The following is a 72,089-nucleotide window of genomic DNA, read 5'->3' on the forward strand; positions in this document are numbered from 1 at the left end:
TGCTTGAAGGTGCTCAGCAAGAAAAGAAGTGAAATGGGAAAGTAGTGGAGGCACTAAGGGCAAGTTCTAGTGGAATGAAGTCAGAAGAAGCTACAGCTGCTCCAAAACTATTTAATAGACACAGAAACAGGCGTGTCTGCTGGAAAACAGAAAGAATAAAATAGTTATTCAATATCCCAGGCAGTGGAAGGGGTTTGCCACATCAGGTACTCTTCACACCCTATTCCTTTTGGTCTACCCCACAATCCCAGTCTACATTTCATTATTCCTATATCCAGAATCACCCTGCAGATCAGAGAAGTTAACCGCCCTCACCAAGATCACACAAGTAGGAAACTTCAGAGTTAGTAATCTATCCACAGATAGTTGTTTATTTTATCTTTTTAGAAAGGGAGAGGAAATAGGGAAGGGGGAAGAGAGGGGGAGAAGTCACAGCAACAATGCTTCCTCAGTGTGAAGAGGGTAAGACTCAAACTTGGATTGTGTAGCTGGCAAAGCAGTACACTAGCCAAGTGAGTTATTTTGGTGGCCTTTCTACAGAGGTTTCTTTGTAAAGCCAATATTCTTTTTAAAAACAACAATAATAATTATATATATATATATATATATATAATTTTAATGGAGAGATATGGGGGAGAGGGGAGGGAGAGAGCATATCGCTGCTAAACTCTAGCTTATGGTAGTGTTAAAATCTGTCGAGTTCAACATGCAACAGAAAGGGTCTTAAGGTGTAATACAACTGTGCAAACATCATCACGGTCCAGTTTGAGATTCTGATCAGAATTCCAGTCATTAAAAAGTAAAATAGGGAGTCGGGCTGTAGCGCAGCGGGTTAAGCGCAGGTGGCGCAAGGCACAAGGACCGGCATAAGGATCCCGGTTCAAGCCCCGGCTCCCCACCTGCAGGAGAGTCACTTCACAGGCGGTGAAGCAGGTCTGTAGGTGTCTGTCTTTCTCTCCTCCTCTCTGTCTTCCCCTCCTCTCTCCATTTCTCTCTGTCCTATCCAACAACGATGACAACAACAATAATAACTATAACAATAAAACAACAAGGGCAACAAAAGGGAATAAATAAAATTAAAAAATTTTTTTAAAAAGTAAAATAAAACTCATTTTATGAAATAGAATGAGGTAAGAGGCCAGAGCACTTCTCTGTCATCTGGGTACCAAGGATCAAACTAGAGCCTCAGGTTTGCAATGCATGTGGCTAGCAAGGCTATCTGCCAAGCTCATTTACTCATTTATTAATATTTCTCAGACTTCCCTTTTTCCATTGTGCCATGTAAATTTCTCACATCCCTGCAACTTCTCACCCTAGCCTCTGTTCTGTCCCTGCACAGTTAAAGGACTCCCACTTACCAAAACACCCTCTAAGTCCTACACTTACATTTGATGGACTGTATGCAATAGTTGATATGTTGCTTTCTAAATCAAGCTTCTTGATAATAAAGTGTCATTTATTTTTATATTTCTTGTTCTTGGCACCTTTTATGATAAGCATTCAAGGTGTTGCTAATTCAATTCTTTCAAAATTCCCCAAACAAGTTCTTAACCAGTCAGAAGATACTCAGAGAATAACAGGTTGATGCTGTTGAGAACAAATTCTGTGCATTTCTGAAGGTTTTCTTTTCTTGTTTTTTTTTCCACTCTTCTATAGTCTCATCTCTTAAGAAGATACAGGTGCAATAAACCATAAGGAAATAAATAAGTTCAGACAAAGAGAAGTACATATAAATATGAACAACAACAAGGAATTTTCCATAATTCTTTGCTAAGATTTAGTCTGTTATTAAGATCTTACCTAAAAAGTAAAATTAGATTTGAATCTGAGGACACAGGTTTTCTTCATATTGGTCCTAAAAATTAATAGGATAATTTCTGTCATGATGCAGATGCCTGGCCTTTATAATACTTGCTTAGTTCCAGTGGTAAAGAAATGTATGTAGGTCATTTGGAATTAACTACAGTTCTCTGCTTTGGTTGTCACTGAGTGATCATGGATCACAACCAGCTGAGTTTCAGAAAGTCACCTCAGCTAGAGACATTCAAGTCTTTGCCATTACTCACCTAGTAAGTCCCAACTTGTCTACAAAATACATAGGAGGGTAGCTTTTCTTTCTTGCCATTTTGCCCATGCTGTGGTTACTAAGAGGTGATTTACTTCTAATCTGACACCACAAGGATAGAAAGTAACAGAAAATAGTTAGGATAATCAACTGGTATATTAAATATATATATATATTGGGGTTAAGGAGTGGCTCACTTTACATTTTATTTTTTTTGCCTCCAGGATTATTGCTGCGTCTTGGTGCCAGCACTGTGAGTCCACTGCTCCTGGAAGCCTTTTTTTTTTTTATTGGATAGGATAGAGAAATTGAGGAGGGGGAGATAGAACAGGGAGAAAAATAGACATCTACATACAGACCGTTTAAAAAAATTTTATTGTTGTTATTTTCCCTTTTATTGCCCTTGTTTTTTATTGTTATTGTAGATATTATTGTTTTTGTTGATGATGATGTCATTGTTGGATAGGCCAGAGAGAAATGGAGAGAGGAAGACAGAGAGGGGGAGATAAGGAGGGACACCTTCTTCTTCTTCTAGCGTTTGCCCTTCTTCCATAGCCAGTCAACAGCGTCAGGTTGAGCCTGATGTAAAGTTTCGAGACCTCCTTTGAATCTGGAGAGGTGGCAGTCGTTGACTATGTGGGTCATAGTCTGTCTGTAGCCACAGGGGCAGTTCGGGTCGTCTCTGGCTCCCCAGGGATGGAACATAGCGGCGCACCGGCCATGGCCTGTTCGATAGCGATTGAGGAGGGCCCAATCATAACGTGCTAGTTCAAAGCCGGGTTGACGCTTGCAGGGGTCAATAAACATATTGAAAATATGAATACACAGTAGTTTTAAGGATTAATATTTTTATGACAGCATATATATATATATATATATATATATATATATATATATATATATATATACATATATATGCAGAATAATCTTGCACCGATTCCACAAGCTTATTGCTTGCTTTACCAAGTATGAAAATGCCATTCACTGATACCAGGAGATAGCTCAACCAGGTTTTGTCTCAGAAGTCAACCAATTGTATCCATCTGGGCACTAAGATTTTTTTTTTTTCAGATTCTTGAAAAGATTCCAGGGGTTCAAAGGGATCCTTCTTTCTCTAAGTGACAGGGTACCCCAGGAATGTCTGCTGACTGACCTCCGCCCTTCCTCACCGAGCCTGGTTAAGTGGCCAAGAGTTGTTTGTGCTGCAGTCAGTAGAGGTGAAGCCTGAAATCTCTGGAGGAACATCACCCTGCTTCCCTGAACCCCAGGGTTTCCTATTCTTTCACTTTTAGGAGACACAGCAAGCTGAGGTCAGAGGACATTAGAGGAAGAAATCTGGCTTCTGTTACTAAGACCATAAAATTCTTGGTGTAGATGCCTCTATTGTACAAATCAGGAAAGTACGGCTCACAGAATTTGTCCAGGCCTGCACAGCTAGAGAATCCAGTACACTACCACCCGGGCCCCTTTTTGCTTATTTTCTTACAGAAGTGCCCTCACTGTATATGTCAGAAGGTCAAACTCATAGAAGGAAGTTCTTATATAGCCTGTGTCAATTTTGAAACATTACACATGCTTCCCTTGGCTTCGGGGATATATAAACTGACTATATCCATAGAGCTGAGTCTTTTTTTTTTTTTTTCCGGCCTTGGCTCATAAACTGGCTTTGAAGGAAGTTCTAAAAGATGACTCCATTTAGAGTTTAGAGTTTAGAGTTGCACAGCATCATTAAAATAGGCATGTGACCTCACACTGTGGCACTTTGAAGGCAGGAACGCTGGGGTGTGTAGTTTATTTTCATAAATAAACTTGTGTGAAAGCCTCTTCAAAAATGTTAAAGTGGGAATTTAATCAATCAGTTTCAGTCAAGGGCATACATTGAAAAATATCTGTTGACCCTTCTCCTCATCCCATGCACATGCCAATAAGAAATAAACAAGTGCAATGTGGGAGGCCCTCTTTGGGTAGAGAAAGACTGGGGCTGGTAGATAAGGTTTGGGGCTGTGCTACTCAAGAAAGATACATGATTACTCAGCAAAAATAACCCACAGGCCATACATGCTAAGGAGCTGAGATAACAAAGTCTGTGGAGTTTAGCTTATACAGAGAGAGGAGGAAGTTAAAACAGTTGTAAATAATATAAAATCACAACAGCAGATAAAAGGCTCCAGGTAGAATCATCTTAAGCATCTAAACTAATCCCTGCTGTGGAAAACATGTGTTCTTTGAGTGCTAAACATTTTGGAAGATGTCTGCCCCCTCCCCCCCATTTTTTAAAATATAATATTCTGGTAGCACTGCTTCTAGGTGCTATTTTTACTATTGCAGATATCTAGAGAGAAGCTACTTTACTTAGTGATCTTTGACTCCAAAAGTTACTTAACATTCCCTCTCAGAATCCTTATTGGATACATTTAGAAGATAGCTAAATGGGTCCATTTACTAGTACATTTTCAGGTAAAGAAAAATTAGAATAATTCACTCTCAGTCTTAGAACCTTCATCAGTATCAACAACTGAACATTGTTTTCTATTTTTTATTTTCTACTTTCAGTATTATTGCTAGGGCTCAGTGCCTGCATGGCGTCACCATTATTGGTGTCCATTTCCTCTCCCTTTTCCTTTTTTCTTTCTTTTTCTTTTGATGGAGGGCGGGAAGGAGAGAGAGGCAGAGAGACAGAGAATGAGAGAGAGAGGCAGAGAGGCAATGCACATGAAGCTTTTCTCCTGCTGGTGGTGACCACAGGTTTAAACTCTGGTCCTCATACATAATAACATGAGGCACGGGGGCTGGGCGGTGGTGCACCCAGTTAAGCCTACTATGAAATGCAATGACTGGTGCAAGGACCTGGGTTTGAGCCCCCGCTCCCCATCTACAGGGGCATGCTTCACAATCTGTGTAGAAGGCCTGTAGATAGGGGTCAGGTGGTAGCACAAAGGGTTAAGCACACGTCGGGAGAAGCACAAGAACCAGCATAAGGATCCCTGTTCAAGCCAACGGGCTCCCCATCTGCAGGGTAGTCGCTTCACAGGCTGTGAAACAGCTCTACAGGTGTCCCTCCTTATCTCTCAACTTACATTGAAAATGGATTCCAGAAGATTTAAAGACGGGTGCTGTCTTTGTTGATCTCACAGCAGCCTATGACACGGTCTGGCACCGTGGTCTCCTAGTCAAGATCTCAAGATGCCTGCCTCTATGGGTGGCCAACACTATATAGTTTCTTCTCCAAAACAGAAGATTCCGGGTGCATCTGGGTGACAAGTCTAGCAGATGGAGACTTGTCTCAAGTGGCCTCCCCCAGGGCTCTGTTCTGGCTCCTACGCTATTTAATATTTACATCAATGACCTCCCAGAAACTTCTTCAAGGAAGTTCATCTACGCCGATGACATCTGCTGTGCAACTCAGGCATCCAAGTTCGACATCCTCGAGGAAACACTCACGAAAGACATGTCTCTGATATCTGATTACTGTAAAAAATGGCGACTAATCCCTAGCACTGCAAAAACGGTATCATCTGTTTTCCATCTACACCATGCCTCGGCCTCCCGTGAGCTTAATGTGCAGCTTGGTGATACGAGAATCCGGCATGAAGCCCAGCCAGTCTATCTTGGCGTTACTCTCGATCGCACTCTGTCATTTCACGAACATCTCATAAAAACTACAGCAAAGGTGGGCACGAGAAATAACATCATTGCAAGACTGGCCAGCTCCTCATGGGGCGCGAGCGCTTCCACACTATGATCATCATCTCTGGCATTATGCTATTCCACTGCAGAATACTGTGCCCCAGTATGGTCCTGTAGCCCCCATGTCCACTTGGTCGATTCCAAATTATATTCCTCCATGAGGATAATTTCTGGAACCATCCGTTCCACCCCGGTTCCATGGCTGCCAGTTCTTAGCAACATCGCCCCGCCAGATATTCGTCGGGATGCGGCATCATCTAAGTTCATTTCCCACGTCTGTGCTCGACCGGACCTGCCAATATACGCGGATATCTTCGCCCACCCTGTCCAACGCTTGACGTCTCGTCACCCAATCTGGTCCCCTACGCCTACACTGAACTTCTCTGTTCCAGACTCTTGGAAACAGAGTTGGCAGTCAGCTGAGGTAAAGAACAAACACCTCATCACAGACACCTGCGAGTGTCAACCCGGCTTTGAACTAGCACGTTATGATTGGGCCCTCCTTAATCGCTATCGAACAGGACATGGCCGGTGCGCCGCTATGTTCCATCGCTGGGGAGCCAGAGACGACCTGAACTGCCCCTGTGGCTACAGACAGACTATGACCCACATAGTCAACGACTGCCACCTCTCCAGATTCAAAGGATGTCTCGAAACTTTACATCAGGCTCAACCTGATGCTGTTGACTGGCTATGGAAGAAGGGCAAATGCTAGAAGAAGAAGAATGTAGGCACAGAGCCCCAGTAATAATCCTGGAGGCAAAAAAAAAAATTGATTTCATGTGGGGTAGTTTTACATGATTGAGTAAAAGAAGGCAGAGCATTACTCTAGCACAGGCAAAGCTGAGGATCAACTTAGGAACCTCAGGTATACAAATTCTGTGCTATTAGCAGAGCCCTTTGCCTGGCTTAATCACTGCCTTCCTATTTCTTGTCTGGATAAACATGGGACTATATCAAGTCGTCTGACATAAAGTAGTGAACTGAGATACTGTCTGCTAATATAGAATGAATTCTGTCATGACTGGGATCAATTTTAACTTTTTAAAAAATTTATTATCTTTATTAATTGGATAGAGACAGCCAGAAATTGAGAGAAGGGAGTGATAAAAAAGGGAAAGAGACAGACAACTGCAACACTGCTTCAACACTGGCAAAGCTTTTCCCATGCAGGTGGGGGCCAGGGGCTCGATCCCAGGTCCTTGAGTATTGTAATACGTGCGCTCAACCAGGTGCACCACCACCTGGCTCCCGATTCATTTTAAAACTAGAATTCTTAATTAAAAAAAAAACTGCCTGGTTCCCAATTCATTTTAAAACTAGCATTCTTAATTAAAAAAAAAAAAATTTCCTCCTGAGGAGTAGGCAGAGGCAGGGAGGCAACAGAAGAGGAAGCATTTTCTCAGAATTAGGAATTACTATTCTTCAATTTTTGTTCAAATTCTGTTTCCAAACAATTAAATAGGCCTGGAAAAATAATTTCATTTCTTCATTTATACAATGAGCCTATTTTTAAAAATCAATTTTAACCCAAGCACTTCTTATCTCTGTTTATAATGGCACTAGGGATTGAACCTGGGGACCTTTGGTACCTCAGATATGAAAGTCTTTTTGTATTACTATTATATTCTCTCTCTCTCTCTCCCTCCCTCCTTTATACAAGGATTCTAAAAGGCAGGTGATGCTCGATACGTTAATGTTCTGTGTGACAAGATAGAATTCCATGGCTATGTTACAACAGTAGTAAAACTAAATCTAGTCAACAGGTGTTCTGATGTCCAGGCAAGGCACTTATATACGGCACATGTGCATGGCTGTTTTTAAATTTCAGAGTATGGATGGTGGCACTCTGAGAAGGGAGTTTTGATTTTTTTTACACTAGAGTAGAAAAGCTTCCTCTTTTAGTCTCCAATCTGTAGCAAGAAGAAAAAAAATAAAGTAGAAGCCAAAAACAAAACCATCAATTGTATAAGACTATAGGTTTTTGGAAGTTGCATTCCTGAAGACATCAAAACCACATCGTCTAGCAACTCTGATCTATTTTAGTTAATCTTGTGCAAGTTGAATTCCAGCTGTCACCAGATGGGGCCTGCTAGGTTTTGGACTTGAAATAAAAGTTTGGTCTTTTGAGATTCCAGGAGTTGTCACACTCCAAGGTAGCTAAGACATACAGAGCTAACTTCAATTGGGTCTTAATAAAGTCAAAAGTGTGTGACACACTGACTCTCTCTCTCTCTCTCTCTCTCTCTCTCTCACACACACACACACACACACACACACACACACACACACACACGGAAATGATGATTCTGCAAAAGACTTTCATGCCTGAGGCTGTAAGGCCCCAGGTTCAATCCCCAGCACCACCACAAACCAAAACTGAGCAGTGCTCTGGTCTGTATGTCAGTATCTCTCTCATGAAGATAAAATAATTAAAAAATGTGAAAACTTTATCTTTAATTTACTCATACCATTCAATTATTTATGGGTTCTGCTTGCAGTTACAAATCTCTTGAACTGGTCAGGAGGAGAAAATAGAAGAGACTTCAATGAGGACATTCAACTCGAAGTAGGAAAGGGAAATTTATAGAAACCAAGAAAGGGACTATCTCCTGTGGCAGATTATACTATCTCTAATCTTTCTCGCCCACCCAAAAGTTCTGACACTCAGGCTTCAAAGACTAATGCGGCGGTTCAAGTCTGCCTGTTAGCAGCTTGCATGGTCTTGTGCCAGGCTGCTGGGGTTTTGATAGGTTTCTCCTGTTTCATAATTGTTGCCTCCACGTTTATTACGTCTCCTTGTTCCATTCCACCCTCCCTTCATCTACCCTGTAAGTTTTTTTTGTGTGTGTGTGTGTGTGTGCTTTCCAATTGCACTTTCTTTGGCTGAGCCAAAACAGTGCCAGAGAACTGCCTCAGGGAAAAAATCCCTATAAAAGTACTAAGAGAAAACGGGGATGAGTTACTACCCATAAACCGGGCACTTTAAAGGCTTTGACTTTAATCAGGATGCAAGACTCAAAACCGCAAGGAAAGAAGGAGCTTTCGGCTGCCAGGATCGCCTGCCTTCATCCACAGGCAGTGGTTCCCCAGGAGTAAGGGTAGCATGACCTCAAGATCCCGCTGACACTTCACTTTTCCAAATGTTCCCAAGAAGATGCCAAATGCTTCCTACCACCTGAAACATCCCGGCGACTGCCCAAAGCAAGGGATTTCGTCTATTGCCGGGGCAACCCTTGTGGCTTTGTTTTTCTACTTCCCCCAACAGCCCTTGTCCTGCCCACCAGTGACCAAAGCTGGCTTCCTATTGGTCAGAAATTATGCTCATCTGATCAATGAGCCTATTAGAATTTCGCTCTCCCCCTAGAGGGGACTTGGGAAGCGGAAAAGACCTCGCGTTCCCGGGTGTGGGGAGGGGCCTCATATGAGTGACAGTTGGACTCCCCAATAGGCAGAGGCCGAAGACCTGCCTATTCTGGCTCCAGGGTTAGAAAAGTCGATGCCGGCAGCTGTGATGAGTTCTAGGAGGCGCAGTCTGCTCAAGGGACAGGAGGACCTGAGGCTGCTAGAGAACTCTTGGCAGGTGAGTGGTTGCTTTTAGACTCTTGCTATGGAGATTGTGTCCATTTTTGAATGGGGGGGGGGGGGCGGGGGTGTTCTGCGGTACAAGGGAGGCCAGTACATTTACTCCCCTGTTTAGTTTTTTTTTTTGATGGGAGTCTGTAGCCTTTGGTCCACCCTCTCACCCCCCAACCTCACTCCTGTCCCCATCGCTCTCTCTTGCTATTACTCCTTTCTCAAAGTGAGCTTCACATCTGTCAGCTGAAAGGAAAGCCCTGCCTCAGCAGTGGCGTCTGGACAGCAGGAATAAATAGGAGCTGTTGAGGAGTGTGATGAATAAATAGGAGTTGTTGAGGGGAATGATGAACTCACCTCTCCTGCACCCCTGGGGCCTGGTGTAGCAGAGCCCCTCCCACAGGACAGGTCCTGGAAGACACTTTCTAGGGCCATGCCCTATATTCAGGACAATGACAAACCTGGATCTAAAAAAGACTAAGTAGATTTTAGGAAGGAAGGAAGGAAGGAAGGAAGGAAGGAAGGGAAGAAAGAAAGATACCCTAAAAGGAGTAGCAGGAAGAGGTGACTGTAATAGTTCATGTCCCACTCAAATCTGGAGTTCAATCACAGGCTTGTAGAACACTAAAAATGAATGAATAAAATGCATTTCTCCCTTTAAGAGGACAGGAGCTGCGCTATTTGAGAATGGTAGTGGAATACATAATGGGAATTAAATCTATAGCTAAAGACATTTGAAGACATGCTTGTTAGCTAACTTCTAACTCTGAATTCCCCTACTCATTCCTGCTTCCTTCAAATTCTAGAGGATTCATAGTCTGTATTGGTGCCAGAATATTAACTGATTCAAGAATGGAAGAAGAGGAAGAAAAAGGAAGGGGGCTGGGGGGAGGAGGAGAGAGGGAAAGAAGGGAGAAAAGCTTTCACTAGTAGCTACTTTTTCTCTATTGAAAACAAATATGTCAATTTGTCTTTCATTTTTTATTTGTCTCACCTGGAGAGAGAAAGCAGGAAGAACCGTTTTCATTAGTAGCTACTTTTTTTTTCTATATTGACAATGAAACGCACTAATTTGTCTTTAATTTTTAAACTTATTTCACCTGAGGCCGGGAACTGCGTTCTTCCCATCTTTGAATTTCTCTATCACCTCACTTGCCATAGATGGCCCCACAAATTTGGGCCTTTGAGAAGTGTAATTCAAACAACTGGTGTGGTAGGAGGAGTCCAGAGTTGGAAGTCAATATACCTAAGTTTTAGTTTTGAAGTTGTTGCTATTTGTGTGACCTCAAAACAAACCATTTCCACTTTCTGACTCTTAATGTTTGCATCTTTACAAAACGGATGTTGCAGTGGGTTACTTTTGAGGCCCAGGCCTTTGTTAAAAACGGTTTTAAATTAAAGATGATTAGACCCTTTCTACCACAGATATGTAAGCAAAGTATTACTGCAGCAAATTCTGTACCTATCTGTTGTAAATAAAATTTCCCAGCTTGAATGGTAGTACCTGTTCTTGTGTGTCCATATTTAAACCAGACCAAATGGCTCATTGTAGAAACTGTAAGGAATGACCATTCAGTAGAAGTCTGGTAGATTGTAAACCTCATTCCATCACTCAGAGAGGCAATCACAGTATTTGGGTAGGTCTTTTATGTGGCTCCTGAGATCAAATTCAGGGTCTCACACTTGCTTTTTATGACTGAGCTACCTCCCGAAGCACATGTATGTGTACTGAGAGAGTGCAAGATAGACACAGACAGAGCAGGGCACTGTTTCATCACCCATGTAGTTCTGATTTCAGTCAGAATTCTTTGTTTGGGTATATCTTTTAGTCTCTCTTCCTCTTTTGCCTCCTCCCATTGGTTGAGAATAAGTGACACATTTCATTTTAAGCCATGATTGAATCATCTGATTTCACCCTTGCCTTCATCTTGGTGTGTCTGGTATCTGGACAACAGAAAACACAAGAATGGTTCAGCTGGAAAGAAATCTTTGTGTGAGGAAGTATTTATATGGGAAAAGAGGACTGAAAGTTGTTACTTCAGAAATTTCAGTGAAACCTGGACACACATGTGGAGCAAACCTGCTTTATAAAACACAAATTAAGGAGCCAAATATTTTGTATAAGTACAAATTAAGGGACCACTTAGTACATAGTTGAGTGCACAGCTCACCATACACAAGGACCTGGATTCAAGCTTCTGGTCCCCAGCTGCATGGGTGGGGTGGGTAGGGGGTGATAATGGGAAGATTCAAGTTCCCCAGCTGCAAGAAGGAAGATACCTAAGCTGTGAAGCAGGGCTGCAGCTGTTTATTTTTCTCACCCACTTTCCCACCCACTCCCCTCTTAATTACTTTCTGTCCTATCAAATTAAGAAGAAAAAAAAGATAAAAATTGTCATCTATTATATTAGCTATTCCATTTGGATGGCCATATACAATATATAGTGTCAACCACCTGATATGCTTCTAGTACTGCTTCTTCACCATCTACACCCCATAGGCCCCTCAATACTCACATACATTTGATTGTATTCCTCCCATCATTGCCAAAACTAACCTTCTCTCTCATCCCTAGTCTTTTCTAAATTTTCATTTATTGATAGAGACAGCCAGAAATTGAGAGGAAAGGGAAGATAGGAAGAGAGAGAGAGAGAGAGAGAGAGAGACCGAGAGTCCTGTGGCCCCTCTCACCATTTGTGAAGCTTTCCCCCTACAGGTGGGGACCAGGGGCTTGGATCCAGGTCTCTGTGCATTATAGCATGTCTGCTCAACCAGGTGCACCACCACCTGTTGTATGCTTTACATTGGGTTCTAGTTCTCCCCCACGGAGAGAATTAGATCAGTCCAGTTAGTTTCGCGGGCCTGCTTGGCCCCGCCCCGAAGGAACCCCGCCAGAGTTCCTGAGTTCCTGAGTTCCAGAGTGACAGAGTTGGAGAGGGTTCCTGAGTTCCAGAGTAAGAGAGAGTGCTTGTGCCGCCGCAAAGAGACAGCAGAGTTCTGTTTGGTGATTAGTTTGTCTTAGTTTATGAATCGTTGTTCCTGAATAAAGAAATACAGCTTCCCTGCCCAGCTGTGTATCTGGTCGTCTCTGTTACCCGCCGTGAAGTTAGACCGGCCGGCAGGAGCCTACGAAAATTTAACAACAACCACCTGGCCCCTTTCCTCCCTAGTCTTGTTCTACTTTATCCTCAGCTTTTGCTTCTGTTCATACCACCCGCAAAATAGAATTCCATTCAGTGGTCCAGGTATGTTCCAGTCTTCACCTATTAAGCCATCTTCAACTCAGGATACCCCTGCCCCCCCCTTTTTTTTTATAGAATGCTTCACCATAACATCTAACTTTAGTCTTTCTAATAATGAGGACATAACTTCATTATTTTCATTTTCTTGGATAAAGAAGGTGAGGTCCAGAGAATTTTAAGAAACTTGGTCATGATTACATTGTAAATAGCAGCAGAACCAGGCTTCTTTCATTTATTTATTTATTATTATTAATATTATTATTTTTTTATTTAAGAAAGGATTAATTAACAAAACCATGGGGTAGGAGGGGTACAACTCCACACAATTATTATTAATATTATTATTATTACTGTCATCAGAGTTACTACTGGGGCTTGGTGCCGGCAGTACAAACCCTCTGCTCCCAGTGGCAATTTATTCCTTTTTTTTTTTCTTTCTATTTTATTTGCTAGGACAAAGTGATTGAGAGGGGAGGGAGTGGTAGAGAGGAAGCGAAAGACAGATACCTGCAGACCTGCTTCACTTTAACTATTCCTGCAGTGGGGGGAGCAGGGACTCAAATCTGGGTCCTTGCACATGGGAATATGTTCATTTAACCACATATGCCAACATTCAGTCCCTCCCAGTTTTCTTCACTTAAAACTTTCAGAATTTGGTGGAACAGCTCCTGTTGACTAAAGCTAGTATTTTGGGGGGCAGGGTGGAATAAGTAAGGAGGAATTGAAAGTAACGCCTGAGTGGATGGTGGTGTAGTAGTACTGCTGTGTAGGTTGGAACTGTGTAGGCTCCAGGCAGGCAAACATCTCATGACACATGGGCAACTCTTTCCTGAATGAGTTTCTCCCTACTCTGGTTTGTGCCCCATGTAACAAGGGGTCTGTAGGGGCTACTGGTAGATATAAAGTTGGAAAATTAAAAAGTAGTAATAGTGCCTGGAAAACACCTGTGAGGGATGGACTGCACTGGCTTCTAGTTTAAAAAAAAAAAGTTTTAGAATGTAGACAGTTGTAGAGACGATAGTTAACCCATGTCTGTAACCTGTAGTGCCGTGCAGTGGAGACACTGAGGATTCAGGACTCTGGTGGTGGGAACGGTGTGGAATTATTCCCCTTGTGACATGTAGTTTTATAAATATTTAATGACTAATAAATTTTAAAAAGGTTCTTTGATGTTGCAAATAAGAAGGGAAAGATATTACTGTCAAATTTTAGGAAAAGTTATATGTGATGGAACACTAGGGACTTTTGATAGCATCATGTTAGAACTTCCAACACTGAACTTACGATAGGGAAGGCATATTTTGTTCAGATTTTAAGGAACTGAGCTCCAGATTGTACTTTCTTCAAAAACTATGCCTTGTTAATTTTTCAGAAGTGTGGTTAACCACTTTTTTTTTCTTGTTCCCTAATGTGACCAGCCTATATTTGGTAGAATGAGATTCCTGATGGAGTTGAATTGTTAAAAGTTGTGCAGTGAAGATCTTGCAAAGAAAGCATCTGAGTGGTCCAGAATAGTTTTTGAATATTTAATCTTGAAGTGCAAACTTTGAGTTTTCTAAGATACATGCTCAACCAGGTGCACCACCATACAGCCTAAAGACTGATGTAAATGAGTTTGGTGTGTTGTCTTCTGTGAAGGACAAAACAGTTTTGAGTGGGATTCCATTACTCAAAACAACTGGAGTTCAGACAAGAATAAAACGAGGTGATATAATAGTTTTGAGATTAACTTAGAGTCCTTAAAGACTCCAAATACTGGTGTGATCAGTATGAAGTAGTATAGTATCTAGATAGATAAGGGAAAACTAAGGTCTTCTAACTCTCTATAGTTTTTGTACAGTTTCTAAGATATTGGTTTTTAATCTTAATATATTTTGTGTGTGTGTGTGTGTGTGTGTGTGTGTGTGTGTGTGTGTGTGTGTAGTATATGGAGAGAGAAAAGGGACAAACTTAACATTCATGATCTTGTGTATGTGATGCTGAGAATAAAATGCAGGACCTTGTGCTTTGAAAGTGTTGTAAGCCTACTACTCTACCTCCCAGTCCATTTTTTTTTTAAGTTTCTTTATTGGGGAGTTAATGTTTTACATTCGACAGTAAGTACAATAGTTTGTACATGCATAACATTTCCCAGTTTTCCATATAACAATACAACTCCCACTAGGTCCTGTCAACCATTTTGGACCTGTATTCTCCCACTCACCCGCCCCCAGTCTTTTACTTTGGTGCAATATACCAATTCCAGTTCAGGTTCTACTTGTGTTTTGTCTTCTGATCTTGTTTTTCAACTTCTGCCTGAGAGTGAGTTCATCCCATATTCATCCTTCTGTTTTTGACTTACTTCACTTAACATGAATTTTTCAAGGTCCATCCAAGATCGCCTGAAAATGGTGAAGTCACTATTTTTTATAGCCAAGTAGTATTCCATTGTGTACATATACCACAGCTTGCTCAGCCACTCATCTGTTCTTGGACACCTGGATTGCTTCCAGGTTTTGGCTATTACAAATTGTGCTGCCAAGAACATATGTGAACACAGATCTTTCTGGATGGGTGTGTTGGGTTCCTTAGGCTATATCCCCAGGAGAGGAATTGCAGGGTCATAGGGTAGGTCCATTTCTAGTCTTCTGAGAGTTCTACAGACTGTTCTCCACAAAGGTTGGACTAGTTAAAATTCCCACCAGCAGTGTAGGAGGGTTCCTGTGACCCTGCGACCTCTCCAGCATTTGTTGCTGTTACCTTTTCTGATGTATGACATTCTCACAGTAGTGAAGTGGTATCTCGTTGTTGTCTTTATTTGCATTTCTCTGACAATCAAAGACTTGGAGCATTTTTTCATGTGTTTCTTGGCCTTTTGGATTTCTTTTGTGGTGAATATTCTGTCTGTGTTCTCTCCCTATTTTGGGATGGGGTTATTTGTTTTCTTGTTGTTGAGTTTGACAAGTTCTTTATATAGTTTGGTTATTAGCCTCTTGTCTGATGTATGGCATGTGAAGATCTTCTCCCATTCTGTGAGGGGTCTCTTGGTTTGGGTAGTAGTTTATTTTGCTATGCAGAAGCTTTTAAATTTGATGTAGTCCTATAGGTTTATGCTTGCCTTAGTCTTATTCATAATTGGATTTGTTTCATTGAAGATGTCTTTAAAATTTATGCAGAAAAGAGTTCTGCCAATATTTTCCTCTAAGTATCTGGAAGTTTCTGGTCTAACATCCAAGTCCTTGATCCACTTGGAATTTACTTTTGTATTTGGTGAAATATAGTGGTTCAGTTTCATGCTTCTGCATATTTCAACCCATTTTTTCCAGCACCATTTGTTGAAGAGAATCATCTTTCCCCATCTAATAGTCTGGGCACCTTTGTCAAAGATTAGATGGCCATAGGTGTGGGGGCTTACTTCTGGGCTCTCAGTTCTATTCCACTGGTCATTGTGTCTATTCATGTTACAGTACCAAGCAGTTTTGATGACAATGGCCCTATAATACAATTTGAGATCTGGGAGTGTGATGCCTCCAGTTCTGTTCGTTCTTCTCTAGATTGTTTTGGCAATTCTAGGTCTTTTCTGGTTCCAGATAAACATTTGTAGCATTTGTTCTACTCTAAAAAATGTGGTTGGGATCTTGATGGGGATAGCATTAAATTTGTAGATGGCTCTGGGTAGTATATTCATTTTGATGATGATAATTCTTCCAACCCATGAATATGGAATATCTTTCCACTTCTTTGTGTCTTTTTTAGTTTTCTTGAATAGTGACTCATAATTTTTAGTATACAAGTCTTTTACTTCTTTGGTTAGGTTTATTCCTAGACATTTTTTATTAAATATTTATTTTTATTTATTCCCTTTTGTTGCCCTTGTTATTTTATTGTTGTAGTTATTATTGTTTTTGTCGTTGTTGGATAGGACAGAGAGAAATGGAGAGAGGAGGGGAAGACAGAGAGGAGAAGAGAAAGATAGACACCTGCAGACCTGCTTCACCGCCTGTGAAGTGACTCCCCTGCAGGTGGGGTGCTGGGGTTCGAACCGGGATCCTTATGCCGGTCCTTGTGCTTTGCACCACCTGCGCTTAACCCACTGCACTACAGCCCGACTCCCTATTCCTAGATATTTTATTGTTTTTGTTGCTATAGTAAAAGGAATTGATTTCTGGATTTCAACTTGTTCTAACTTAGTGTTTGCATAGACGAATGCCTCTGACTTTTGAATGTTAATTTTATAGCCTGACACCTTATTGTATTGCCTGATGATTTCCGAAAGCTTTTTTGCTGGATTCTTTAGGTTTTTCTATATATACTATCATGTCATCTGCAAATAGGGAGAGTTTGACTTCTTCCCTTCCAATCTGTATGTCTTTAATTCCTTGTTCCTGCCTGATTGCTATGGCAAGAACTTCCAACACTATGTAGAATAGTAATGGTGATAGTGGGGGCAGTCCTGTCTAGTACCTGATCTGAGTGGAAATGCTTCTAGTTTTTGACCATTGAATATGATGTTGGCTGTAGGTTTGCTATATATAGACTCCACTATCTTGAGGAATTTTCCATCTATTCCCATTTTGTGTAGTGTTTTGACCATAAAGGGATGTTGTATTTTGTCAAAGGCTTTCTCTGCATCTATGGATATGACCATGTGGTTTTTGGTTTTTTTTTTTATTGATGTGGTGGATCATGTTGATTGATTTACTTATATTAAACCAACCTTGCATCCCTGGGATAAACCACACTTGGTCATGATGAATGATCTTTTTAATATACTGCTGTATCTGGTTGGCTAGAATTTTGTTGAATATTTTAGCATCTATGTTCATCAGAGATACTGGTCTGTAGGTTTTTTTTTTTTTTTTTGGTTATGTACCTGTCTTCTTTTGGTTTTAGAGTGATGTTGGCTTCATAGAAGCTGGAAGGGGGTATTCCAGTGTCTTCAATCTTCTGGAAGACTTTTAAAAGTAGAGGTACTGGTTCTTCTTTGAAGGTTTTGTAGAATTCATTTGTAAAACCATCTGGTCCAGGACTTTTATTCTTGGGAAGGTTTTTGATAACTGTTTCAATTTCATTAGCTGTGATGGGCCAGTTCATGCCAGCAGCTGCTTCCAAGTCGCCATCTAGGCTCCACCCTTAATTTATTTTTTTATTTATAAAAAGGAAATATTGACTAATCCATAGGATAAGAGGGGTATAAATCCACACAATTCCCACCACCAGATCTCTATATCCCATCCCCTGCTCTGATAACTTTCCTATTCTTTAATCCTCTGGGATTATGGACCCAAGGTCATTGTGGGATGCAGAAAGAAGGTCTGGCTTCTGTAATTGTTTCCCCGCTGAACATGGGTGTTTTCTGGTCGATCCATACTCCCAGCCTCCCTCTCTCTTTCCCTAGTAGGGTGGGGCTCTGGGGAAGCAGAGCTCCAGGATATATTGGTGGGGTCGTCTGTCCAGAGAAGTCTGGTCGGCATCATGTTAACATCTGGAACCTGGTGGCTGAAGAGAGTTAACATAGAAAGCCAAAAGAAAATAGTTGAACAATCATGGACCTAAAGGCTGGAATAGTGCAGATGAAATGGTGGGGTGTCCTCCACTCTACCTACCTCCTCTATCCACTCTCCCCCTTCTCCTAACTTAAAAAAAAAAAAAACTCTTTCCTTTCACTGATTTTTTTTTCCTTTTTTTTCTTTTTTCTCATTCTTGTCTTACTTTCTTCCTCCTTCTTTGGCTTTCTGAATTCACTGATACTCATTTGTGCACTATTTTTGGGAAGAATTCTGACTCAGAGTGGACTTTCTTTGTGTGTGTGTCTTCTCTACTTGCCTTTCTCCTCTTTATACCCCTAGAATTTACAGTGGACAGTGGATTTACATAATTGTCTATTCTTGCTGTCCCTTTTTCCTTACTCTTTCTTTTTCGTTTGGATTTGGTTGCTATTTTTTCTTGGACTGGAGGCATTGTTTGGCTAAGTGGTATTGGTTAAACTGCTTCAATCTTTACACCTCAGTTAGTATTGTAATCTCCGAGGCTGGTGATTAATTTGTTATAAAGGTATTTAGTATAGCATGGCCTGTACTCAAAACACAACAACAGAAGAACAACAGAACATAAAAATAAAAAACACATCAATAAAAAAAATGGTTAAACCAAGATCAAATAAAACTGATACTACAGTGAATGAAGACAAGAGCCCAGAAGAAACTACAAATAAGTCAGAGGTAACCATAGATAAGAAAAAAAACTATGCAAGCAATAATACATTTAATAGTCACAGAAATGAAAACAACTATGGAGGAAAGGGCTAGCAGAACTAGAGAAACAGATGAGACCCTCAAGGGAAATACTAACTACCTCGAGGCAATTAGAAAACTGACAGCTGAAATAGCTGAACTGAAGAAAGAAGCTGAGGGAAGGGAAAGCAGACTAACAGAAGCAGAAAACAGAATTAGCCAGATGAGCTAGAGAAAACTAAGGAAGAGGTGAAAGAACTGAAAAAGAGAGGCACTGAAAACAACAACAGAGATATATGGGATGATCTCAAAAGAAGTGACATTCGTATAATTTGGCCTACCAGAGGAAGAAAGAGAGGAAGGGGAAGTAAACATTCTAGAGGAAATTATAGAAGAAAACTTCCCAAACCTGAACAACAGAAAGGACATTAACATTCCAGAGGCCCAGAGAGTCCCAACAGAATCAACCCAGACCTGAAGACACCAAGACACATCATAGTTACAATGAAAAGAAGTAAGGATAAAGAAAGGATCCTAAAGGCTAAGAGAGAAACAAAAAGTCACATACAGGGGAAAACCCAGAAGACTATCAGCAGACTTCTCCACTCAAACTCTAAAAGTCAGAAGAGAATGGCAAGATATCTGTCGAGCCCTGAATGAAAAAGGTTTTCAATCAAGGATAATATATCCTTGAGAAAATTGAGAAAGAAAGAGAAAGGGAAACTAAAAGCAGGATCTGACTAAATCTAAAGTAGGGCTCCAAAGTAAAAATCCTGTGGTGAGGGGGAGGGTTGACATTCGGCTTCCCGTGGCAGCGGGGGGGGGGGGGGTGGAGGTCGGTAGGTGGGAGGGGACACAGTCTTTTGGTGGTGGGAATGCTGTCTGTGTACACTCCTATTAAATTATAGTCATATAAATCACTAATATGAGAGGAGGAAAATTGATTCTGTATCTTGAACTTTTTAAAACACAGACTGTCTTTTTAATACATAGGCTGAGTCTTTGATATGTTGACTCTCTCAAAAGCCTAGAGCAGGGAGAACAGAAGCAACTGGTGGCACAGCTATATACAAGATGTTGGGTATTGTATAGCAAATCCTAACACAGGCACTTTTCAAAGTTAACCCAATTACCGAATAATGTGATAACAACTATCCATTGTCTTCTTGAACCCTAAGACAACAGGAACCTCACATTTCCACTATAGAGCCTATATTTCCCCTAGTCCTAGGACCTTAGGGTGGGGCGCACTTTCCTGCATTCTTCTCACAATTCATATCAAATAATACTGCATCTGCTGATCACAACCTAATCAATGTAGTGAGTGCCACCTCAGCATACTTCACTTCAGACTGTGTCCAGAGACTTCAGGTGTGGAATGACAACCCTTCAGCTTCATTACTTGGGTGAGACCATTTCTTTCATAGTATTCTCTAATTCCATTCCAGGTGGTTCACTTCCTATCAAAGTCCCAAAACCTAGATATAGACCAGGTCCCTTGAGATAGAGCATATATTCACAAGTATCCATAAACTAGGGCAAAATATATACCTGAAAGCAAAAGTACACAATAGTCTGCAGTGAGTACCCCCCCAACACTTCATCTGCACTGTTCCAGCCTTTAGATCCATAATTGCTCCACAGTTTGTTTGGCTTTGTATGTTAACTCTCTTTTCAACCACCAGGTTCCAGATGCCAGCATGATGCCAACCAGACTTCCCTGGACAGGTGACCCCACCAGTGTGTCCTAGAGCTCCACTTCCTCAGAGACCCACCCTCCTATGGAAAGAGAGGGAGGCTGGGAGTATGGATTGACCAGTCAACACCCATGTTCAGTGGGGAAGCAATTACAGAAGCCAGACTTTCCACCTTCTGCATCCCACAATGACTTTGGGTCCATACTCTTAGAGGGATAAAGAATAGGAAAGCTATCAGGGGAGGGGATGGGATATAGAGATCTGGTGGTGGGAATTGTATGGAGTTGAACCCCTCCTATCCTACGATTTGGTAAGATCTCCTTTTTAAAATAAATTTTTAAAAAATTTAAAAATGGAAGGCAATAGTTAATTGCTATGATCACATTATTTTGCAATTTGGTTAAGTTTGAAATTTTCCTTTGTTAGGATTTGATGTTGTTATACACAACATCACCATAATTTATGTCTTTTGACCTTATTTGCATATAGCTGTGCCACTGGTTGCTTCTGTTCTCCCTGGTCTAAGCTTTTAAGAGAGTCACCATATCAAAGACTCAGCCTGTGTATTAAAAAGACTTCAGTTGTGCTTTAAAAAGTTTGAGACATTCAATCAATTTTCCCTTTCATATTAATTAGTGATTTATATGGCTACAAATTGATAGGAGTGTACATAAACATCATTCCCACCACCAACAGACTGTCCCATCCCCCTCTTTCTTCACTCCCCCCCCCCCCTCCCCGTGTAGCTGAACTTCCACCCTCACCCACAACCCAGAGTTTTTACTTAGGTGCCCTACTCCAAATTCAGTCAAATCCTGCTTTGAGTTTACCTTTCTGTTCTTAACTTCTGTTTGAGTGGGATCAACCCATACTTATCTTTATCTTTCTGACTTAGCTCACTTAACATAATTCCTTCTAGCTCCATCCAAGATGGGTCAGAGAAGGTGGATTCATTGTTCTTAATAGCTGCATACTATTCCATTGTGTATATATACCACAATTTTCTCAGCCACTCATCTGTTGTTGGGTACCTGGGTTGCTTCCAGGTTTTAGCTATTATGAATTGTGCTGCTATGAACATAGTTGTACACATTTCTTTTTGGTTGGGTATTATGGAGTCCTTGGCATATATCCCTAAGAAAGGGATTACTGGGTCATATGAAAGGTCCATGTCTAGCCTTGTGAGAGTTCTCCAGACTGTTCTCCACAGAGGCTGGACCAGTTTACATTCTCAGCAGCAGTGCAGAAGGGTTCCTCTGTCCCCACAGCCTCTCCGGCATTTGTTGCTGCTGTCCTTTTTGATATATGCCATTTTCACAGAAGTGAGGTGGTATCTCAATGTTGTCTTTATTTACATTTCTCTGACAATCAGTGACCTGGAGCAATTTTTCATGTCTTTGTTAGTCTTTTGGATCTCGTCTGTAGCAAATGTTCTGTACATATCCTCTGTCCATTTTTGGATGGTGTCATTTGCTTTTTTGGTGCTAAGTTTGCTGAGCTCTTTGTATATTTTAGTAATTAGTCTCTTGTCTGATGTATGGCATGTGAAGATCTTCTCCCATTCTGTGGGGGGTCTCTTTGTGTGATAGTTTCTTTGGCTGTGCGGAAGTTTTTCAATTTGATGTAGTCCCATTGGTTTGTTTCTGCTTTAGTCTTCCTTGCAATTGGGTTTGTTTCATCAAAGTTGTCCTTGAGGTTTAGGTGGGAAAGTGTACCACCAATATTTTCCTCTAAGTATTTGATAGTTTCTAGTCTAACATCCAAGTCCTTGATCCATTTGGAGTTGGTTTTTGTTTCTGGTGAAATAAGGTGGTTCATTTCATTCTTCTGCATGTTTCAACCCAGTTTTCCCAGTACCATTTATTGAAGAGAGCCTCCTTCCTCCACTTAATACTTTGGGCCCCCTTACCAAAGATTAGATGTCCATAAGTGTGGGGGTTTAGTTCTGGGCTTTCAATTCTGCTCCACTGGTCTGTGTGCCTGTTTTTGTTCCAGTACCAGGCTGTTTTGATGATGATGATGATGGCCTTATAATATAGTTTGAGATCTGAGAGTGTGATGCCTCCATTTTTCTTTTCCTCAAGATTGTTTTGACAATTGTTTTGGTTTTCTGGTTCCAGTTAAATGATTGTAGTTTTTGTTCTATTCTCTTAAAGAAGCGTGGTGGAACTTTGATGAGTATCGCATTAAAATTGTATGTGGCTCTGGGGAAAATATTCATTTTGATGATATTTTTTCTTCCAATCCATGAGCATGGGATATTGTTCCATTTCTTGGTATCAGTTTCTATTTTCTTGAATAGTGACTCATAGTTTCAGTATGCAAGTCTTTCACTTCTTTGGTCAGCTTTACTCCTAGGTTTTTTTTATTGATTTTGCTGCAACAGTGAATGGGAGTGATTTCTGGATGTCTTTTTCAGATTTAGTGTTTGCATAAAGTAATGCCACTGATTTTTATACATTGGTTTTGTACCGTGATACCTTGCTATATTGCCTAATAACTTCCAGTAGTTTTCTGCTGGATTCTTTAGATTTTTCTATGTATACTATCATATCATCTGCAAATAGTGAGAGCTGACTTCTTCCCTTCAGTCTGTATTCCTTTGATTTCTTTCTCTTGCCTGATTGCTATGTCAAGAACTTCCAATACTATGTTGAAGAGTAATGGTGATAATGGACAGCCCTGTCTAGTCCCCATCTGAGGGGGAATGCTTTCAGCTTCTGTCCATTGAGTATGATGTTGGCTGTCGGTTTGCTATATAAGGATTCCACTGTCTTGAGGAATTTCCTGTCTGTTCCCATTTTTTGTAGTTTTGAGCATGAACGGGTGTTGGATTTTGTCAAAGGCTTTCTCTGCATCTATTGAGATAATCATGTGGTTTTTTGTTTTGCTTTCATTGATGTGGTGAATGACATTGACTGACTTACCTATGTTGAATCAGCCTTGCATTCCTGGGATAAATCCCACTTGGTCGTGATGAACAATCTTTTTGATAGACTGCTGTATCCGATTGGCCAGTATGTTGTTCAATATTTTGGCATCTATATTCATCAGAAATACTGGTCTGTAGTTTTCCTTTTTTGTTGTGTCCCTATCTGCTTTTAGTATCATGGTGATTTTTGGCTTCATAGAAGGTGGAAGGCAGTGTTTCTGTTTCTTTGATCTTGTGGAAAAGCTTTAGAAGTATAGGTATTAACTGTTTCCTGAAGGTCTTGTAGAATTCGTTTGTGAAGTCATCTAGGTCTAGGACTTCTGTTGTTGGGAAGATTCTTAATAACTGTTTTGATTTCTTTGTCTGTGGAGCATTTATGTTTTGTAGTTCTTGGTTCAGTTTTGGAAGGGCTCATGTTTCTTCCATTTTTCCAGATTCTCTAGTTTGGTGACGTATAGTTCTTCATAGAAATTTTTGCATGATTTTCTGGATTTATTTGGTGGTGTCAGTTGTGATAACACCTCTGTTGTTTACAATTCTATTTACTTGAGTCTTTTTTTTTTTAAGTCTGGCTAGGGGTTTTTCAATCTTGTTTAATTTTTCAAAGAACCAACATTTGACTTCATTGATGTTTTATATGGTTCTCTTATTTTAGATATTTATTTCTGCTCTAATTTTAGTGATTTCTGTCCTTCTGGTTGCTTTAGGGTTCCTTTGTTCCTCTTCCTCTAAGTCCTTAAGGTGTGTAGTAAGGGCTTTTATTTGAGCTTTTTCTCGTAATTTAATGTGTGAATGTATGGCTTTGAGTTTTGCTCTCAATACTGCTTTAGCTGTGCCCCAAATATTATGATAGCTTGTGTCTTCATTTTCATTTTTTTCCAGGAATATTTGAATTTATTGCTTGAATGTCTCTCTGACCCAGCGGTTCTTAAGCAGCATGTTGCTGAGTTTCCAAATTCTGTGTCTTTTAGTAATTTTCCGTTGTTAAATGTTACCTTTACTCCACTGTGGTGAGAAGATACTTGGGATGATTTCAATGCTCTTGAATTTGTTGATGCTGTCTTTGTGGCCTAACATGTGGTATGTCCTTGAGGATATACTGTGTGGATTTGAAAAGAATGTGTATTCCAGTTTTTTGAAAACTGGAATAAGAACTGGGTTAAGAACTCTGAAAAATGTCCAGGAGGTCTAGTCTGTCCATATCTTCACTTAATTTCTCTTGTTTCTTTGTTGATTCTCTGCTTTGTTGATCTACGTGTGAAAGTGGGGTGTTAAAGTCTCCCACTATTATTGTAATAGTACTGATGTATTTTTGTAGTTCTTTCAGTAGATGTTTCATGTATTTATATGGGCCCTCATTGGGTGCATAGATGTTAATAATTGTTAAATCTTCTTGGTTATTGATATAATGGCTTTGCCTATCTTTTATTATTTTATTTAATTTAAAGTCTATTGTGTCTGAGATGAGAATGGCTGTTTCTGTTGTATTTTGTTTTTTTTTGTGGTCCATTAGCCTGTAGGATAGTTTTCCATCCCTTCATTTTAAGCCTGTGTTTTTCTTGTTGGGTCAGATTGGATTCTTGCTATATATGGTTGGATTGTGTTTTCTGATCCATCCTCCCACTCTGTGCCTTTTAATGGGTGAATTTAAACCATTGACACTTATTAATATTATGTATGGGTATGATGTATTATAGTGCCATTATTCTACAATTTTTTATTTGCTCTGATATATGGCAAGTTTTATGGTGATGTTCTTGTTTATAAGAGATATTTTAGTACCTCTTTCAGGGCAGGCTTTTCAAATTTGATCGGTGGTGTCTTCTGTGAGGGATAAATTGTCTTTTTCCAGGGACGAAAACAGTTTTGAATAGTATTGTATTACTCAAGACATTTGGAGTTCAGACCAAGAATGAAACAAAGTGATCTAATAGTCTTGGGATTAACTCAGAATAAGGTGCTTATAAGCACCAAATGCTGATGTGATCGATATGAAAATGGTATTTAGCTAGGTAAGGGAAAACAAAGGCCTTTTTTTTTTTTGTATTTTAAAGCATACAATAAATCAAAGAATAACAATATTTTATAGGTATATCCATACTCAAATCCTTATTATTGAGTGTGATTATGGGGAAAGCATGAAATTCAAATTTCAATGTGTATGCATAAAGTCTTCCTGGAATTTAAATCACTTGTTCACTATATATTTTCTGTGGCTGCTTTTCAACTACAGTGACCAAATTGAATAATTGCAAATGAGACCACAAAGTCTCAAAATTCACTATTTGACCCTTTCCTGAAAATTGCCAATACCTGACTTAGGAAGCTGTTGGGTCTTTCACAACATTTCATCCATCATTATTCTGGTCCACATCTTCATTTTATGTTACCAGACTAACTGCAAAACCCTCATAAATCATCCCTAGTTTTTCCTCTCTACCCCCGCCCTTGGTAAGTGCTGTCTTCTAAAACACACCTTATTAGACCTTTAAAGATGTCCTGTTATTTGTACAACCTGCATTCTTTGGCTCAAAGACGCCCTGTGGCCAAGATGCAGTCTTATCTTTCTAGAGTAGCCTCCTTCTTCTTCCTTATACCCTATACTTAGGGCAATCATGTAATTTTCTAAATGGAATACATAGGTGTTATAGGGATCCAATAATAGTTATGTTGGAGAAGCAGACCTGAAACAAGACTTTTGTAGGCAAACCAAGACCTATGGTCTTCCTTCCAATACTTCTTTCATTGGAATGGGTCACCTTTCTAATATGTGCCAGTGCCTGTGCTTCTACTCACTGTCCTCGTAGACTAGAATTCCTCTTCCATTTTCTGTAACATTGTAACCTTGCACATCTTTCCAAACCCAGCTCAAAAAATGTATCATGTTCATGAAGCCTTCCTCATAATCTCATCTCTTCTATTTTATGAAGTGCTTTCTCACAGTATCACTTGTTTTACACACATACACACACACACACACACACACACACCAATGCCATACATACCATACTGCTTTTCCCCCACCAGTTTGTTAAGGGCATAATCCATGTTGAAGTCTGTATGCCTCACTAGCTAGCATTGTACCATGCTGAAGTGGACTTTGCAATATGTGTTTCAAGAATGAAATACTGGAAAGAACTAGGGAGATCTTACAAGTATTGGGAGTTATCTATTTGTGCCATCCATTTGAACGTGAGGAAAGTTGCATTTCTGAGAAATTTGAACAGGGCCTTAGGCAGCCTTGAGGACAATGGACTCCAGCTCTGCCAGTTACAATCTGCCATCCTGAGTGAATGAACCTCCTCCCAAGGTCCTGAGTCTGTGAAGCAGGCATAGACCCTCCTCCATGCTGTGGTGGCTGAGAATTCAGATAGTCCTAAGCACATAAACAACACTCCTTGGCTCTTAGCTGTTGTGACTTCATATAATATCTTTATCTCCTAATACTATTACTGATAGGAAAGATGATACAGAGACCTAAGAATATGATGAAACAGAAGACTTGGAGGAAATACAACATAGAGGTCTTAGAGTTTTCCCTTGATAAAGAGCAGCTATCTTGAAAGGGCTCAAAGTAAGATGGACCGTCAGACTTTTCTTCTTAGTAAGAAAAGTAATTGTCAGTCTTTTTGAGAGACCATATCAGCAGAGTGGGCAAAGCAAGGAGTGTGGACTGAAAAAAATGATGGGGAGAAGGAGAGGGAGATAGCAAAGAAGATGAAGTGGGAAGATGAAACACAGAGACCTATAAAAGATAGGTTTGGCAAACTTCCCTTTGCACCATAACATACTTTAAAAGGCAGAGTTCCTGAGGGTATGATCATTTAGTGACCTGTGTGGTCCTTGTTTTTTTTTTTTTTTTTTTTTTTTTTTTGTATGAGATAAATCTTTGACTACAGTTAGTGTTTGTTTCAAAGAAACACTTTACCAAAAGAACCCCTTCACATACAGACTCATTGCTTGATATTTATAAAGAAGAGGTGTGTGTGTGTGTGTGTGTGTGTGTGTGTGTGTGTGTGTGTGTGTGTGTGTGTGTGTGTGTATGTGAGTTGTTTTTTAAGAATGGGAGGTAAGATAGCTCTCTAAGTTGGGGGTGACTGTTGTCCAACTTGACTTTGTGCCTTCCTATTTTTTTTCTTACTCAAAAGCAATCATGGGCTGATCCCTGCTTTGGACTCACTTTGTTTGTATGCATTGTATAAAATGGCTGCCTGGGTTTGGAAGGGCAAGTTGTGACAGGAGATGCTTCTGTGAAGTGAAGCCAAGTGAGTCTAGATCCTCAAACCCAGACTCTTAAGTTTTCAGTGGTGAGATGGAAAGAGCACAGCTCTGAGAGGCAGAATCTTCAACTTAATATTCAGCGGCTAAATGTTTCTTAGTGAACACTTCAGAGTCCTGCTTTCCCTCTGTGGAAATGATGACCCTTCATCTACATGTTTGTGATACTTACTCTCTGCACGTGGGGACCAGTGGCTTGAACCTGGGTCCTCGTGTGGTAAATAGTGTGCAGTTTACCAGATGCACCACCACCCAGCCCCACACTAGGATTCTTAAGCTAAAGCTTCCCAGAAACTTAGACTTGCCAGCTGACTGTTTTCACTCTGGAATTTACCAATAAAACTGTCAAGCTTTAACCTCATGGCCCAATCTAATCACTTTTGTCTAACCAGCTTCACTTTAGTCAACACATCTACCAAGTGTCTAATGTCAAATGGAATGCTGGGTTCTAGAGAGATAGTAAGACCACTGGTCACATGCAACTGACACTCTTATCAGGCACAGAGACACTTAAGACATCTGTTCTGCACAACTGCACTTAGGGTGCTACAAGAGTGAATACCAGGTCTGCTCACTTCCAAGTGGATGAAAAGGAAGGGCAGAATCAAATTTCAGATGCTACTATGATTCCATCCTGACTTCCCTGGGCCTACAACCTCACCAATGCTTCCTAGAAGAACCTCTCAAGAGCCCTACCCCACTAGGGAAAGATAGAAACAGGCTGGGACCTACCAGTGCCCATCTTCAGCAGAAAAGAAATTATAGAAGCCAGACCTTCCATCTTCTGCACTCCAAAAAGAACTTTAGTCCATACTCAGAGGGGTAAGTGATAGGGGAAGTAAACCAGAGGGTTCTGTACCCCCATTCCACCAGGAACCAAAGCAGTTGTCAACAGAAATCTTGTTTTTATACTACCAGTGAAAGGCAAGTGAATCTGGATAACACCAGAGGAAGCCAGGCACTGTTTCTCTTATCTAAGAAGAGGAAAAAAGAAAAGACTCTTGAAAGCAGTAGTTGGTGTAGGATTGACTTAGGAAGGAAGTGAAAGCAGGACTATGGGGGGAAAAAAATGGAGGGAAATATATATCTATATACAAATCAGTCCACATCAGTGACCTTGAAAGAACTATTAGACTCCAGTGGAGGGCATGGGACACAGAACTCTGGTGGTAGGAACTGTATGGAATTATACCCTTACTGTCTTAAAGTTTTGCAAGTCAACATTAAATCACTAGTATAGAAAAAGTGAAAGGGCAGAGAAGTCTAGATGGGGGGTGGAAAGGAACCATCTGGTACCCTTCTGTGTTCTTCACAGGCTGGACAAATAAACAAGCATGACGTTGACCAAGAAGGCAAAAATTAGAGAGAATTTTATTAAGAACATGTGCACTTCTTGTATATACAGGAAAGATCCAGGAAATGAATAACTTACCATTTACCAAGTGACTTTAGTTACTAATTAGCTTTGCTAATGCAGAGGACTTTGGGAAGAAGGAAGAAGTTTACTAAAAATAGGACACAGTTGTGGGGCTGGGTGATGGCACTCGCAGTAGAGCACACGTTTACCATATTAAAGGATCTAGGTTCAAGCTCCTGCTTCCTCCCTATAGGGAGGGAGCGTCATGAGTAGTAAAGCAGTGCTGCAGCTGTCTCTCCTGTCTCCTCCTCCCCCTCAATTTCTGTCTTTATCAGTAAATAACAGGGCACCGGGTAAATCGAGAGGCATGTAGACTGAGTTCTGCTTTCCCCACTGATTGTTTATTTCCTAGGAAATCCTCTTTATTTCAAAAGATAATCTTAATTCTACATCCAGAATCTGTCCTATGAATTTGTTTTTACCAAAGGCATATTTTGGGGTCACCAGGTTTTGTTTTAGTAGTCATAGTATTGATTTACAAAATTCTAAGATAATGGGTATAACTCTGCACCATGTCCACCACCAGAGTTTCGTATCCCATTCCCTCCATTGGAAGCCATAATAGTGATCCCAAAGTTGTAGATATGGATTAACTATTACTTCTATAACTATCTGTCTATATTTGTCCATTTTTATGGTCCCTCTCTTCCTTTCTAAGTCACACCTATACCTATTACTACTTCCAACTCTCTCTCCTTTTTTCCTCTTCTTTCTCTGGGTTCTGATGGGATTGGAGTACAGAGCCCTCTGGTCATCTTTCCCCTACCACCCCCCCCCCCACTTGGTAGTATGGACCAAAAATTTTTGGGACTGCAGAAGCAAACTTTTGTTCCCTTACCATCTGCCTAGAGCAGAGATTCCTGAAGCACTCAGTCAGGCTTTGAAGTAGAACCCAACAATCTGTTTGATCTAGGTCTGTTGGCAGTTCTGATGCCCATTAAAGTGTGAGGAACACGAGTTTAGAGGAAACACTGCTGAAGTTAAGCTTTTTTTTTTTCCTTTATAAAAAGGAAACACTGGCAAAAACCATAGGATAAGAGGGGTACAACTCCACACAGTTCCCACCACCAGAATTCCATACCCTATCCCCTCCCCTGATAGCTTTCCTGTTCTTTAACCCTCTGGGAGTATGGACCCAAGGTCATTGTGGGGTGTAGAAGGTAGAAGGTCTGACTTTTGTAATTGCTTTCCCTCTGAACATGGGCGTTGACAGGTCGATCCATACTCCCAGCCTGTCTCTCTCTTTCCCTAGTGGAGAAGGGCTCTGGGGAAGCAGGGCTCCAGGACACATTGGTGGGGTCGTCTGCCCAGGGAAGTCAGGTTGGCATCATGTTAGCATCTGGAACCTGGTGACTGAAAAAAAGTTAACATATAAAGCCAAACAGTTTGTTGACTAATTATGAACCTAAAAGCTGGAATAGTTCAGATGATGAGTTGGGGGGGTCTCCATTTTGTAGATAGTTAGTAGTCCTATTTTAGTTATATTCCAAAGGGCCCATGACTATACTATTTTTTTTAACCTGAGCCCTGAAATTGGGGCAGCTGGGAATGTTCCTACTCATGAACACAGAATGTGAGCTCAGATCTACAGGGATGCAGAGGTCACATAGGCTCCTAAGCTGAATATGGGCCCCAGAAAAAATCAATGGGGTTTACAGTCAACAATATTTATACACCTTTCCCATATTTCGGAGCTACTCTCTTCCCTGATCCAGCTTTTTGGTCCTTTATCCAGCTGTGGCATCATCTCCCCAGACAATAACTTGGCTCCACCTGCATATCAGATGAAGTTAAGCTTTAAAGCTGTGTGCTTCAATATGGCAGCCACTAGTCACATGTGGCTGTCAAGCTCTTAAAATGTAGTTTGTTCAAATTGCACTGCACTTAAAGTAACACCCAGTCTGAGACTTACTGTTAAAATAAAGTTAAACAGAGAGAGAATGCAGGGCCAGAAAAATAGCTCATAGTGTGTTGCTATGTCCAGGTCTTCAGCCTGACCCCCCAAATTGAAGGAAGAAGCTTTAATGCTGTGGTCTTTCTCTTTCTCCTCCTCTCTGTTTTTCTGTTTCTGTCTCTTTTTTTAAACAACAAATTCTATGAGTTTATGCTGTAATGACAATGCTTAGAATCTCTCAAGTAAAACAATTATCAAAATTGATTTCACCTGTTTCTTTTTACGTGTAAGATGTTTTCAGACACTGTAAAGTATAACTCCTCCCAGTTACCTCAAGTAGGGTGAGCAGAGGCTAGCCAGCATAATGGTTATGCAAAAAGACTCTCATGCCTGAGACTCCAACATCCCAGGTTCAGTCCCCCGCACCACCATAAACCAGAACTGAACAGTGTTCTGGTAAAAAAAAAAAAAAAAAAAGGATGAACTCAAGTAACTCAAGTAGGGTGCAACTGAAGGGGGTTGGTGCTTAGGGTGGTCCACTCAGGATTCTGAGGTCCCACTGCAAGAAGGAACATGGTATTTTCAAGGAATAGAAAGTAAAAGCCAAACCAAAGCCGTGCAGATCACATCAGGATTTTGAACTTTATTCTGAGACCTACAGGAAATAGTTAAGGGTTTTAAACAGATCAGCTTCATTTTCAGGAAGTTGGCAGCTGATAAACGAGGGCAAGAGGGCCTGAGCTGAACAGAGCCAGACATCCCTCTCAGCTCCCCAAATATGGAGGCATTTAGTCAGGACACCCCATTGGGAGGAAGCAGGCCCACATGCCTCATGTGCCCACATCTATTTTAAGGCACAAACACCCACCACAGCTTCCACACTAATGAGAGAAGCAGGCATCTGGGGAGAGGTAGCTGTGAGCTCAGCTCATGTTCAGCTAAATCAAAGCTCAGAGCTAGGAGAAGCATTCGAGGAAGTGTCCATGGCTGAGTGGGTATGTGATAGCAAGGCTGGCTCTCCACAGGGCCCTGGCAAGGGGCTGGGTGAAGAAGAGGGGGGGTGAGGAAGCCCAGGGCATGCTGGGGAGTAGAGGCTCTGTCCCTGGAAAGAGTGTTGAACGTAAGAGAAAAGCTGAGAGATTAATGGTCTGAAGGCTTGGGGGTCTCGCCATTTCCTGGGGGTGGGTGTCTTCGAATTTAGTTGTGGACTAGTGGAGTTGCTTATTAGGCTCTAGCGGACTTGGTATGGTCTTCTGTGTTTATTGTTTAGCTCACTGTTTTAAAATGCATTAAAATCAGTGGCCTAAATCAGACATCACCTAAAAATGAGCATTTCCAGTGTTTCTTTTTTTAATTGGGAGATCTAGAAAAACCAGTTATCTATCAACAAGGAAATGGACTGGAGCGGAATAATAGATGATATGTGTATACACACACAACAGACTTTTTTTTATTTTGGTCACCAGGGTTATCACTGGAGCTCTGTACCTTCATGAGGACTCCACCAAACTGGTGGTCTCATTTTCTTCCCCCATCTGATAGAGTGAGGGAGAGAGAGGAAAAGAAAAGGGGCGAGAAATGGAGAGAAGTAGAAACAGTGGCCCAGGCATTGGCACACCTGGTTAAGCACAATACAATGCTCAAGGACCGAGGTTCAAGTCCCTGGTCCCCACCTGCAGAGGGAAAGCTTCGCAAGTAGTAAAGCTGCAAGTGTCTGTCTCTCTCCCTCTTTATCTCCCACTGCTTTCTCAATTTCTCTCTTGTCTCAATCCAATAATATATTAAATTAGAAATAGAAACTCCTACAGCGTAACTCCAATGCTGATAGTTTCCCCATGAAGGCGAGCACCAGGAGCTTGAACCCAGGTCCTCGAGCATGATAAAGTGTGCTCTACTGGTTGTGCCACCACCACCCCCCCACTGTACCCCCCCGCCATCATTTGGCTTATGGTGTTGCTGGGGATTGAATCTGAGACCTTAGAACCCAAGGCATGAAAGTCTTTTGCATAACCATGATCCTGTCTCCCCAGCTCATGTTTTTCAGGGTGTTCATCTACTCTAAAAATAAAGCTGAGTCCATAGTTTCTTCTGGGGTCTGACCCACAGTTTTGTATTCTCTACAGCCTTCTGTTTCAGAGACCCCCAGTCTTTTTGTTCTCCAAAATGCCAAGCATTCTGGATGACTAACCTGCCTTTAGTGACACAGTCTGTCCATTTGCCCGTGTGTTGTATGTATCATAGAATACATACATGTATCATAGAATACTGTCTGTTCCCTGAAGGCCGCTGCTGTTTCAGCTCCCCCCCGACCTCAGCCAGTGTCACCCCTTTTCTCATACATATCTGACCACTGAGTTTTGTGTGTCTACAGCTCTTGTCTAAACCTTGACGGAAACTGGCCACACAGTGTTGTGTACTTTTGGCCAAATTCACTACCAACTCCCAGCATGACCAAAATCTTAAATCTCAACAGTTCCTATGTAAAACAGTGACCAGTTAAAGTCTGCTGAATACACAAGAATTCATTCTTTTTTCCCAGGCCCTTCCAAGGAGTTAGAGCAAAATGAAGGGTTTCGAAGTGTGAACTCCATTGGCTTCATGACAGATAATTCTAATAATCACTTCGCATCAACTACCCAGGTGCTTTTCATCCCATCTCTCTTTTGCCCCGGACAAATGGTAGGGGTACAGCTCTTCTCCCTGCTTCCTCCCCCTAGAACTTCTGAGGTCTGTGCGGTACCTTCACCCATGTGTCCTGAGGACAGGCTCTACCTCACACTTCCCTACAGATCAGCTTAATCTGCTTCTCCCTTCAGGTCCTCTTGTCTTCCTTTGAAATATGAAGCCTAACTCGAATGACTTCTCTCCCCTATCAAACCTGCTTCAGAATCTCTAGAAATTACCAAAGGTCAGAAGAAACTAGATCTAGATTCCAGTGAACCTTGTTAAGGGTTGTCACATAGGTGCTGTGAATCAAATTGCAGTGGGACCAGACATCATCACTTAAAGGGAGCTGCCAAGAAAGGCAGAAGACCAACTCCTGATGGCTGTTTACGTAATGTTTACTCCCCAGTGTGAACAGCCCACAGGTGGAGGTGGAGAGTGCCATGTGAATGAGCAACGTTTGTCAGTGTCAACCTGCCCACTGCAAGACCTGAAGGCCGGCTGATGCAGCCCGGGCAACAGATCTGAGGAAGGACAGAGTGGGCCCAGCAGGGCTTTGGGCCAGTAGCTCAGATCTGGAGAGTTGGGAACCACTTTCGAATGGCCTTCCCATTTTATTAGATTCTCCTCCTGCTGGTGTGTTTAGGGCAGTGGAAAGGTTGGGGATAGATGGCCTTCCTTATCAGTGAGCTTCCTCCACTCCCACAGATGTGCTCCTGCTAATCTGCCCCTGCAGGCAGCATCTCTCCACTGCTTGCTTCTGATAACTTGTTTTGCTTCTGGATTTATTCCTGTTACAGGTTCTTTCTTGAGACTAGTGTGAGATTATTTGAGTAGCGCATTGGGGCACTGGGTGTCTGTGTCACTTTAAATCACTTTTAATGTTTGAGTTTGAACCATAGATTTTTATTTATTTGTGGTGTGGCCTTGAACAGCTAATTATCATCAACCAGGTGTAAGTGGTGGCTCACTGAGGTATTTAATTCTTTCTGTAACAAGGAGAGGCTGTTTCCCCACCACCACCACCACCAGAGGGGAAAAAAATGAGAAGGATGCCTTCAATCTAAAGCCAGTTGCTAGGAGGTAGAAGTTCCCAGCTACTAGTTATCCTTGTAGAATTTTACAGTCCATTCTATTAAATTCTCTTTATGTAAGAATACATTGCTTTTTTTTTTTAATCTGGTGGGAATGCAGCATACCATTAGAGTGAAGTGTTTTGTTTAGCAAAATACAATTACTATAATGTCTGGCCATAGAAAATTTAAGTCAACTAGGTACCTTGTAATTAATTACCTATAGGATATGCCTTTAAGCACACATGGCACAAAGCTCAAGGACCGGTGTTAAGGATAGGCTTGTAGGCACCATAGTGTGAGTTGCCAGCTCTCAAAACTGTTCAAAGGAATGATTTCACTTTCAGAAACTGTTTTAATGTGCTTGATGAAGACAACTGAAACTTTGTTTCATCTCTTTCTAGATGTATTGCTGCCGTTGAGCATTAGCCTGTTTGAAAGGTCTGGAGAAGCACAGTCATCAGTATGTCCAAGTACAAACTGATTGTGTTAAGACATGGAGAGGGTGCTTGGAATAAAGAGAATCGTTTTTGTAGCTGGGTGGATCAGAAACTTAACAGTGAAGGCATGGAGGAAGCTCGGAATTGTGGGAAGCAACTTAAAGCTCTAAACTTCGAGTTTGATCTTGTATTCACATCCATCCTCAATCGGTCCATCCACACTGCCTGGCTGATCCTGGAAGAATTAGGGCAGGAATGGGTTCCGGTGGAAAGCTCCTGGCGTCTCAATGAGCGTCACTATGGAGCCTTGATTGGTCTCAACAGGGAGACGATGGCTCTGAATCATGGAGAAGAGCAAGTGAGGCTCTGGAGAAGAAGCTACAATGTGACGCCACCACCAATTGATGATGCTCATCCTTACTACTACGAAATCTACAGTGACCGGAGGTATAAAGTTTGTGATGTACCTGTGGATCAGCTGCCAAGATCTGAAAGCCTCAAGGATGTTCTGGAGAGACTCCTCCCCTTTTGGAATGACAGGATTGCACCAGAAGTCCTAAGAGGCAAAACCATTCTCATCTCTGCTCATGGAAATAGCAGTAGGGCACTCCTGAAACATTTGGAAGGTACTGTCTTTATGCTACTACTTATTAGAGCTTGTTTGCTAAGTGTTAGAAAGAACATGGCTGGCTTCTTTTTTTTATTTTTTATTTTTTTTATTTTTATTTTTTGTCTTTATTTCTTGAATAGGGAAAGCCAGACATCAACGAGGGGGGTGACAGAGAGGGAGAAAGGTAGAGAGACACCTGCTGCCCTGCTTCACTACTTGCATGCAGGTGGGGGCAAACACATGAGCTCAGTCAGGTGTGCCACCGTCCCTCCATCCTTACCCCTTTTTCCTTTTCTTTTCTTTTTTTTTTTTTTTTTAGAAAGGATTAATTAACAAAACCATAGGGTAGGAGGGGTACAACTCCACAGAATTCCCGCCACCCAATCTCCATAACCCACCCCCTCCCCTGATAGCTTTCCCATTCTCTATCTCTCTGGGAGCATGGACCTTAATGCACCACATATATGCTATTCCCTACTCCCTTTTGTCACTTCAGTTTTTTTTTCCCCCCTGGGAATCGTTTTATTCTATAAATCAACAGTCGTATGTCTTGTGCATTCTTATAGTGGAAATAGTGGTCCTCACAGTTTAGCAAGCACCAGAATCACCTGGTGTGCCACAGATTGCTGACCTTGCCCTTGAGTTTCTGAATCTGCAGGTTTGGACTGTGGCTTGAGAATTGAGCATGTCTACAAGAGCTTTCAGGTGATGCCGACGTTGTGGTTTGGGGCTCCCCACTTGAGAGCCACTGAAGCCAGTGTGGTTTTTGCTGGAGGAGATGAGCATGGGAAAAACACATCAGTAGGAATGGTCTTCAGAGTGAGATGACTTACTTGGGGCATTCAGGTTCAGTGAAATTAGCCCATTTCTGCTCATATTCTTCTGACTATGAACAACTGTTGCTGTGTTTTCAGATCTAGGTTTCTGGAAATTTTTTTTTTCTTTCTTATTGCTGTCAGGGTTATTGCTGGAACTTGGTGCCGACACTACAAATTCATGGTTCCCATGGTTCTCAGTGGCCTTTTTTTTGACAGAAATTGAGAGAGTCAGGAGAAAGACACCTGCAGACTTGCTTCACCACTAGTGAACCAGCCCTGCTGCAGGTGGGGAGTGGAGGTTTGAACCCGAATCCTTGCACATGTCTTTGTGCATAGTACTTACTATGTCTACTTAACTGGGTGCACCACTGCCCGGCCTCAAATTTTCTTATTCTCGTCTGCTCTTTCAAGATCAGGCTTATTGACTGGGAGAAAAATAGGGGGGAAGGAAAATAAAAGCATGGTTTATGAGAGATAATTAGTAACCTCATTTTTAACGACTTGCGTCCTAAAATTGTGTTGTGTTCTAAAATGTGTGGTGTTCTAAAATGTTGCCTTCCTCATAAGTAGTATGAGCCAAATGAACTCTGGAGGACTCATCTGGCCAACTTTGAACTCCAGTGAAGGCACAGTAGTAGCATAAGGGGATGTATCACTACTACTCTCCTTCCTAAAGAAATTCAAGTGGGTCTTCTGTTTTGGTACTCTGCTACCTATCTATCAATACATAACTTTCAACTGTTCCTTTACTGGTATTAGGATGCACTTTCCCAGTATTCCTTGTTCATTCTGCTTTACTTACCTATTTGAAACCATGAAGGGGGGTGGGGTGGGAAACTAAAGGATTACATAAATAGCTTACTGATAGTGCAAGGAATTGCATGTAAGAAGTCCTAGATTCAGTCCCCTGCACCTCCAAGATCCAAAGCTGAGTAGTGCTCAGAATTATGAAGAAAATTTTTTTTTAAAAAAAAGGAAAGGGTGACATTGAATGTGAAAATAGGAACAAAAATGAAGTGACTTTTCTTGAATTTTAATGTAAAATTTTTTGCTTGTTTTTCCCTGATTTTTATATTCTGGCCAAAGCCAAATCATTACTTGCTTTCCTGACATCCACTAGCTGGGCAGAGATCTAAACTCTGCAAAATTTACTGGCTATTAAAAACTTTACTGGCCGGACGTGGCCACGCTCAATATCTCTTTGTGTATGTGTGTGTATGTATCCTGTTTACTGAAATATATGTATATATGGATATATATATAGAGAGTTTTATTCTTCTTCACTATAGTCATATATTTGACTAAGTAATATATAACTTTATTACTGGACTGCAGTGCCTTATTGTATGAAATGTTGACACTTCTTTTGGGACAACAAACTGATTCTCTTTTACTTCTGTTCTCAGCTAGGACACTTTCCCTCAATCCCCTCCCTCCTCCCTTCCCCCAGCTGCTTAATACCATCAGTTCTTCACCTATCTTCAGGTTTCAATTTCTTTAAGATTATTCTGCACGTTGACCTCAGCTCATTCTAGATAAATCCTCCTGTGAGTGCACTGAAAAAGTCTCTCCTTTGTTTCTTGTCATTTTTGAAGGAAATTGGAAAGGTTAGAAAATGGTGAGGAGAGAAAGAGAATTACTTGTGGATGACAAGGTTACTACATTGAAAAGATGAATTTCTATATTGGAGGGAGGTTTTTGAATTTTTAATAATTTACTGAAAAACAACCTGGAAGTTCTTAGATGGGGTAAACATAGTTACCATATGCTCAAGCAATTATGCTCCTAGGCATATGCCAATACAAGTGGCCTGGTGTTTAAATTATTTTTTTCTACACAACATTCAGGTGAGATGGATTTAATGATAAACAAATTTCCTTTAAATTGCACAGCTAGCTGTAATACCCCATCACACCTGTGTTTTATCATAATGAAGTATCATAAGGTAGCAATATATTAGTAAATCATTGTGAGTGACTGAAAAAAATTAATTTTGAAAAAAATTAATTTTCTTGGGAGTGGGGCGGTAGTGCAGAGGGTTAAGCACACATGGCATGAAGCGCAAAGACGGGCTTAAGGAACCTGGTTCTGAGCACCCAGATCCCCACTTGCAGGGGAGTTACCTCAAAGGTGGTGAAGCAGGTCTGCAGGTGTCTATCTTTCTCTCCCCTTCTGTCTTCCTCTCCTCTCTCTATTTCTGTCCTATTCAACAATGACGACATCAACAACAACTACAACAGCAATAGAAAATAAAAACAAAAGGGAAGAGAAATATTAAATAAGTAATAAAAGAAAAATTATCACTTATTTATTTATAAAAAGGAAACACTGACAAAACCATAGGATAAGGGGTACAGCTCCACACAATTCCCACCACCAGAACTCTGTATCCCATCCTCTCCCCTGATAGCTTTCCTATTCTTTATCCCTCTGAGAGCATGGACCCAGGGTCATTATGGGGTGCAGAAGGTGGAAGGTTCAGCTTATGTAATTGCTTCCCCTGTGAACATGGGTGTTGACAGGTCGATCCATACTCCTAGCCTGCCTCTCTCTTTCCCTAGTGGGGCGGGATTCTGGGGTATCAGAGCTCCAGGACATATTGGTGGAGTCATCTATCCAGGCAAGTCTGGTTGGCATCTAGAACCTGGTGGCTGAAAAGAGTTAACATATAAAGCCAAACAAGTTGTTGACTAATTATGAACCTAAAGGCTGGAGTAGTGCAGATGAAGAGTTGGGGGGGGGGTCTCCATTCTGTAGATAGCTAGCTAGTAGGCATATTTTAGTTACATTCACCAGGAGTCTTTGACAGTCTTTCAGTTAGATGCATGACTGTAAGCTTCCATCTTCACTCTGAGCTCCCCATGTGCGTATATCTGCTTCTTGCTCAAATTCCCAATAATATTAAACTTGGGCCTGATCCAGTGACCACACTATAATTTGATTACCCCTACAAGGACTTCTATTTCCAAATACATTCTGACGTACTGTAAGATTTCAACATAGTTGATGCTGTGGTTGTTGGTTATTGCTGCTTGCGAACACAGTTTAACTATAAGAGAAGGGAAATGATACATACCTACACGAAAAAATGTATGTGCAACCCTTCATAGCAATGCTATTCATACTAGCCACAACCTGGAAGCTACCTAAGTGCCCACCAACTACTAAGTGCATGAGTTAAATGTGACCTAGCCATACAGTGGTACTCTGTTCCGGCAGTAAAAAGGAGTGGATAACGTTGCTGAAGCTTGAAATCATTACATGAAAGTAGTTAGTCACAAAGGATCACATATTGTTGTATTGCATTTACATTAGACAAGTCTACAGAGATGAAAAGGAGTTTCTTAGAGCTGGAGTAGAGTTGAAAGGGGACAGCGAGGTGAAGAATGGTTGTGAAAGGTAATTGTGTTTCTTGTAGAGATGGTAAAACTCTTCTGACTGTGGTGATAGTGGCACAACTCTGAAAATGTTAGAAGTCATTGAATTGTAGGCTCAATATAAATTCTCATTAGAACAGCAAAAAGAAAAAAGAATGGGATTGGAAGATGAAAGGACTTGACTTTGGCCTAGAAAACAGTAATTTATGGCACATACTTGGAAGGGAAAACAAAGTAAAAGTGCATCATGGTATGGGATACAAAATAATGAAAAACAAAAAGCACAAGATTGACAACTGGGCCAAAAAGGGATTTACAAGGATCCTGAGAAATTAGCAGGCATTAGACTTCTGGCTTCATTCAATCTTTCTTCAGAAGGTTCTTTTTTTTTTTTTTTGTAAGGACACTTGGAAATAGCTCATTCTACAGAGTGCACACCTTACCATGCACAGGGCAATGGGGTTTAAGACCCTGTACTATAAGGGACAACATGGACAACACTAATGGATCACCATAGATGGAGAGACGCTGTAGTGTGTCGTCTCTTCCCCCCCCCCAACCCCATAAAACATATCCTAAATAAGGAATAAAACAGTCAGGGAGGTCAGATGTACATTCACAAGATCCTGCTTGCATTGCATGAGAATAACTAATACTGGTTTATGTGTGAAACTAAAATCGCTTTTAGTGATTAGCAAAATTGAAGCAACCTGAAATTATAATTCCATTTTTTTTCCTTTATTGGATTAATGTTTTACAGTCACCAGTAAATACAATAGTTTCTACATTCAGAACATTTTCAGTTTTCCACATAATACAGCCTCCACTAGGTCCTCTGTCATCCTTTTCTAGGACCTGGAAATAATTCCAGTTCTTATCACTTTGAGCAGAGAAACCAGAATACATGACTAGGAGTATGTGCATGGCTGGGGAAGCAAGCACAGTGAGTGTGAGGATTGATATTGGTTCATACAGTGACACGGCAGGTCATTATAATATTGGCTTATGCATCCTATATAGAATAACTTTGTTCTTTTTTGAAACTATTGTATAGAATAACTTTGTTCTTTTTTGAAACTATTGTTAAGATTCAGTTCCTTGCTGTTGCTATGATTCCTCTATTGTGACTTAATTCTTTTGATGAATATGGAAGAAATAATCTATGATCAGATAAGTCTGAACTGGATTTTAGAATCACTTCATAAAATAGTTCTAATATTCTAAGAGTCCTTAGAAGCCAATTTCTACTCATTGAAATAACATTACAGCAGATCCCAGTACCGTCACGGCTATAAAGATTAAATATAAATGATCTTTCCCAAATCAGGGGGGAAAAAGTATATGCTATTTCTGTGATGCCAATATTACTGAGATTTTGGTATCTGTGTTCATTTAATTGAAGAATTATGTATTTATCTCATAAGAGCTAGACACCAGAGCACTCATTCAGCAGTACTAAAGGAATCAAACCCCTTGTCTTATTCTTGCATGTCCTGCCCTCTACTATTGACTCACCTGTCTACCTGTAAGAATTCAGCCCATTTAAACTTTGTTCCATATAAACGTATGTAAGTATCTTATATAAAATATGATATCTTTCGGAGTCGGGAGGTAGCACAGCGGGTTAAACGCACGTGGCGCAAAGCCAAAGACCAGCGTAAAGATTCCAGTTCGAGCCCCCGGCTCCCCACCTGCAGGGGAGTTGCTTCACAGGCGGTGAAGCAGGTCTGCAGGTGTCTTTCTCTGCCCTCTCTGTCTTCCCCTTCTCTCTCCATTTCTCTCTCTGTCCTATCCAGCAACAATGACAACAAAAATAACTACAACTGTAAAACAACAAGGGCAACAAAGGGGAATAAATAAATAAATAAATAAAGCTAAAAAAAAAGAAATTTAAAAAAACAAAATATGTCTTTCATCTGACTTTGAAGAGTTCAAGTTACAGGGCTTCATGTGATTCTTGATAACATCTCAATGAAAAGAAAACATTCTACTGGCTGTAGATGTTAGCTTTTCATGAGTCCAAAAATCAAGGCTCCTTTATTTCAAGGGGTAAAAACACAGATTTTTCATTGTATCTGAAGGACTCCTTGCCAACCTATGTGTGTTTAATGTAATAAAAGATTTAAGATATGCCACCTTCCTTGCCAATTTATTTTTATTACAATTATATGAACTTAGAGTCCTATTCCTGTAGAATTGTTTTTTATATTTTTTTCTTTATTTATTGGATAGACAACCAGAAATCAAGAGGTAAGGGGGTGATAGTGACAGAGACACCTGCAACACTGCTTCACCAGTTGCAAAGCTTTACCCCTGCAGGTGAGAACCAGAGGCTTGAACCTGGGTCCTTGTGCATTGTAACATGTGTCCTCAACCAGGTGTGCCACCACCTACCCCCCATAGAATGGATAATAGCATCTCCTTTGTTGGAGCCATCTTGGGTGATAATTATGTGATGACTTTCTTTAAAAAAAAAAACGGCTAGCTTTCACTAATACTAAGAATGAATCCTTCAAAATGGGTGTGATCTGATTCCATTTTGTCATCAAGGGTCGCTAAACATTTTTTAACCGACTTTTACAAAATTATAACATCTCCAGGGTATAATTTCAGACCCATTCATGGTCACTGTAGGTCACCACACACCCCCACCAAAGAGTTACTAAATTATTTGCATTGATTACAAAATAAAAATGCTTATGGTTGTAGAGTCATCTGGTTAATAGTTATGCTTTCTAGATATGTCTCTACAAAATTTTCCCACTTAAAACTGGATCTTTCAAAGAACTGGGGTGATTTGGTTTGTCTGTCTTCATTTTCCCATGTTGTCTTTGAACTGCTTGACAGATGTAAAAACACTTAACCTTATGCTAGGAAAGAGGAGCGTCACCAATGGCATCTCTGACAGCTTACTCTACTGTCATTAAAAATACTTTCATATTGTTTAAAGAATGTAAAATTGGGATAAGGAAGAATGATGGCCTACTTAGATAATGACTTAGAATACTGTTCTCCCTTGAAATCTGTAGATTTTTAGATCTTTCTACTCAGGGTATACCACTGTTTCTTACCTACTCTTGTTTGTACGAACTTCATCAGTGGAGAGTGTTGGTTCTTCAGCTATTTAAGTGTTGGAAGTGTTGGCGTTATCCTGCAGGCAGGCGTATCCTGACTGACACATCTTTCCTTTGTGGGAAAGAAGACTGGGATCATTTGAAGGGAAATGAAAGCCAGACAGGCCTCTGATGACTTGGCTGTGATCATGATAATTAGTTGGAATTTTGAACTCTGTACCCAAATCTACTCAATTGAATCTTCACACATGATCATCACCATGTTTTTGTTTAAGAAAAAAAAAAATTGAGGGGGCTGGGCGGTAGCACAGCAGCAGGTAAAGCTCACATGGCGCAAATCACAAGGACCGCACAAGGATCCCGGTTTGATCCCCTGGCTTTCCACCTGCAGGGGGGTCGCCTCACAAGTGGTGAAGCAAGTCTGCAGGTGTTTATCTTTCTCTCTCCTTCTGTCTTCCCCACCTCTCTTGATTTCTCTGTCTTAACCACCAACAATGACAGCAATAAAAACAACAGTGATAAACAAGAGCAACAAAAAGGGGAAAAAAATAGCCTCCAGGAGCAGTGGATTCATAGTATAGGCACCGAGTGCCAGCAATAACCTTGGAGGCAAAAAAAAATCAAAAACTGGTAAGTAGTCCTTTTCATTATCTGTTGTGTGGAATGCTGTGTTAAGCTGCGTCAAGAGCATCCTTAGCAGATAAACCATGAAAAGTAATTTGATGCAACTAATAACCTTAAATTATGACTGCTGTTAGCCTAACATTGTCATCAATAAATTGTTTTCCATAGTACAGCCATTTCTTTGAGTGCATACTATGAGTTGAGCATACTCCTAGGTGATTTCATAATATATTAAATGTAGAAACTAGAACAAGGCACTGAACTTGTATTGAACTATGGTTCAATACTGTGTGTTCCTCCATTGTGAAGTCTAGGACATATATTTATTTTCTTTGTTAAAACATTGATGACTAAACTGCTTCTCTTAAAGAAACTGCTCAATAATAATGTGCAAATGACTGATGTGGATGGGTCTCAGTTACATGATGCTAAGTGAAAGAAACAAATTTAGAAAGTCATGTACTAGGGTTGTGGAGGTGGCACATGCTGTGTGTGTGTGTGTGTGTGTGTGTGTGTGTGTGTGTGTCCCTGGGTATGTGTGATCCTTGGCACCACAGAATAATGAGAAAGACCCAAACAAAATAAAATATCACAAATGGTAGAGCATTGTTGCAGTCACCCTGCCTTTCTCCAATAAAAGTCAAAATTCAAATATTGTAAACTCTTATGCTACAGTCCTGCCAGTACAATGTTACTGTAGTTGGAGATAATCTTTTAAAAAGTCAATTAAGTCAAAACAAGGCCACTAAAGAGAGCCTGACCTAGAATGGCAAATGTCTTTATAAGAAATTTGGACATAGACATACAAGGGGGAACTATGAGGTGACACAGGGGGGTTAAAAGTATCAGCAAGCTAAGGAGAGAGGCCTCAAGGGAAAACAAACAACCTTGAAATCTCTAACGTTACATGGAAATAAATTCCACTTAAGAGAGGAGAAAAAATCAGAGCAAATATCAAATTCCATTTATATGTCATTCAGGATAAAAAAAAATATATTGAATCAGAAAACAGGTCAGCGGGAAAAAGTTGGGCTGCAAAGGGGCACAGGCAAATTGTGGAGGATGCTAGAATTCCTTTGTATGCTAAGGTACTTTTTGCAAATTATACTTGGACTTAAAAAGACCTGTTCTGGGAGTCGGGCTGTAGCGCAGCGGGTTAAGCGCAGGTGGCGCAAAGCACAAGGACCGGCATAAGGATCCCGGTTCGAACCCTGGCTCCCCACCTGCAGGGGAGTCGCTTCACAGGCGGTGAAGCAGGTCTGCAGGTGTCTATCTTTCTCTCCTCCTCTCTGTCTTCCCCTCCCTCTCTCCATTTCTCTCTGTCCTATCCAACAACAACAACAATAATAACTACAACAATAAAACAAGGGCAACAAAAGGGAATAAATAAATAAAGTAAATTAAAAAAAATAATAATAATAAAAGACCTGTTCTTCCCCAGTGAAGCTGCTCTATTCAAGCCCTTGCCTTCTGTTATCATAAAATCATAGACTGGGTTCATGTCTTGATTAGAAATAATGCAAGTTGTAACCTGCCCCTAAGAGAGCATTGTTAGTCTCCCTCAAGACTTCAGAAGCTATTAGTGCTAACTGTATTTAGTAACCAAAAACTTTGAAAGGGAATTCCCTAGACAACCTTTGTCTCATGGGTTGTGTTCAAGAACTCCTTTCAGAACGCTTCTTCATAAGAAATCACGTACAGGCTCCTGGACATGTGACATTTTGTGAGCCAAACTTTTCCACCTCAGAACTCATTTCACATCAAGTTCTGTGACCTTCATTGCCTCTGTTTCTCCCCCTCTCACACCACCTTTTGTAGGTCACCAAGGACTGAGAAAGACTCAGGAAGAGGCAAGTGTTAAGATTCAGACTCCAGATAACACTGGTATACCAGAACTACACATGTAGGAATGATGTTTTAATCACTAAAAGGGGCTTCTTGCCTGATGAGGATGGCCTGTCAAATTAATTACCATATGATAGCTCTCCTCTGACATTGTTTATAATGTCGGGGTTACTTAAGTTTTGTTTTAACTTGATAGTTGTTCAAAAAACATTTACAGAAGGAAGACTTAAAACAAATAACAGGAGATATTATTACACAGTAAAAAAAAAAAATTAGTCTAAGCAGTAGCAACATAAACAACTACCTTTGCTAATCTAAGTCCAGGGTACATCATGGCCCACCCCCATCCCCAGTCTAGCTCCCATTTCTCACTAAGCACCACCAGGAACTCCTAACCCAGACCTCCTATCTAAAAGCATCCTGTTCTGCAGCCTTCCAGACAGGCGTGTGCCTCTTTCTCTGTGGTTGGCAGAGTCACTTCCTGTTTGTTTCCTGCTGGCCCACACTGAAGGAAAAGCTAGGTATTGAGCTGAACCATTGGATGGAGTCTGCCTCTTGCCAGCGGAAGTGGATTGTTTAGTCTCAGGACTAGGGAGTTTCAAGTTTGGAATAATAGCAGCATGCAAGAGGCTCGGGAAAGAACAGACTCAGCTCCCAGCAGAATTGTGTACGGCTGCACACACAGGCAGGCAAAGAGGTGGTGAAATGAAATTAGAGAATCAGGGAGGAAAGGTCAGCTGGACCAAGCTGTGGGGACCGGTACTAGAGAGGCAGTCACCTTTGGCATTTTAGTGTGATATTTTCAGAGGCAACAAATTCAGTCTTCTCTATGTAGGAAATCCTTGCCCAGTAGTATAGTTAAGCTTCCTCTTATTAAATAATGTACCTGTGGAAAGCATCATTTTTAAAACTATAGGCTGTTTTAAATATAAAATTAAATGTAGACTGGATGCTCTTCTCTTACTCAGAATGGGAGGTTGTTATTCAGTCTTCATGTTAGAAATAATCAAATAAGCTATTTTTGGCTGTTCTCTATAGTCTTCCATTAAGTATAGTGTATATAACAGTCAAATCTTAAAGAATTATAATTTAAGGTCTGAGGAAATAGCTTCACTCAAGTAGTGTGCTGGTTTGTCATATCATATGTGCAACCCAAGTTGGAACTTCGCCTCCACCACACTGAAGAAAGGTTCCTTTCACTGTCTCCCCCCTCTCTGCATCTTAAAAATTATAATTTAAAAGTGGATCATCTATAGAATTCAAACTCTTTTGTGTCAGCTTTTATACTGGGGACAGAATACAGGATTCTTATCACAGATCAGCCGTCAGAGGATCTTAAATTATTGCTTCCATGTTTGGGGGGAGGCAGTAGGCCTGAACACAGTACCCACACAGCTGAATGAGTTGCTCTAGCTATTCTCTTCTTTCTCTAATCCCTCAGAACCTGCGTCCCTCTTGTCCTGTAACAAATCTACCTCCTTGAACTTAATCTCTTTGATTTTCTAAAGTTCAAAGGTTTTAAGCAAACACTCAAAGAAAAGATATAGAAGACACTGAATTTTCATTGCTAACTTTACTGAAATTATATATTAAGGGCAGATTGAGGGGGAGTTGTTGGAGATCCAGCCTAGGGCCTCATGTGAGAAGTGTAGTAAACCACTGAATTGCCCCCTTGCCCCAAGGTTGTTGAATTTTTAGCTCTAAATACAGAGCATCTTTTCTTCTAGGCTAGGAATCTTTTTTTTTTTCCTTGTAAAGTAATAAAGAAAATATTGTCTTTAATGAAGGCTTCAGCAGCAAAAGACTAGATTTAATTTGAATTCCCTGAGTTTAGATTCATTCATTTCATCTATGTAACCAGGGTCTGTGAAGCCAGGTACTGTTCTCCGTATAAGGATAGAATCTTTGCTTTTGAGAAGCTTAACATCTCCATTGTAACCTGTCTGAAAGTAAGTATGTACAGTACTTCTGATATAGTCTGCGAAGTGCTTTCATTTCCATCTGAATTTTTAGTTGGCATTATTAAAATCTATAATTTGTTATCATATTTAAAGAGTAGGCCAGTATGGTAAATACAGGTATAATGGTGAGTCAATCACGTAAGTAAATAACTTCTGGATCCTAGTAGCCAAGATATGCTATAACATTCCTTCCTACTGAATAGACATTTGCCAGGTTCTTGGAGTGGATCAGACACTGTTTAAGAGCATGGGTAATACAAGAATGGAGATAACATGGTCTTTTTTTTTTTAAGAACTTATTTATTTATTTATTCATGAGGAAGATAGGAGAGAACGAACGTCACTCTGGTACATGTGCTGCTAGGGACCAAACTCGGGACCTCATGGTTGAGAATCCAATGCTTGATCCACTGCGCCACCTCCTGGACCACAACATGGTCTTATAGTCCTAGTGGGAGGAGCAAGCATGTGTGTGGCCACTTCTGTAAGAAGGCAAAGTGTGGGTGCTGCCTTATATATACAGTGACCTTAACTGTCTCCGTTCCTTGTTTGTGCTCCAGAAATGGGTTGGGGCGGGGGGTGGAGGAGGTAGGCAGCTCAGAAATGGAGATTTGCCTTTCTGAAGGTAGTCCTACATATGCAAAAAAAGGCTATATAATTAAAGGGACTTGGCTGCGGTGGTGTGTAATGGAGTGGCTGGGAGTGGGTTTCAACAGTTAAAGTTTAATTGTGGTACGGTAGTGCGGAATATTTTAGGTACAGCAAGATATGCAATAGATCAACAGGCCTGCAATAAAGCTATTCACATAAGTCCATGATTAGAAGTTTAGCCCCATGTGTTCATTACTCCAACCAGCAGCAGTATGGCGGGTCCTGGGAAGCCTCAACTGGGCTCACTGTGTGCCACAGAAGGTGCTGGGAAGTCAGGGGTAAGAATCAGCCAGATAATGAGAAAAGTCATTACCAAGGTTTATATTCACCTGTGCCCAAGTCCCAGGAAAAGCGGCCGTCACCTCTGTCTCCTGAATCCGCACCAGCTGCCTCTGGGCACCGCCCTCTGCACTGCATTTTGGCCTGGATTTACCACCTTTAAATAACTCCTGGATTTTTGATGTTTCCTCACTTGAAACAGGCTAGTCACTTATACACTGACTACACCCAACTCTTTAGACACACCATGAAGATTTAAAAACAGACACTCGTTGGGGACATGGCGATGGGAGGACTCATATCTAAAGGGGTATCTACAGAAGAGGAGACAGAGAAAGGTAGATGCTGGGTAAGGACTGATTGATGGTTCCCTTCAGAACATTCTTGGACACTGTATAAAACATTGAAGCCAGTGATCAGACAGGAGATGTGATATCTGGTCAGTCATTTGAACTGTGATATGATGTTCCAGTGGCCAGCTGCTCATGGGGCGCGAGCGCTTCCACACTACGATCATCATCTCTGGCATTATGCTATTCCACTGCAGAATACTGTGCCCCAGTATGGTTCCGTAGCCCCCGTGTCCACTTGGTCGATTCCAAATTATGTTCCTCCATGAGGATAATTTCTGGAACCATCCGTTCCACCCCGGTTCCATGGCTGCCAGTTCTTAGCAACATCGCCCCACCAGATATTCGTCGGGATGCGGCATCATCTAAGTTCATTTCCCACATCTACGCTCGACCGGACCTGCCAATATATGCGGATATCTTCGCCCACCCTGTCCAACGCTTGACGTCTCGTCACCCAGTCTGGTCCCCTACACCTACACTGAACTTCTCTGTTCCAGACTCTTGGAAACAGAGTTGGCAGTCAGCTGAGGTAAAGAACAAACAACTCATCACAGACCCCTGCAAGCGTCAACCCGGCTTTGACCTAGCACGTTATGATTGGGCCCTCCTTAATCGCTATCGAACAGGCCATGGCCGGTGCGCCGCTATGTTCCATCGCTGGGGAGCCAGAGACGACCCAAATGCCCCTGTGGCTACAGACAGACTATGACCCACATAGTCAATGACTGCCACCTCTCCAGATTCAAAGGAGGTCTCGAAACTTTACATCAGGCTCAACCTGACGCTGTTGACTGGCTACGGAAGAAGGGCAAATGCTAGAAGAAGAAGAAGTGAATGAGTTGGTTACTTGATACTGCATAGTAATACACTGATTCGATTTGGTTTAATCCAGTGCAGATACATTATTCTAGCCCTAGGGGTACAGCTTGCTTAACTTTTCTTGGAATGGAGACTGTATTAATAGCTTTTGCCAAAACTGAGTAGTAAGTAATGGCTTCACTGTGGTTTTTCCTAATTTGCCATTATAGAATTTTAGTCACTTAAGCCTCATTGAGTGATTGGTAACCAGTCTAAGTATCTTACGTATTTGAAAGTAAGTAGGCTGTATAAATGGCATGAGTATTCATTAAAGTGGAATGTCGACTAATTATTTATTGGAAACATTTATTTTTGTTGAGGGAATTCTCCCTTTGGAGGTGAAATATTATAGTTGTGGTGGCTTTTGCTTAGTTGACTCTCTGACTTGGATTCCACACAAAGGTGGATTATTATTTAAGCCTCAGGCATGAACTTGAGAATGGTTCTATTAAAAAGAGGACTTAACACCCTGGAGATAGCTGTTCTGGTAGGATGTATCATTTGTGCAAAGCCCCATGTTTGAGCCCTGATACCACTTGAGACTCCCATAGCACCAGGAAAAGCTCTGTGAATGGTAGAGTGGTTGAAATTTTACCTTTTGCTCTGTCAACCCCTCTGTCTTCCTCCTGTTTGTATGTCTCTTACTCTGTTCGAAATTTAACAATGAAAAATTGGGCCCAGAAGAGGTGAAATTGCACATATGTGAGATCCCCTGTGTTGCAAATATCAAACAACAACAAAAAGAACTCTTTAGATCCAAGGTCAGGGTCAAACATGTCCCTCAGCTGCATGTCAAGAACTCTGACCTCTTTTTCTGAGATCCCTAAGCCTGGCCCTCCCATCATGGTCCCAGTGTATTGGCTAGTTCACAAGTACAGAGTGTACAGATCGTCTCCTCTTCCCTTGTGCAGTTGTGGAAATAGCCGTAGCTATTGTAACCATATGACCAGAGCAGGAGTTCTGGAATTGGGGGAATGGAAAAAAAAATAGGCCCAGTGTTACTGCCTTAATAGCCATCTTTACTTAACCAGACTTGTTTTTAGTACTTTAACATTTTATTGAAATGTAGTTAACATACTCCCTTCAAGTGCACACACAGTTCAATGACTTTTAGTACAGTCAGTTTCTTGCTATCACCAGAGTCAATTTTAAGCATATATAATACATATGCATATATATGCTTAAAATTAAATCTTACAATTCATATATATGGAATGTCATTTCATATACCATTTTGTTTATTCACTGTATTTAGAAATAGAACTGATCTTGCTGAACTTACTTATTACTAACCCTCATGTGTTCTCAGTGGCGATTGTTATCTGTTGAGAGAGAATCCTGTTTCTTCCTTTCAAGTTTGATTGCCTTCCTTTTCCCCTTGGTTTCTTGTCTAGTTGTCCTGGCTAGGACCTCCAGTACAATGTTGAGTACAAAAGGGACTTCTAGTCATTTTAAATAAAACACTTGGTCTCAGCTTTCGTAGCGATTAGCCTCTGGTGACATTGTAAAAGCACATATTCCTTGAGCAGTGAATCTGAGACACTGACAGATCTCAGCACTCAGAGTTTACATTTTTCCTGGTAAATGTTAAATCAAACAAGGTCATTTTTAACTATCTGTCTCCTAACAAATTACTTAGTTCCAGTGAAGATTTAGGCTAGTTAGAGATACCTAAATCTGTCTCTCATGTTCAGTGAGCAGTATACTTATAGGCTCTGGGGAGAGATGAAACATGGTCCCTTGTGTGGTGGATGAATGTAAGTAGTAGCCAGTGTCCCCATGTTCTTACGCCTCTGAAGTAACTCTGCATGTGTTAGCCAGCATAATAACTAGCAGGACCGCAGTAAGGGAAGCTACCTCATTCACTTCCTAAATAAATAGTTCAATGGAGGGAAAACCCTGACCAAGGTCACAAATGTCCTCACCCAAGGTACTTCTCATATAACAGACTTTAGGATACTTGAGTTATTTTGTTAACTTTATTTTATAGGACAGAGGGAATGGGGAGGAGAGACGAGATGAAGCAGTGCTACAGTACAGTAATTACAGAATTGCTTCCCCACTGAACATGGGTGTTGGCAGGTCAATTCATACATCCAGCCTGTTTCTCTCTTTCCCTAGTGGGACAGGGTTCTGGGGAATTGGAGCTCTAGGACACATTGGTGGGGTCGTCTGCCCAGGGAAGTCAGGTTGGTATCATGGTAGCATCTGGAACCTGGTGGCTGAAAATGAGTTAGGATATAAAGCAGAATAAATTGTTGATTAATCATGAACCTAAAGGCAAGAATATTGCAGATGAACATTTGGACTCTCTGTTTTGGAAAAAGCTAGGAGGTCTAATTTAGGTGTATTACTAGTTTTTGCCTAAGCTTCACATCTAATATGCAGGTGGACCCATGTTATTGTCTGGAGAGATGATGTCATAGTTGGAAAATGGACCAGAAAGCTGCATCAGGGCAGAGAGTAGCTCCCAAATATGGAAAAAGTGTATAAATGTTAACTGCAAACCCCATTGCTTTGATCTGGAGCCCATGTTCAGCACTGGAGCCTGTGTAACCTCTGCATGCCTATAGGTCTGAGCTCTAATTCTGTGGTCACAGCTCGGAATATTCCAGGATGTACTAATTTCAGGACGCATCTTCCTTGGGTGGTAGGTAGGTATGTTGTCCAACCTCCCTTCTGAGAATGGACCATTTCCTACCATTACCCAGGAGCCTCCTGGACTTAGGAGAACTGCTGGGTTCTAATACCCCAGTGGTCACTGCTCTGAATTACCCTCCTGTTGTCTCCAAAGCCTACAGCAGCTGTTGCACAATCAGTTGGAAGATCTGCCCTGATGGATCAAAGGGCACATAGAACCTAGTGCTGTCTTATTCCAGCTAAACAGCTGGCTGTCTGGTATAACTGTTGCTGTTATTGTCAGCTTTAGTTTGGTGTGATGCTCTTATGTAGAACTGCAGTGTGGAGGTGGGCAGCTTAGTGGGCAAAATAATGTTTTAAGTATCCTGCTCTTTAACTTTTGTACCTAGAAGAGATTTCCTAGTGGAGAGAGAACACTTATTTTTGCTATACTTTTCCCTATTCTTTTAACTCCATTCTTCCAACCATACACTTCTAGTAATGGTGGCAGAAGAAGAAAGAGTATGCTTTTCTCTTCAACATGACAGAAGAAATGGAGATGTAGAGAGGTTATTTGTCTGAAGCTGTACAGTTAGTATATGTTGATGGATGGGGTGGGGAAGGGCACTAGCAGAAGAGAGATGGCTTGTGCTCTTACTTCCAAGGTTGAATTCTCATTCTTTTAAATTTATTTATTTATTATTAGAGACAGAGAAATTCAGAGGGGAGGGTAGATAGAGATAAAGGGACAGAGACACCTGCAGCCCTGCTTCAATACTCATGAAGCATTCCACTGCAGGTGGGTACCAGGGTCTTGAACTCAGTTTCTGTGGTGTCTGTTCTGACATCTCCTCTTTCATTTATGATCCAATTTTTTTCAGGTCTTCTCCCTTTTTTGAGTCTGGCTAAAGGTTTGTCTATTTTGTTCACTCTTCTGAAGAACCAACATTTACTTTTGTTGATCTTTTGTATGGTTTTCTTATTTTCAATGTTACTTATTTCTGCCCTAACTTTAGTGATTTCTGTCTTTCTGGTTGCTTTAGGGTTCCTTTGTTCTTCTACTTCTAGGTCTTTAAGATGTGCAATCAGGCTGTTTATTTGTGCTTTTTCTTGTTTCCTAACGTGTGCTTGTATGGCTATGAACTTCCTTCTCAGTACTGCCTTAGCTGTGTCCCAAATATTTTGGTAGCTTGTGTCTTCATTTTCATTGAACTCTAGAAATATCTTGATTTTTTTTTTTTCCTTGACTTTCTCTTTGACCCAGTAGTTGTTAAGTAGTGTACTGTTGAGCTTCCACAGTTTGGGACTATTACTAATCTTTTGTTGATTGTTAAGTGTTAGTTTAATTCCACTGTGGTCTGAGAAGATGCTTGGGATGATTTCAATGCTCTTGAATGTGCTGATGCTGTCTTTATGGCCTAGCATATGGTCTATCCTTGAGAATGACCCATGTGGGCTTGAGTAGAATGTGTATTCGTTTCTTGGGGTGAATGACTTTGAAAATGTCCAATAGTTCTAGTTTATCTCCTCATTTAACTCCCTCATGTCTTTATTGATTTTATGCCTGGATAATCTGTCAAGCTGAGAGAGCAGAGGGTTGAAGTCCCCTACTATGACTGTGTTGCTGTTAATATATTGCTGTAGCTCTTTCAGTAGATGTTAGATGTATTTAGATGGCTTCTCCTTGGGTGCATAGATGTTAATAATTGTTAAATCCTCTTGATTGACTGATCCTCTGAGCATTAAGTAGTGTCCATCCTATCTTTTTAAATTTTATTTAGAGTCTGTCATGTCACATATGAGAATAGCTGTTCCTGCCCTTTTTTGTGGCCCATTTTCTTGTATGATAGTTTTCCATCCTTTCACTTTGAGTCTGTGTTTGTTTTGTTGAGTTAGGTGGGTTTCTTGTAGACAGCATATTATTGGGTTGTGTTTTCTGATCCATCTTCCTATTCTATGACTTTTAATAGGTGAATTCAGGCCACAGGCATTGCTATCAAAGATTGAAGATATTTTAACACCATTCTTATAGATTTTTAGAGTGTCCTGACATATGGCATATTTATGGTGGTCTGACTGTCTATAGGAGACCTTTCAGAACTTCTTCAGGGCAGGCTTGGTGATAGTTGATTCTTTCAACTGTTGGCTTGTCTGAGAAGGTTTTTATGCATCTAGTCTGAATGACAGTCTCAGGATACAATAGTCTTGGTCGAAAGCCCTTCTCATTGAGCACTCGAAGGATAGCTTGCCATTCTCTTCTGTCCTGTGGTGTTTGTGTGGAGAAGTTTGCTGCTAATCTTATGGGTCTTCCTCTGTAGGTGACTTTGTTTTTCTCTTGCAGCCTTCAGGATCCTTTATTTATCCTTATTCCTTTCCATTCTAAATATGATATGTCTTGATGTCTTTAAGTCTGGGTTAATTCTGTTTGAGACCCTCTGGACTTCTCAAACCTTTTTGTCTTTGATGTTGTCTAGAGTTGAAAAGTTCTCAGCTATTATGTCCTGAAGAATGCTTTCTTCCCCTCCCTCTCTTTCTTCCTCTGGGAAGTCAATAGTGCGTATATTATTTCTTTTGAAGTCATCCCATAGGTCTCTGTTGTTGTTTTCAGTATCTCTTAATCTCTTTTTGAGATCTCTTACTTTTTAGTTGTCTCTAATTCATCCTCAATCTTGCTAATTCTGTCTTCAGCTTCATTTATTCTATTCTCTGTCCCCTCTACTGTTTTCTGAAGTTCATCTGTTTTGTTACCCTATTCTGATACTATTTTAGCTTTTTCAGCTATTTGTGTTCGTAGCTCAGCTATTTCAACTTTCAGATATCTAATAACCTTGAGATAGTGTTTTCTTCCAGAGTCTCATTTGTTGTTTCTGCATTTCTGATGACAATTATTTCAAACTCTTTACTTACTCCTGTGACTGTTTCCTTAACTAGTGTTTGGATGTTGACCTCATTATTTTGTCCTTCACCCTTTGGTGGGCTTTTAGCTGGACTCTTGTCCTGGTTCATTTCTCCAATATTTCTTGTTGGTTTAACTATTCTATATTGTTATGAGGTTCCTTTCTCAGTACTATTCAAATTACTGATCACTCTTGCCTGGATTGACTTGTGTCTAAGTAAGGTACTTAGAGTTCACAGTTGTGGAAATTAACAGTTGTTTCAATATTATTTTAATCCCTGAGTTGGAGCACTGTGGCTTAAAGCCTCTTCTGTTCTTTTTCTTCCTTGTAGGCTATGGGAGCCTGAGGGCTTTTAAACTATAAGTAGGCTTCTTAGCTTATTCACTCACTCCTGACCAAGAGATAAAGCAGGGTGGGGGAGAGATAGCACAGAGGTTATGCAAAGAGACTCTTATCCTCCAACGATCCAAAACTCCAGGCTCAATTCAGCTTCTCTGCCAAGCCTGGCATCACTGCTGGTCCCTGTGAATTTCTAAACAAGTCCCCTTTATAGTCTGTAGGTTCTGAGGCAATTATTCACCATGTTCTCATAAGGACAACAATGTGGAAAGGCTCCCACTATACAGCCCCACTGCTAGGCCACCAAGGTGTAGCTCTTCTCCTGAGTTTCCTGGTCAGTTCTGTTCCCAGATGTCAGCACAGGGCCTCCCCGCTGCTGCTCCAGCCTCTGAGGGTAGTAGCAATGGAGACTCACAGTTGCACTTGGTGAGTCTTAGGGGAGTCTTCTCCTTCCTTTTTGTTGGTAAAACAGACTGGAGGTAAGCTGCCGGACTGTTACCAGTTGCTCAATCTTTCCTTAGTCTCCTCCCTGACCTCAAGCCATATGTGTTTGCACGTGGTTTGGTGGGTTCCTGAGGTCATTCTAATCCTGCCTTGTTGCAGTCCCAGGTGTTCTCCTTTGGTTATTCCTAGTTGACCTGGGAGGGGAGGGGAGGGGAGGGGAGGAGAGGGGAGGAGAGGGGAGGAGAGGGGAGGAGAGGGGAGGAGAGGGGAGGAGAGGGGAGGAGAGGGGAGGAGAGGGGAGGAGAGGGGAGGAGAGGGGAGGAGAGGAGAGGAGAGGAGAGGAGAGGAGAGGAGAGGAGAGGAGAGGAGAGGAGAGGAGAGGAGAGGAACAACGCTACTGCTGCTCTCTCAGCTGCCTCTTAAAGAAGTTTTCACCTACATCCTTTCTGTTAGTATAGAACTGACCATGTAGTTAGAATCTAGGTTTCTATGCCAAAGCTATGTTTTTTAAGTAAATTTAATTGCTTTTTGATTTGCCTAACTCCATCTTTTTTCCTCCTTCCTTCTCTTGGAACTCAGAGAAACTTGAGAATAACATTGCACAGTGATTAGAGGTGGTTTACATCCAGCCTCTGACATTTACTATCTGTGTGATAGTTAAGTTTTTTCTTAAACTCTGCCAGACCTTATTACGTGGAAAAACAATAGCTAGTAGCCTCGCAGGACTGCGGGAGGATTAAATAAGTTAATAAGTATATTTAGTGTTTGGAAGTGTTCCTGACATATAGAATGTACTCAGTACATGTTAGCTGAGTATAAAACATAGTAAAAATATCATCACCTTTCTACCACCAACACCACCCTAACTTAACATCACCATCTGCCCCATTGCTACCACCACCATGCTTACTACCACTACACTTTGGTCAAAGTGAAACTAACTATAAGTCAACCATATTTAATGAACAGCAGTGACATTTCTGTATCCCTTCTTTTAGAAGTTGGGATGGTAAGAGATAGGAGAGAGAATGTAAAGGAAGCCCCGTTTACAAAGCCTGACTTAAAACCCTTCCCTCATTCCCTTGGCCGTGTTTCCTAAATATCCAGAGCAATATTCCCCCAAGCTCCCGCATTGTTGAGAAACCAATCACATTCTAATCAGTTGAGCTAGATTTCAAAATAAATTTTATTTATCCTGGGGACAACATATAAAAGAAAGCTTAAAATCCTCCTGTTCACTTAGTTTTTCTGAGATTGGAGGATTTCTTGGAAACCTAGCATGTGTGTGGGGGGGGTGGTGTTGGAGGGAATCTTGTTTTTATTTCCTTAAGATTTCTTATTACTTTTTAGTGATTTAATATTCATTTACAAAATTATAAAATTAATAGTATAATTTCACACCTTTCCCACCACCAGAGTTCCCCTCTCAATTTCTCTCTACCCTATCCAAAAGGTGAAAAAAAAAAAAGTAAGAAAAAAGATTTTAAAATGACCACTGAAAGCATTGGATTCATAGTGCTATTCCAAGCCTCAGCAATAACCCTGGTGGCAAGAAAAAAAAAATTAATAGGGAGGTACAGGTTGACTCAAGAAGTATCTGCTGCCGTAATATTTAATATGATGGGACTTTTTTCTTTAAATTTCTGGGAAATTCTAGCCTCCCCCACCCCGAAAGTTACCTATAGTTAGTCTCTCACATTACCTGTCATGTTTTTAGACAGACTGTTAATATGAAACTAAGTAAATGTACAGTTAAAGAACTGAATGGATTTCTGGATTGCTTCCTGGTTTGGCTATTACAAATTGTGCTGCTATGAACGTAGATGAACTTTCTTCAGCTATCCAAGGATATAGATGAGCAGCTAGAAATGTGGTGGTATATATATATGATGGAATACTACTCAGTTGTTTAAAATAATGAAGTTTTCTCCACTGTGTCTTGAATGGAACTTGAAGACATCATGTTGACTGAGATAAACTAAAAAGAAAAGGACAAATACCGAATGATCTTACTCATAGGCAGGACTAATAAATAGGGTCAGGGAGAGAGAAAAACAAAGTGAAGCTTGTACTGAACATAGTGTATTGCATCAAAGAAAAGGATTGTAGGGGAGGGAAGCAGAGGGAAGAGAGCCTTAGAGTCCTGCTGCATAATGATATAAAAGGACCCAGGCTGTAAGTGAGAGTGTTCTGCAGAGAACTTTGACAGGGAGATAAGAAATTGTGCCCTTGTGCCAAGTTTATAACTGCACTATAAACCATTCACCTCCTTTATTTGAAAAAAAAAAAGAACTGAACAGAACTTGCTCCCGGGTTCTCAAGTTGTCTCTAATGCCTTGGTCCTTTCTCTCCTAACTCTGCAGGTATCTCGGATGAAGACATCATCAACATCACGCTCCCTACTGGAGTACCCATTCTCCTGGAGCTAGATGAGAACCTGCAGGCAGTTGGGCCCCACCAGTTCCTGGGTGACCAAGAGGCTATCCAAGCAGCCATTAAGAAAGTAGACGATCAAGGAAAAGTGAAGCAAGCTAAAAAATAAGTCTTTCTGAAGTGTTAAGTGGGAATACTTTCAAAAAGGATAGCATACAGTGTGTTTTGGGTGCTGATATTTCTCTTCTGATTTTTCCAGAGTTTAATAGTGCTAGGCTGTGAGGGATAGGACTCTTAAAGACGATGACTTCTCTTGATCCTGATAAGGGTGTGAGGGTGCCTGAGTGCTCTTGTCATAAGACTTTGTGAGTCAACTCCCCTGCTAGTCCTATTTGCAGTAGTCACTAAACTTAAAAGCAGGGAGGGATTACTCAGGGCCTTGAGCGGCTAATATGGGGAAAGTAGCAAGTGAAGGTTAAGTTTAAGGTACAGTCACCATTGACAGTCACTGTTTCATTCTTTGAGTAAGTAGTTCACTTTTGTGTTTAAGACTTTACGAGATGATAGTAGGAGATACTAGGTAATCTTCTGTACTTGAGTATTTATTTGTCTTTTCATTTAGGAAAATGGGTGCTTTGACAGTTAAGACCACAGGCCCATTAAGTGGGAGAGTCACAGATAGCTTCCTCCATGACTGTCAATAACGAACAACAAGGTCCTTTTACCTTGGCACTAGTCTAGAGACTTTTTTGTTTGTCATTTGGAAGTATTTCTCTGACTGCTAGATTCAGCAGCAGGTAACAATAACTGTTCTCTTTTTGTTTGGGGGGGGGGGTTTCATCTTTGGGTACTTAATTAGCTTAAAAATAAAGTTCTGTGATTGAAAAATGCTATCCCCAAAGTCTCTTGCATTTTATTGATAATAAGACAGAAAGTCTCTTACCTGACTTTTAGTTCGAATCTCCTAGTAACACCCAAAGACTAACACTTAATTCAACACATGGTCACTCCACAGATATTCTCTGTAAATTCAAAGGTGAAGTCACAGAAAGGTAAGTCACAGAAAGGGAGCCGGGTCTCGAACCGGGATACTTAACGCCGGTCCCAGCACTTTGCGCCATCTGCACTTCACCCACTGCGCTACCGCCCGACTCTCTTAAGTACATCTAACTTTATTCATGTAACTGAGAAGTCTTATTTTATCATTTACCAGATGAGGGTAAAGATACAGTATATAAAATAGGCACCTGGTTAAGCTCAAGGACCTGGGTTCAATCTCCTGCTCTCCACCTAAAGGAGGTCTAATTCATGAGTGCTGAAGCAAGTCTGCAGCTGTCTATCTTTCCATTTCTCTGTCCTATCTAAGAAAAATTAGAAAGGAAAAAAAGGGGGGGGCTAGGTGGTGGTTCACCTGCTTGAGCGCACATGTTAAAAATGTGCAAGGACCGAAGTTTGAGCCCCCACTCCCCACCTGCACATCCTAAATCTGCAGGTATCTCAGATGCTCCCTACTGGAGTACCCATTCTCCTGGAGCTAGATGAGAACCTGCAGGCAGTTGGGCCCCACCAGTTCCTGGGTGACCAAGAGTCTATCCAAACAGCCATTAAGAAAGTAGACGATCAAGGAAAAGTGAAGCAAGCTAAAAAATAAGTCTTTCTGAAGTGTTAAGTGGGAATACTTTCAAAAAGGATAGCATACGGTGTGTTTTGGGTGCTGATATTTCTCTTCTGATTTTTCCAGAGTTTAATAGTGCTAGGCTGTGAGGGATAGGACTCTTAAAGACGATGACTTCTCTTGATCCTGATAAAGGTGTGAGGGTGCCTTTCTCTCCCTCTGTCTCTGTGTCCTGTCAATGTCTCTGTCCTATCTAATAAAAATTAGAAAGGAAAAAAGTAAGGGCTAAGTGGTGGTTCACCTGGTTGAGCGCACATGTTGACAAATGTGCAAGGACCCAGGTTTGGAGCCCCACTCCCACCTGCACGGGGAAAGCTTTGCAAGTGGTGAAGCAGTGTTGCAGGTGTCTGTCCGTCTCTTTCCCTCTCTATTACTCCTTTGCTCTTAAGTTCTGTTTATCTCTGATAGAAAAAAAGATAATAAAAAATTTTTTTTAAAAAAAGAAAGAAAAATAAAAAGGAACAAAAGATGGCTGCCAGGAGTGGTGGATTCGTAAGGCTAGCACTGAGCCCCAGCGATAACCCTGGTGACAATAAAAAATAATAATAATAAATTTAGAGAAGCAGTATAGAAAATAGAGTAGCTAGGGAACATCATGGATAGAGCTGGTTATCCGTCAGTCTTGATGCTGTTTTCCACCATGTATTGTATTTGCTTATTTTTTTCATTGTTTGGTTTGGAGTTAGCATTAGTTCACAAGGCTATGTCTTAGAAGTATAATTTGATGCCTCTTCAAAATCTGTTAACCATACCACATCCACCACCTTATGACATGAGGTGTTTATGAACAGGAAGCCCCCTCACATCTAGTCACTTTAGGATCTCATGGACTTCCAAAAATAGGGTTCACTTTTGTAAATGCTTTCTAATACAATTTGGCTTCATGTCTTTTGCGATCATGTCTGAAGTAATGGAAATGTCATGGAAAATTTCTTTTTTTTAAAGCTACAAAAATTGTTTCAGAATTATTAAAATCCTGGAACATTTTTTTTTTATCTTCAAACACCTGACTATCTGAATTACCAAGTTGTTCCATGTTATCCTTTAGAAGTTAAACATAACAAGACTATGAGGACTCTGATAGAACCAGAAATCATATAGACTAATGACCAGTCAAGAGTTAAATTAGATAACTTAGCATTGGCTGCCATGTTGTTCTTTGATCTCAAAAAGTACAGTTTACCAGAACAGATTACCAGAGATGACGACTTCTCCGCCTCCATTTTTTTTTTTTTTAGGGACTTCCATTTTAACTGATAGAAGACTAAACATGTTTTACCTTTTCAAAATCTATCCTACTTAATGCTTGGCATTTATTTCAGTTACCCAGTATTGGTGGGAGTGGGGAAATAAAGAAGACATACATGTACTCATAAGTTAATGAAGTGGTGGCTGGGCAATGAATGCTAGTTGAGCTGTTTATATTGCTTTTGTGGTTTAAAACTTTCTACATTAAAAATATATTTAAGTGGATTCCTGGGGGCTGGATGATGGCATAGTCAGTTGAGTGCATAGATTGTCATGCTCAAGAACCAGGGTTCTAGCCCCTCATCCCCTCCTGCAGGAGAAAGCCTCTCAAGTGGTGAAGCAATGTTGCAGGTGTTTTTTCCTTTCTCCTTTATTTCTCCCTTTGTCTTAATTTCTCTGTCCTACCAAATAAATCTGTGAAAAATAAAAATGTATTCCTGTTAAGTCAGTGCAAGTGTAAGCACACACAAATATCCCACCTCCTCTCCAATAAAAGGCAAATAAGACATGTACTTAGAGAATGACAGAAATACTTGAGCTTACTTTTAACAAACTCTGAGGAATGAACTTCTGTTTTTGACATGAGCATTGGTTCAGCTTTGGCTTTAAGTTATGCTGGAGATGCGATCTGACTTCTTGCTTGTAAGCCCTGTGCACTAGGCTGCATTATCTCCTGGACTCAGAAATTCACATTTTCCTTTGTCAACTTAAAAGATTCAGGGTTTGAAAGACTGTATATCTGTTGAAGTTATCCTCAAATAAGAAAATACTGGGGAGAGTGTGACTTGGGTTCTGTTTGTCACTTTACCAAATATTTGTCATTAGAGGGAGATTAAATGATTCAAATATACTTCTGTTGGGGATGTTTTGTATTCCCCTTGGGTCAGTGGCTTAAATTCAGTCTAATGTGAAATGCTCCAGGCTAAAGTATGGCATGGCAGCTGCTTCAGCTGCCTCTGCTGTGAGACAAAGTCTAATTTAATCCAGCTAATGGTTAGAGAAGTGAGCCAGAAACTTACAGAATCCAATTATGCAAAACTCAAAACAGGAGATATGGTCAAGACTGGCAGTGTGGGTTTATTTCTGAGGAAAGGACAACATAGAGAAGACTTTCCACACGGTGGTGGGGACAGGGGGAGATGGACCTGAATAACACTTGTCCATGTAAAAGCATAAAAAACAACACAAATGTGGATGAATTATTTGGTAAATTGTTGGAGTTGGACAGTAGGGCAGCGGATTAAGCACATGTGGCGCAAAGCACAAGGACCCATGTGAGGATCCCAGTTCGATCCCCCAGCTCCCCACCTGCAGGGGAGTCACTTTACAGGCAGGGGATTCATTTCACAGGTGGTGAAGCAGGTCTGCATTAGATAAAAAGAAAGGGGAAGGTGTTGGGAAATTGTGCAGATGTGGTCGAACATTGGCAGGGCCCACAAAACATATTTCCATGCAAGTTTTATTTATAGATATCCACCTCATTTCCCCCTCAGGGTATCGCCCATTCGAGAGAGCTGAAACCCTAGCAGTAATTGCTAGGGAAGCTTTCTACCTTCCCAGAGTGCCTTGTTTTTTCTCCACCTGCTTTCCTAGCCAATGCCGTCCTGACTTGCCACTTGCTGAATTTCTCCCATAAAAGCCCTCCTGCTTCCGCCTTTCTCTCTCTTGCTTTTTTCCTCTCTTTGGCGACCCAGATGATGAACTGTTAGGTATAGTGGGAGGCGGCCATTTTGCTAGCTCTATGTGGCCTGAACCACTCTGCTCTCTGGCTGCGAGAATAAAGATTTGTGTTCCCGCTCCGGTCTCTTCTCTCTCCCCCGTGATGCAACCCAACATCTTTCCCCACTGTTTTGTCAAGTACTGTAACTGCGTAGAAGAGGGGGAGGGGAGTGCTTCTGATTCCAGTTTCCTAGTGGTGGTAAATTTAACCAGAATTTCTAATTTTTGTTGGCCAATTTACTGCCCCAGGGGGGTAGGTTTTAATAAATTCTGATTCCCAGAAGCCCTTTTCCTCCATAAAGCAATAGGGTATGTGGTGATTTCCAAGGCTGGAAACAGTCCTTCATGTGCTCTCATAACTACATTTTCATGAAAGTGGCCATGTTCTAAAATAAGAAATAACCTGCTAATCTGAGGCAGAAGAATCTGGTTGAGTTTGGCAGTCGTCAGATCAAATTAAGAAGTCTGTCCTGTGCATCTCATCAAGGAAAATTATGACATAGTGTATTTGAACCAAGGATGCTTTAATTTTAGTGCTCAATGCAAAAACCTCCATTTTCTGTTCTCCTGGGAACTTCTGTTCTCTAGGTAAATGAATTCTCAATGCTCAGAGTAACAGCATGTGTCTGAGATATTTACAAATCAACATGCTCAGAGCAGCATCTTGCTACTGGTCTCATTCTGTCACATGGGACCAGTGTTAGGACAGCCATTTCAGCCTGGGCAGAGTAACTGGCCCCTGTGTAAGTATGGCCTGGTGACAGAAAGGGCTGTCCTTGCCAAATACTGCATTTCTATGCAAGCTTGCTGTCTTTTGTTAACAAAAATGCCCGATATTTGTGCCAACTTCAAAACAGAAGGGTGACAGGATTAGAATGCCAAGGAGGCAGCCTTCAAGATGCCTCCATCTTTTGGATGTGTTTTTTTTTCAACATTAACAAAACAATGTTAAAAAACATTATGTACATAAATACTGTGTATAAACTAGAGAAATGACAAATTTTCCAGAAAAGGAAAGGTAAAAACAAAGTATGCCAAGTGTTAACAGTGGTATTATCAAAAAGAAAAAGCTTTGCCTTTGATGGAAGTTATGTACAGGTAATGTAACAATATCTATGCAATAAAAAAAAAATAGGCAGCACTGGGAGAAATGCCATGAGGAGAGAAAACAAAACAGAAAAACAAACAAACATGGCCATTAAACTCAGAAGGCCTACAGAATTATTCAAGTACTGGGAGGGCTGGAACCCTTTGTTTGTATTCATTTTATGAGGACACGTTGACTTTTAATTGCTGTTTTCCAAACCTGAACCCACTGCGTTTCAGTTGGGAGGCTGCTATAGAGCATACTTCCCCTCTATGGACGTGCTTTTAGACACGCAGAAAAAAAGATTAGGGAGGTGTTGCAGATTGAAGCAATGGAGTTGTAAACTGATGAATCTCTTGAGACTATTATGCATTGGGTTGTGGGATAAGGGAGATACAAGATGGAGAGGATAGAAAAGAACTGTTACTGGTTTTGAGCTGGAGGTGTTGATGTGAATGTGTGTGTGTGTGTGTTCATTGTTTTCTCCCTAATATCCTTGCTTTGTTCCCTTCTCCTTACCCTTGACCCCTAACTCTGGCCTTGAATTCCTGACAGGGCTTAGAACACACAGCTAATAATAATGAGCACACTTAATTCCCTTCATCTTGCTTTATGAATACTGTTTCACAGAATCAGGATCATTTGGGAGCAATTGGTTGATTCCAGGTTTGGGGAAGATCGTGTGTAAGGTTGTATTTGAAACATCTTGTGTCAGAAGAGAAGAAAAATGTCCAAAATGACTGATGGCACACAAAAATGTACTTCCCGCACCAAGTTTGTGACAGTTTAGGATTCAGAAGAAGTGATGCATTATAACTTGCCTAAATCTGCTTGCGCTGCTGTAACAAAATACTGACTGAGTTAAGCAGCGAGCATGTGTCAGTCATAGTTCCGGAGGTGGAAAGTCCAAGATCAAAGTGCTGGCAAGTTTGGTGTATGGTAAGGACCCTTTACCTGGTTTTCAGACAGACACATTCTTACTGTATTTTCATATGGTGAAGAAGAGCAGGAACGCAACACAGTCTCTTCCACTGATAAGAGCACTAACTCCATCGTGGGAGGTCCACCCTCATGACCTCACGGGACCAAGGTTTCAACATGAGAGCAATACTTGAATATTAGCAGTAGAAGCTATCAAGGGAATTTTTTGGAACTGAAGAATAAGAGAGGGCCATAGTAGGGTGTGTGCTTTGCCACACATATAGTTTCGGTTTATTTTTTGCCTCCAGGGTCGTCGCTGGAGCTTGGTGTCTGCACTATGAATCCACTGCTCCTGCTCCCTTTTTTTTTTTTTCAATTTTTTTTGGATAGAAATTGAGAGAGGAGGAGAAAGACAGAGACAGATAAAGTCACCTGCAGACTTGTTTCACCACTTGTGAGGTGACCCCCCTGCAGCTGGGGATCCAGGGGCTCCAAACGGGATCCTTGGAGGAGGGGCAGTCCTTATACTTTGTACTATGTGTGTTTAACCCGGTGTGGCCCTGCTGGGCCTCCACTTTGCCGTACATGTCATTCGGTTTAAACCCCAGCACTATATGAAGTATCAGGGCACCAGAAGCAGCTCTGGTATTACGGTGTTTCTCTTTCTCTCGTCTTTGTCTCTATGTTTATAAAAATGAAAAAGACCAGTCCGGCAGCAATGAAATTGCTTGTGCATGAGGCCCCAGCTTAAAATAAGTTTTGAGAGGTGTCATGATTCTGAAACTCAACCTTCAAATGACATGCCAGGAAGTGTTCCTGTGTATGTAGAGAGCCAACGAGCACACATAGTAAGTAGTAGATTTGAGAGGGTTTGTAATATACTTTTTTTTTTTACTATTCTATCAGCTTTTTAATTTTTTCCAAATAGAACCAGGAAAAATAACATGACAGAACAAGAACCCAACAAGCAACTAAAACAACCTTGTGGGCTAGGGAGATAGTGTAATGACCATGCAAAAAGTTTTCATGCCTGAGGCACCAAAGATCCTAGGGTCAGTTACCAGCAGCAACATAAGTCAGAGCTAAGCAGTGCTCTGGTAAGAATAATAAAAAAAAATTGAATAATATAAAATATTCTTTCACTATCATTTAGTGACTACAGACACTACAGCAGGTCTTGTCCAGTAGAGAATAAAGAGGGTGCCTAGTTTCTCTTTGTGTTATTCTTAAAGTCTCAGCCTTTCTTAGGTCATTAATAAGGGGAAATGTTAAGTCTGTATTGTCAAGAAACACACTGAACACTCATCTGCATTTGGAACTAAATTTATGGATCAGACCAATAATTAGTTCATCTGTCGATACAACAAATTAGAAACAGGATTTTGATTGTGATCTTCTTGCAGGTGAACAAATAGTAATGAAAATGTTATAATTGAAGTATGGTTAACATGTAACAAGTGTTTCTCAAGTTTACAATGTAATGATGTAATATTTGTATGTATTTCAAAATAACCACATCAGGTTCAATTAGTATCTATCATCATACATAGTTACATGGTTGCTTCCTTGAGCAAAAGCATTAAAGACCTGCTCTCTTAGCAACATCATATACGTCATACAGTCTGTTAAATATAATCACCACACTATACATCATATTCCTAAAAAAACAACAGAACCTTAACTTTAATGTTCTTAATGTCTCAACATGATCCTGTCTGTGTGCCACTCTGGTATCCTGTAAAATATGTTGACTTTTTTTCCCTTACATCAGCCATCTAGCAAGTTCCACTTGTATCATTCAGCTCACTATTGTAATCCAGCTGGAATCCATGGGACTCCAAAGCAGCCTCCTGCTCGCCCTTCTTTTAGGATTTCTGAGGATCAATGAGCTATAATCACTGCTTCTCATTGCCCCCCCTACAGAAGTCTGTTGATTCTGTTAACACCAAAGAATTAGCTTTTATTTATATCATGATTCGTCACTTAAGCCATTGTCAAAACAAGGTTCATGAAAAAGACCCTGGTGTCTCGAAGTAAGTTCTACTTCTCAGGACTGTCTTTGTTTCATGTGTAATTCTCTGCAAAGCCAAATTTGAAGGGAAAAAAAAAAAACTTCAGCAATAGCTCAGAATGTGACATAAAAGTTTTCAAAATGCCAGAGCATAGTTCATAGTTTCCAAACTGCAAAAACTACAGCAAGTACTAGCCAAGGTGTTCAATGGTCACTTTCTCACGGTGAAATAAGTCTGGCCGGAGCTAGTTTGGTGCTGAGTTTGCTCTAGAATTTCTCATGAATTCACACTTGCCACACAGTTATTGAAAAGGGGATGTCCACAGGGCAACCACTCTGCCCTGTATCTGCTGAAGTGGACACTTTAATTGATGCAATGTTGACCTCCATGGGCAAGCAGAGCTGCAGTTTATGTTGGTAAATCAGTTTCATAAAATTGTCTCTACAGATCAAGTCTTTGAGCCCGGATCTTGGAGCAATGAGGGCAAAAGGTACCACAAAGTTATGTGTTCATGACCTAGGCCATTTCATCTGTCCTGACACTTGTCCCTAGAGAGCACTCATTTGAAATCTCCAGGCTGCCATTAACTGGCAGAGGTATTCAATTAGTATCTATCATCATACGTAGTTACATGGTTGCTTCCTTGAGCAAAAGCATTAAAGGCCTGCTCTCTTAGCAACATTCATATATTCAATAATCAAGAACCTAAAGGCAAGAATATAGAAGATATGAGATTTGGAGGGGGGGTCTCCATTTTGGAAAAAGCTAGTAGATATATTCCAAGGGGGCCTTTACTAACCTTTGCTTGATCCCAACAGTTAACATGCAGGTGGACCAAAGGTATTGTCTGGGGAGATGGTGTCAGAGTTGGAAATGGGACTAGAAAGCTGGATCAGGGAATAGAGTAGCTCCCAAATACAGGAATAGTATATAAGTATGGTTAACTGTAAACCCCAGTCAATTTGATATGGGGCCCATATTTGTCATAGGAGTCTATGTAACCTTTGCATCCCTGTAGGTCTGAGCTCTCATTCTGTGGTCATAGCTAGGAATGTTCTAGGCTGCACTCATTGTGGGACCCAACTTCCTTGAGTGGTAGAGTATGTTGACCCAACCTCCATTCAGAGAATGGGGCAGTCCCTACCATTGTTGATCAACATTGAGGGCAAGGTCCTGTAGGGACCCACAAAGGGGTCCATTATGTTGTTCCTGGTGGAGATGACCAGTGACAGTGGAGAGGAGGATATGTTAGGAGTCTATGTCCATCATGTCTGTGTGGGAATTCCAGAATTCCCTGATTAGGGCCCCAGGTGATGGGGTGGCCTGGTAGTAAGCAAAAGAACTACCATTAAAGTATGCCAGTCTCTTGCCCTTATTCAGCTTTCGCAGTGCTTAGTTTGTTTTGTTTTTTGTATTTTTTTTTTTTTGCCTCCAGTGTTATTGCTGAGGCTCGGTGCCTGCATTACAAATCCACTGCTCCTAGAGGCTATGTTTTCCGTTTTCTTACCCTTGTTGTTATTAATGTTGTTAATGTTGTCATTGTTGGATAGGACAAAGAGAAATCAAGACAGATGGGGGAGACAAAGAGGGGGAGAGAAAGACAGACATCTGCAGACCTGTTTCACCACCCATGAAGCAACCTCCCTGCAGGTGGGAGCCAGGGGCTTGAACTGGGATTCTTACGCCTCCAAGTCCTTGCATTTTACACCATGTGTACCTAACCCATTGCGCTACCGCCCAGCCCCCTGCAGTCCTTGGTTTATCTGACAAGATTAGCCTTGGGGTGATTGAGAGAAGTGAAATAGGAAGTAGTTGAGGAGGGTATCTAGGTCTAAGTAGAAACTATTTGATTAGGTGCTTTATGGTGTCTTTTTTTAGGTCTTTCCACTTGCTTGCTGCAAACTATTGTGCACTTTTGTTTTAAGGTATACATTTTCCCTTAACTTATGGATACATATGCACATGTGCTCTATTTTTATTTCTGAAGCCTCCCACCACCAGGATTCTGATTTAGATTATGGGAAACTTTTTTTTTCTTTTTTGTAGAAGTACCACAGACTCCGGGTAGTCTTGCTTGATTTATCTTGCAGTCTTTATTTCTGCCCTAGACACTGGATGTCAGTATTTACTCATACATGCCTCTGGTTTTGCCTGCATACCTACCTCTGGTTGTTTACAAAAGGTTGTGTCTCAAGAGGCCTGGAGTTGATTGTGGGATTTCTTTCTCTTATTATGTAACTACAGCACTCGGCTGATGTAAACATAAGATGCAAATGTAAACAGTGTGGCTCCCCCATAGACTTTTAACCTGGGAGAGAGGCAGACAGTTTTCAATCTGAAGTATAAACTAATACCAAGTCCTTGCTGGTTTCTGGAGAGATGTCTGTAAACAGCGGTCCTGCTGATGCTGTCATATGCTCAGCCAGCAGCCTGGCTACCAGCCTGGACTTTCCTTCTGGTTAGTGAGTCCTGCTGAGTCTCCTATCAACTTTCACATTCATAACCTCTCAACCCCTCCCCCCCCCAGTCCCCCATTCAACCTCAGGCAGACCCTCACTGTTTCTCTCTTTAAATGTTTCAGTAGTTTTTTTTTTTTAGCTGACCCTGCTGTCTCCATCTTTTTAAGGCGAATAATAAGTAAAAAATTGTCATTTCACATAGCAAGGTGTCCCGAAGTAGGTTATTTCATAATTGGATGGGCTGTGTGGTGGCATGACTGCTAGAGCCCATATGTTACCATGTTCAAGGACTCAGGTTCAAGGCCCAGGTCCCCATCCACAGGGCGGAAACTTCACAAGTGGTGAAGCAGTGCTGCAGATGTATCTCTTTCTTCCTCCCTCACTCCCTATTACTTCTCAATTTCTTTCTAGCCCTATCAGTGAAAAGAAAAAAAAAAGGAACTATAGCTGCCAGGAGCAGTGAATTTGTAGTTCAGCCACTGAGACCCAACCGTCACCCTGGTGGCAAAATAATAATAAATAAATAAAATATTAGGAAACTAATTAAAGACAGTTTATTTTAGTCATTATGTATATATATTATTACCAACATCATCTTAAAATTATTCTTTTTACTTTATTGAAAGAGAGAGAGAGAGCAAGTTACACCAGGGCACAGCTCAGCTCTGGCTTATAGTGGTGCTGTAGGTTGAACTTGGGACTTCAGAGCCTCAGGCATGAAAGTTTTTTACAGAACCATTATGCTGTCTTCCTAATCCTTCATACATTATTTTTATATAATTAAATTATATAAATACATGTTATATAATTAATGTTGCACATTATGTTGTAAATTTATTGAGGACAAAGAACACTTGTATCCAATAATACAAACTTAGCATCCAACATAAACTTTTGAACATAATAGAATCTCACAATAAAATGTTCAGTGTTAGGAATTGAAAAAGCACAGTAGAATAACAGTGGGAATTAAGAGAAGAGTGTTATATTCTAGCCTTTGTTTTCCTGTGGAAACTTGACTAGGTCACCTCGGCTTTAAATTTTAGCTCCCACCCACATCTCAATATAGAAAACAATAATTCCTATCTTATTTAGTGTGAGAATTAAATAATAACAGTAGTTTGAAGGAATATATGCACCCCCATGTTTATAGTGGCTTTATTCATAATAGCAAAAACCTGGAACTATACTGGTTATCTGGGGGGTAGGGGGGACAAAGGGGACACAGACCTTTGGTGACCTGACTGGAGTAGTGAAAAAAAAAAAAAATATATATATATATATATTAAATGAAGTATCATGACCAGTGTCTAGTATAACTTCTGACAGATTTGTCCCTTAAGACACGGGTTCTTTATACCCAGCTAATAGTATTATAATTTCAATGCCTCATCTTCTTTTGTGCCATCCTACTAACTCCATACTGTTGTATATCATATTGTCTTTGGGAAGAAAATGCCTTTCAACAGATGACTGGATAAAAATGTTATGGCACATATACTATTATGCAGCAATAAAAAGGGATGATATTGTGTCCTTTGGGATAAAGTGGATGGAACTGGAGAAGATTATGTTAAGTAAAGTTAGTAAGGAGTTGAAGGACAACTACAGAATGGTTTCATTCACATACAGAATATAGACAATTGAGTATACAAATGTGAAGAAAACAAAATATCAACCAATTTTCAAGATTGTGGGAGAACTATAGTGGTTATCCATGGGGGTGGGGATGGGGACACAGACCTTTGGTGACCTGACCAGAGTAGTGAATATATATATATGGAGGGGGAGGGGGTGAGGGAGAGGGAGAGAGAGTATCATGACCAGTGTCTGGTATAACTTCTGACATAAATTTGTTTCTTAAGACATGGGTTCTTTATACCTATGTCTTGAGGGACAAATTATACTTAGTATCATAATTCCAACTTCTTTTGTGACATCCTACTAACTCTGTATTATTGTATGCCACATTGTCTCTGAAAAAAAAAAAAGAAAAAAACAAACACTTCTGATAGATTGTATTGTCAAGGGTTTTTTTTTTTTTTTTTTTCAGTCTTTGACTACAAGAGGATAGTTGACATTGCTTGCAGTCTCATAACTTTGTCCTCTGGCTTTACAGAAATGTTGCTACAAATTTCACTGTCACATTCAAGACCTTACTCAGCCTTTCCTCAGGCATTCCTACAAAAAACAGAAGATATAAATATTGTCTGCTCTGCTATCCTACCTTTAATCTTAAAGGAAGGGATCTCTTACTTTCCAAGGCCAAATGTGTATTTGGACTCTAAATACTGCCTTTCTCATTTCCTTAAAAGCTCATAAGGACATAAGTTTTTCCCATCAATATGCTCTTTCAGCAACAGGTTGTAGGTTTTCCTGAGTTTCCTTGTCTTCACCTTTTTATTCCTCCCCAGTATTTGCCTGAAATATGTTGTAAAATCTTTCCCACATACAAATACCAATCATGGAACACATCACACTAATAAAAGGGCAATGTTCATATTAATAGCCCTCCCCCCCCCAAAAAAAAAGGCTTCTTAAAAATTCAGTAAGTTTCATGAAATTTCACTTTACAGAAGTTTCACTTCACAAGCGAGTACACTCAACATGAAAGTCACATATGAAAATCCCACAGCTAAATATCATACTTAATGATGGAAGACTAAACT

General features: G+C 40.8%; 1 protein-coding gene across 1 annotated transcript; it reads left to right on the plus strand.

The window, feature by feature from the left end:
* Positions 1-9,212: 9,212 nt before the first annotated feature.
* On the plus strand, positions 9,213-59,192 carry BPGM (bisphosphoglycerate mutase). Its single transcript, XM_007526551.3, has 3 exons — positions 9,213-9,335; positions 35,142-35,803; positions 58,290-59,192. The coding sequence occupies exons 2-3, from the start codon at positions 35,203-35,205 to the stop codon at positions 58,466-58,468; spliced, it is 780 nt and encodes a 259-aa protein (XP_007526613.1). The 5' UTR covers positions 9,213-9,335; positions 35,142-35,202; the 3' UTR covers positions 58,469-59,192.
* The last annotated feature ends 12,897 nt before the right edge of the window (positions 59,193-72,089 follow it).

Source organism: Erinaceus europaeus, chromosome 8, assembly GCF_950295315.1.
Source record: "Erinaceus europaeus chromosome 8, mEriEur2.1, whole genome shotgun sequence".
Classification (NCBI taxonomy): domain Eukaryota; kingdom Metazoa; phylum Chordata; class Mammalia; order Eulipotyphla; family Erinaceidae; genus Erinaceus; species Erinaceus europaeus.

Coding starts and splice junctions, on each gene's coding strand:
- BPGM (XM_007526551.3), top strand. CDS start 35,203: ATGTCCAAGTACAAACTGATTGTGTTAAGACATGGAGAGGGTGCTTGG. Junction 35,804..58,289: donor ACTCCTGAAACATTTGGAAG/GTACTGTCTTTA, acceptor CTAACTCTGCAG/GTATCTCGGATGAAGACATC.